Source organism: Electrophorus electricus, chromosome 6 (assembly GCF_041902795.1).
Source record: "Electrophorus electricus isolate QZ-2024a chromosome 6, ASM4190279v1, whole genome shotgun sequence".
NCBI lineage: Eukaryota > Metazoa > Chordata > Actinopteri > Gymnotiformes > Gymnotidae > Electrophorus > Electrophorus electricus.
In genome coordinates, this window is record NC_137502.1 from 7,705,147 (window position 1) to 7,777,235 (window position 72,089).

The 72,089-nt window shown below is 39.8% G+C and overlaps 2 protein-coding genes and 1 long non-coding RNA gene across 23 annotated transcripts; 2 read left to right on the forward strand and 1 right to left on the reverse strand.

Moving 5' to 3' along the window:
- Positions 1 to 2,160: 2,160 nt before the first annotated feature.
- Positions 2,161 to 21,879, forward strand: syt9a (synaptotagmin IXa). 2 transcript variants are annotated; one of them, XM_026999528.3, is made up of 7 exons: positions 2,172 to 2,998; positions 9,230 to 9,680; positions 9,887 to 10,439; positions 18,829 to 18,949; positions 19,608 to 19,779; positions 20,014 to 20,143; positions 21,741 to 21,877. In XM_026999528.3, exons 1-7 carry the CDS (start codon positions 2,851 to 2,853, stop codon positions 21,807 to 21,809), a joined length of 1,644 nt encoding a protein of 547 aa, XP_026855329.2. In that variant the 5' UTR covers positions 2,172 to 2,850; the 3' UTR covers positions 21,810 to 21,877. The 2 variants fall into 2 exon arrangements, with proteins under 2 accessions (XP_026855330.2, XP_026855329.2); XM_026999529.3 differs by lacking the exon at positions 20,014 to 20,143 and having other exon boundaries at positions 2,161 to 2,998; positions 21,741 to 21,879.
- Positions 3,763 to 34,059, reverse strand: LOC113570853 (uncharacterized). 2 transcript variants are annotated; one of them, XR_003409928.3, is made up of 4 exons: positions 33,879 to 34,059; positions 25,463 to 25,645; positions 24,127 to 24,271; positions 21,287 to 23,632 (listed from the first exon to the last, which is right to left on the reverse strand). It is a non-coding gene; the product is annotated as an uncharacterized LOC113570853 (long non-coding RNA). The 2 variants fall into 2 exon arrangements; XR_014124024.1 differs by lacking the exons at positions 21,287 to 23,632; positions 24,127 to 24,271; positions 25,463 to 25,645 and adding exons at positions 3,763 to 3,909; positions 4,327 to 4,471 and having other exon boundaries at positions 33,879 to 34,058.
- ppfibp2a (PPFIA binding protein 2a) lies at positions 32,874 to 57,120 on the forward strand. 19 transcript variants are annotated; one of them, XM_081715259.1, is made up of 28 exons: positions 32,880 to 33,250; positions 35,933 to 36,081; positions 38,465 to 38,658; positions 40,571 to 40,657; positions 41,644 to 41,757; positions 43,920 to 44,051; positions 46,065 to 46,307; positions 46,787 to 46,879; positions 47,177 to 47,305; positions 48,154 to 48,265; positions 48,727 to 48,759; positions 49,505 to 49,566; positions 50,413 to 50,488; positions 50,640 to 50,728; positions 50,819 to 50,886; positions 51,104 to 51,164; positions 51,625 to 51,666; positions 51,810 to 51,915; positions 52,181 to 52,213; positions 52,918 to 53,053; positions 53,142 to 53,270; positions 53,375 to 53,525; positions 53,643 to 53,754; positions 54,025 to 54,113; positions 54,240 to 54,362; positions 54,549 to 54,674; positions 54,923 to 55,111; positions 55,237 to 57,120. In XM_081715259.1, exons 2-28 carry the CDS (start codon positions 36,018 to 36,020, stop codon positions 55,438 to 55,440), a joined length of 2,997 nt encoding a protein of 998 aa, XP_081571385.1. In that variant the 5' UTR covers positions 32,880 to 33,250; positions 35,933 to 36,017; the 3' UTR covers positions 55,441 to 57,120. The 19 variants fall into 19 exon arrangements, with proteins under 19 accessions (XP_081571401.1, XP_081571385.1, XP_081571387.1 ...); XM_081715261.1 differs by having other exon boundaries at positions 46,065 to 46,301; XM_081715260.1 differs by having other exon boundaries at positions 35,989 to 36,081.
- Positions 57,121 to 72,089: the final 14,969 nt, after the last annotated feature.

Sequence of the window (72,089 nt, forward strand, 5' to 3'; positions counted from 1 at the left end):
TAGGGGCTCATTTTTTGTCCACTTTTAAGATGAAATATCCGAAGTTGCTGCCATCTCTTCAAGTCTAATATTTGTTCTTTCTTGTTCTCAATTTACTTCATGCTTGGCTCATATTATAAACGTAGGGTTGTTTCTCTCAGTGGCACACACACCACTAGCAATGTCACTGCTGTCAGTATTTGTGCTCAAACAAACAGATTCCTATTCGCCAGATCAAATAAACGTTCACATAACAAAAGTATAAATATTTTTCAAAATGCTGGTATAGTACCATGTTCAAAACTCTAGTACCATGGTACTTTTTTATACTGATATATCATGTAACACTAATCTACTGTGTCAATTACTGCACACATATCAACTACAAGCAGCAAAGATATGTAACCTTGATCAGAGGATCGTACACGATTGCTTGTCTGTAATGCAGCCTAAAGCCTGACAGAAAGTTTTTCATGCATATAATTCTTATGCAAGTTTGAGCTTAGCTGTTGCACAGCTTTCTCCAAGATTTTAGATAGAAATTTGCATGTAGTTATACATAGGATGAAATGTCAAATATCCTGTACTAAACTATATCTCAGGAAATGAGATTAGGTTTCTTGATAATAGGGTTAGGGTTATTGATTACTGTGACATTAAGAGTTTCTGGAATGTAGACAAGATTGATAGAGGAGTTTAATTATTTTGTTATTATTATTATTTTGTTGATTTTGTTATTCTTTATGTACCCTCACAGAAATGGGATCAAGGAGGCAAGTAGAATATTTAAAGGAGAAAATAATTTTAACTAGCTCGATTGGAGTTAAAACAAAATACAAAAAACAAAAAAACAAACAAACAAAAAAAAAACTGTTCTGCTATACCTAAACAGGTTCAACATACCGAAATTAATTCATTTCATCCACCTCTACTGGAGTTTTTATTCACTCTATACCTTGAGCTCACAAGACAAAACATCCCAAATACATCTGTATACATTTTTTTCTTTAATGTTAGACCCTGTAGCATTGGAATTGCATATTGTATGCATTATTCAGCAGTGACTGTGAGCTCAACCTTTGTAATTGGGAACTATGATGTTCAGAATGCCTTTGCTCCTGTTCAATTCGGCAAATAGCTTTTGCTCTCTGAGGGTATATTGTGGTTATATTGTGTACACCTCTGCTAAGTTCATGGTCAAAGGTTATTTGGGTGATTTATGAGGTTGGCTTCCCACTGCACAAAGCTGGCAGAAAGAAATCTTAAAACTCAGTCATTCCTAAGTGGGTTACCAGTAAAACTTTGACCGGTGCTTGCACTTGAGTCAACAAGCTGGACTTTCAGCTTGTTTCCATTGTAATGTTTTTAGCAAGGTGTTTGCCAGGCAAAGATGACCTCTGTAGCAGAGGCAGCACATTTAACTCCAAGTAAGAAACGTGAGAAGTACTACAGGCCTTGCTGATAAGAGTACATGCATCTTCATTACTGCCAGCATTCAAGCTTCTGTCCACTCGTATTCATGTCATTCGAGTTCTGTCCGCTTCTATGCCTACCTGGTGGTCTGTTCACGGGTGCGGTGCCATCATCCCTGACTGATTGAAGAGGAATCGGGGAAAGAACGTTCACTTTCCCACTGCGATGGCTTGTCAAATGTGATAGGTCAGACAATTTGGAAGTGCAGTGTTTTCCGCTATGCACGCGTCACTAGGGCTGAAAATGAAACTGGGGTATAAATGGATGCAAAACAGTGACGGCAGTTCCCTATAAAACTGCTGTGTAATTTTGTTTGTGTTTTTTCCTTCATTTTTACCATTTTGGTTAAAACCTTGTGATCTACACCTTCAAAAGATTACAAAAACAATGAACACAAAATCATTAGCAGTTAAGAGAACGTAATCCTATTTATACGCATTTTCTGATTTAGACTGTATAATTACAAGTTGGTATGAAGCTTCAGTAGTTCACAACTGGGTCTTTAAACATCTCCCAGGTACTTTTTCTTTACAAGAAAATTGTTTTCTCAAGAGTCGTAGAAAGCAGGTAATATAAAATGCATGGCGACTGGCTGACGCAGCTTTATAGAGAATATCTACATTAGATAATTGGCAGCAGTTACCTACCGTCAGTTTTTTTCGGCAGTTCATGCAAAATTTATTTTTGTAATAAGAAAACGCGACCGACATAGAAAAAACGTTATGAGTTATCTTGTTTGTTGTACGAGGACACTAGATGATCATTACCTTTTGAGAAACGGAATCGTTTGTAATCATTACTACTATCCTTTTAAGATATCAACGTTTATTCTACAACAAATTATTGAAATGTTCTCTGAATACGCACAAGTAATTAATTCGACTGGACTGGTTGAGGATACGTCAGAGGTGGACATATGGAATGTGGTATGGTAACTAGAGACCCCAGAAAGCCTCGCTAGCAACAAAAGATAAGAACGCGACACCAGGGGAGTCCACGGATGTGGCGCTACTTTTTAGATTCACCGAGAGTCGAGTCTGGACAGCGTATTGGACCTGCTTCTGTTCGCCTGCGGATTCAACCGGTGGCCCCGATATATAACTCGCCTTGCATATTAAATTCACAGATATTACAGCTGTAGGCTACTTGGCTGCACGTCTGGATGTATTGAAATCCTGTTACAATACAGCTGAATGATCCAAAATAAGCTGAAAGTGACGTGACGTCGGGTTTGCTCATTTACACTCTAGCGATGGCCTTTAGAAACTGAGCTTTTGTCGTGCGCATCGCGCCGGTCGGCGGAAAAGGGTGGACAGTGAGAGGTGTGGATTGCAGCGGGAGGAGGAGTGGTGCGGTGCTGCCGAGGCGCGCCTCCATTCAGAAGGATGCTGGTGGGAAATGCCTGTCGACAGAGAGGCCGAGATTTGTCAAAAAGCGCTGGAACTCTTATCGGATCTCTGTTCTAAGGGGGAAGTGCAGAACGAGAACTGTTTGGACTTCATTTACTATTTCCGAGACCTTGCAAGACCACGGTATTCAGAATCAGGTAGGCGGCACAACTCGAGTCTTTGGTCATGTCGTTTAACGATACATGCGTCTCTTTGTTATTCCACTCAGTGGACTTGTGTACCGAAACGTTTGCAACTGATTAATTTAAGTGATGATAGTTTTCGTTTTACTAGAGATAGACTTTTTGATTTGAGATTGTACTTTGCTGTGCTACTTCAGAAGCTATGCATTTTGAAGTAACGCAAGCACATGCATACTACCTGTGGCGCGGCGCTGCCCATTGGGTTTAATTTGCCTTTCTTTTGGTCAGGCGCGTTAAAAACTGCCATACACCAAATTGGCGATGCAGTGGAGAAATATGGAAACATTTGCGCTAGCCTCTTATACCATTAAACTGTAATTAACATGCATTTCAATTAGGCCTACATGTTTATCTGATGTAAACTCATAGTTCATAGCATGTTCCTAGTGTATGACAGCAACGGACTGACTGATCCAACTTCTGCAACTAGCCAACCTAGAAACGACCTCCCGTTCTCTTACTGTACCTAAAATAGTATTCTTAGCGAACAGCAACATATTTCACGCAGTATGTGACACGACGTTAAACAATAAATCATTGCTAAGTTTCATGTGTTCGCTCTCTCCATTAAGACTACTTGACCCATTTAATGCGGTAATGAGATCACATATTTTTCTTTTTGGCTGAGTGGCCCTCATAGAACAGCATTGTAGTAGACATTCCATACAGTACATGGTAATAAGTAATGGAATTGCGACATGTAAACATTGACATTTTGTCTATCAATCAACATTTTTAATGAGTAATGGATGCTACATCATCAGGGGGAAAACAACTGTTATCGCCTTGGTGAAAATTTGTACCATTAATCAAGGAATCCAGTCCTGCACGATGGTTCACCATGCTGAATGATGGTTAATAGTACACTGTAAGGGAGGTGGGATGCACAGAAAAGAGAGAAACAGACATTTTTACCGCCCACGAATAGTATGTTATTCAGCTGCAGCCTGAACATCCATTCTGGCTCTTCTTGAATGATATGAAAACGCAGGACATGTGCAATTATTTTCAAGCTTTTTTCTGCAGTCCGGTGTCACCCGAGTCCCAGCCGCTTGGTCACACATTATGAGAAATAGATGTCAGGGCTCTGCCATCACTATTTTTAATAATAACTGTCAAGATGTTTTCTGGCTCAAATTCCTGTAGCGGCATGACTGATTGCATGACTGGATGCATAATGCATGGAGTTACACCTATAGAAATACACACACACATGCGCATGCACGCACACACACACACACACACACACACACACACACACACACACATTTACATACACTTACACTTATATTGACAGCTGTTCCTTCTTGGCAGTGTCAGTTCAATAAAACACAGTGGACTGTTTCCTCTTGAGGAGTCCCTGAGACTTGCCTTAATGTAGAATCACAGCTGAGGCATGTCATCTCTTTCAGAGTGAATTTCCTGCTACTATAAGAGTGAGACAGGGAAAGAATAGTAATAAATTGGCATTGTTAAGATCATTATGGTTCCCAGATGAATTTCTTGTGAGTCCATGTTTCATGGATTCTGAATACTAGTCTTAGAAGTATTATAATTAGTAGCAATAAATAGTAGAACAATGTATTATATTCATTTTGCACCATCATGCGCATGCACAGACAAACCCCTTAGGTCACTTTATGTATTGACAGGTTGAAAGTGGCCAGTGACTGCACAGAAAATGATAGCAGCAGTATCGTCCTTATGCTGCTCTTCTGCTATTACGTCTCGGACATATAGATTACTATCAAATATAACTAATAATCATGCAATACATAATCAGATTGGGGTTTTTATGTGTGTAAACCTAAAAGTCTAAAAACACAAAATGCCATACATTAAACTCTACTGGTCTTCCTCTCCTATAAGAAGTAAAATCCTCCGTGCCCTGTAAGACAAATGACTGATCAGGCTGTTCTATTCTCCATTGTAATCCTCTGCTGTGTGTGTATGTGTGTCTTTGTGTGTATAAGAGGGAAAAAGAGAGAGAGAGATGTGCCAGAACTCAAGAATGCATTCTTTTTCTCTGACTCTACAGAAATGAAAAATGAATGTAGTGATGACTGGCTTAGGCAGCTAAACGTTATTGCAAGCAAACGGAAACAATGTGATGGGTCTTCAACCCAAGTAGACATGTTCTCTTCCCATGGAGAGTTCAGTATGGATCACTATGGCAGTGCAAACTGTAATTAGATAATTACCATGATAAAGGCTGGGCAAAGTGCAAAACAGTCATTTTGCAGCTGCTCAAGGTTTTGATTAGTACATTCTTGTTAGTTCCATGGAAACACATAGTGTAAAATTCCTTGTAGAGATAGAAAAATTTCAGTGAAATACATAAAATTTACAGAGAGACAGGACATTCTGGACATTTGGAGTTTCTTCATTAACTGTGCAAGCAAAGACCTTCTGAAGTTCTAGCAGGTGGATCTAGGTTAATTTTAGAAACGTAGATGTTTAAAACATAACATTTATTCACAGGGATCTAAAGTTCTGAGAATGCAGATCCATTCTTTTTCTTTGCATTTCCTAATTTCATTGCTGCCATAGCAACACATGGCAATGCAAACAGATATTTAGTTAATGCAATGCCCATTAGTATTAAAGTGCCTTTTTATTGGAAATGACAAATCCTTAATTCTGGTGCTCTGAAGGTGTTCAACAAATTGATCAGCAAGCCTTCTCTTGGATTCTACAATGTAAAACTGATTAGAGCTCTTGCAGTAGACAACTCCCACAGTACTGCTTGAGGATAACAATTGATCCTTTAGTGGCTGTGTTAATAAATTTACATGTAGCAAATCTCAAGCAGTTGCAGGTTATAATACTACAGTTATTATCCAAATGGTCATTAATCTCACTCTTGATGAGCATGTTTTTGTTGTTTCTTTCTAGTCTGTAGGAGATTAGTGGAGGCTGCTTATAAAGAGATGCTGTTTCTGAAGGACTGAAGGATTTTGTAGTATATAAATTTAATATTAGCAACTGTTTTATTGGCAGGATGATAAGTGCACACTAAAGAATTTCTTGTCAGCGCATCTGTTCTAAGTACATTCATTCACAAAACAGGTCAAAAAATAAAGGTGTCCACACAAACCCATTTGGCACTTACATTTGATTAAACAGGCTATATTTTGAAGTACGATGGATGGATATTTTTGGATATTGATATGTTTGGCTATATGTTTGTATATCTATAGTGTTTTTATCAATCACAGAAGTTTGTATATCTATAGTGTTTTTATCACACAGAAGTCATGTTCACAACTTCATAACAATTCCCTTCGTAGTTTGCAAAAATGACTTAAAATACAGAGATAATATTGAAATGCCACTTTCCCTTAGGCTAAATCTTTTATGAATGGCTCCCTTAGCAAACAGCAGTATGTGTTCAGTATTGAGAGTCTTGGCCGTCAGGATGTTCTGGAAACGGCATTTACTACAGTACACAATATCTTACATGACCTGAGGTAGAAACAAAAAAATAAAATCAGAATGCCTGAGGACATCTAGAGGTATGTTTCTAAAAGACAGGGATTAGACATCTGACCTCAAAGTGCTTGAATTAAAAGAAAAAAAACAAACAAACAACCAAACAAACAAAAAAAACAAACAATCATCAGCAGGAGCTGGTACCAAGCATGATCTTGTGTACTGCAACACAGAGTAAAGCTCACCAGCTCTTACCGAATGTTACATCTCATTAGGTGTAAAAACATGCACTGCAAGGATGAATCCCATGTTTCCAGGTTCTATCCAGTGATTAAGTTGGTTAAATATAACCACTAGCTTTAGACCTCTGAAAATGATTTCTATCTAGACCTTTAGTGTAGAATGCACCCTTACTGCTTGGTTTTTAGAATGCTTAATAAGATGTGTAAGATGTTTATTCTTATTTACTTAAATCATACAATTTGATTTACAATAGTAAGTTTATATAGATATGGTGCTGTGGGCCCACATTTCTAATGTACAGCCCTCAAAGAACATATAAACCTAACACACTTGTGTCTGTGCAAGGACTAGTTACTTTATTCAGCTAATTATCTAGTTATTAGTATGCAAAAATAAACTTTTTTTTTTTAAGGTGAGTAGGCAGATATGTCATTCACTTGGCTGTGAAATACTGCAGCATGTGTGTTTTTAAAGGTCTTTATTGGTGGATTCTTCAGCTACAGTAAAGCAGTCTGTGAAGAGTAACTGATTGCCTGCAGGCACAAAACACTGTGTTTGTCTCACTTCTCGCCACAAGAGAGAAAAAGGCTGTTTGTAAAACAAACCCCACAATCCACCAGCCTGTTTATATTTTAGAACAGTTACATAATTATATAATTGTGATTTCACTATCACATTAAAAAGTACTCCATGGCATAGCAGTTGACTGTTTCAATCCATAGAAGCAAATTTGTATTTATTCCAAAATAAGAGCACAGCATATGATTATATGTGTAGTGTATAATGTGAGGAACTGTAAAGACCCACTCTTATATCTATTAGTGTATTTGCCCATTATTTATAGCTTTACACTGGCAAAGTAAATGAAGCCCCTGGGTGATTATGTTTATAGTGCTTGGCTATGATGATGGTATATCTAATGCCAAAAGCTGTGGGGCAAAATGGTCAACCTGCTGGTTTAGTGGGATTCTGAAAGTTTGCTTGATTCATGCCTTAATTTTTCAGATGTGTACACGATAGTTATGCCTTCGGTGGCTCTCATTCAGTAAGTCAATAATGAATAAGGAAGCTGTTTTAAGGATGGAATACTCAAACTGTTACCCAACAAGTACATTTGATGATCGATCCTGCATAATCATTAATACTCTGAAGTGAATCTCAGTGTCCAGTTATATTATTCCTGTTATGTGGCCCTTTGTCCACTGTTTAGATGACATACAAATCTTTCTAAATTACCTTCTAAAGTTCTAAAACAAAATGGCATATGAAGGAAGACGTTAGTGTTCAAGCAAGGTAAATCTGTTTCTTTCTGTGTTTCTAAAATCATCTTGTTATGTTAGTGTATTTGTCCATGGTTTGAAGCTGCTTTTGTGGAGTGAGCTGGAGGTGACGAATGGAGCTTATTCACAGTGATTGTCGTGACTTCTCGCTTCTCCTCAGCACTCCCTCTTTGGCTGTGGGACTTAAAGCATGTGTGAAAGGGTTGGATTATTCATATGCACACTTTAATATTTAGGATTTGCAAAAGCTTCATAACCTTTGGCTTGCTAGTATTACATGTTTCTCCCAAAACACAACCTTTCTCATTTCATTCTTGTATGGAAAAGCACCACTGACAAAAATTGAGGAGGTAACTTATAAAAAGGACTCACTGACTGAATATGCAGTCTCCATTTGATTTCTAATTTTAAACATTAGTCACCCTCTGAGTGCAAACTATTTTAATAACCAATTTGGGGTCTATATTCAAAGTGCACACAGCTTGCTAGTTGTAAAAGATTCTTCCATAACTTCAATCATTTTGACCTGGAAAAAAGGCACATAGGCACACCGTCACGATCCAGGTTAAAGATAAGTCAGACTGCACATAATTAAACCAATTTTGCTAATCTTAATTAAACATGTAACCACTTCTTTTAAGTCAAGGTAGATAGGGTTGTCTAATATGTGACTCAGACATAATTAACTGAACATTCTGCTTTCAATTAAAGCCCAGGGATTTCATTAGAGTCGCTGGTGGTTAAGACCCATCAGTGCAGTGACAGCATCCATGCTCTCAAATGGCACCGACTGAAAAGAAATACCCAGCAGGCACACACCAGGCAGTCTGGGGAGCAACAGTGTACTCATACTAATAGAATCCAGTTTTCTGAAGGTAGCTGGGGAAAAGTAAAGTCTTGCATTTGGTACGCTTCACCTTTGAAAATGGTGAGATGAATACTTGCATAAACTTTGAACAAATTTTGAAGAAATATGACTAATCAAAATATAACGAAGTAATGAAGAGCTTTTTTTTTTTTTCTCATCATCAGATATAATCCCAAAATTCTTATAATGCTACATGAATGAAAATGAAATAAAACCATTGGCTGTAGCACTGCACTGAAACTGTACTGGTGCTTTTAAGTGATATCAGCTTTTCTGTCTTTGGTATAATTACCAGGGAAATTTAGCAATGCAGTTCTGTTTTTTGAATTCCCGTCAACCCTTTCTGTTTGTCTTGTACTACAGATGTATCAGTGAGCCTGCTGTCGCTGGTGGTGACCGCCTGTGGCCTGGCCCTGTTTGGTGTCTCACTCTTTGTCTCCTGGAAGCTATGCTGGATTCCATGGCGCGAGCGAGGCCTCTCTCCTGGCACCAAAGAGGGCCAACCAGAGCACCCCCTCCCACCCCCTCCACCCCTACAACCACAGCCCATCTACACAGAGGTGGACACAACGCTCGATCGCCGGAGCCAGCCTCGGGGTTCGGTGGTTAAGGAGTCGACGGTACCCCCCACACCAGTCTCCCCACCGCCTCCCAGTTCTCCGCCGCCAGTTCCAGTGCCTGAGGCAGCCCTGAAAATAAGCCACACCTCTCCTGACATTCCCCTAGAAGCAGAGTCCAAGGCGGGGGAGAATGGTGTTTATGGGAACAGTCGCATGCAGAGGCAGATCACTGATCCAGCCTCAACCTGTGTTCGGTCAGTAAGGTTTAACAGAGGCATTAGTATTTGTTCTTGGATGAAGTGCCTCAAATTTTTGCACATTATATGATGTACACTCACCAAAAAGATCTGTTCATTTGTTCCTCCTCCTTATAGCCAACCTTCTATTCAAGCTATGATTCCTCTATAGATTATACTGGGGCAGTTCATTTACTGTTATCCTTTGTCCTCTTCGATTACAGGCAAAGCTCTATTCGCCGTCACATGAACCAGTCCAATCCTGACTTTATGGTAGCTCAGTTCCAGAGACAAGACTCCTTGACAGGCATGAGCCTCGGGCGCCTCAAACCAGAGCTGTACAAGCAGCGCTCCTTGGATGGCGAGGAGACCCGAGCTGGTCGGGGGGGCACCTGTGGCCGCCTCCATTTCGTTCTCAAATATGACTGCGACTTGGAGCAGCTCATCGTCAAGATCCATCGCGCCCAAGACCTGCCTGCCAAGGACTTTTCTGGCACCTCAGACCCCTATGTTAAGATTTACCTTCTGCCAGATCGCAAGACCAAGCACCAGACCAAGGTGCACCGGAAGACTCTGAACCCCGTGTTCGATGAAGTCTTCCTCTTCCCTGTGGCATACGCTGAGCTTCCAACACGAAAGCTCCACTTCACTGTTTACGATTTTGACCGCTTCTCACGTCATGACATCATTGGACAAGTGGTGGTGGACAACTTCCTGGACCTGGTGGACTTTCCCCGGGAGACCAAGCTGTGCCGGGACATCCATTATGTGTCCTCGGTGAGTGGTCTTCTATTTATGGCTTTACCCTCTCAAATGCCAGCATTTCTGTTCTCAGTTAATTTCCTTAGCAAATAATGAATTGTTCTATACATATGTTTAAATTCCTTTTTTATGCTGACCTTTGACAGAATCAGCATTTAGCACAGTTGTTAGTCAATACATTTCCAAATGTAGTCAATAACATAACCTCAGTGTATTGATGTGAGAATAGTGAACAGTGAATGAGTAAATGAGTGAATGATTTATAACACTGAAATATTGAATATTGTAATAGAGTGAGAACTCTGAAGGAACTAGCTTGGTGGATCTTGGAAGCAAGAGGCTCCGGTAAAGGAGCAGGGCTTGGAGAGGTATTCAGGTAATAGCAGGTTTTAATGCATTATAGTTCATCTTTGACGGTATCAGTATAACTGACTATAAATAAGGTGCTAATCCACAAAGGAGAGAGTATACTAGCTGTTAAGATGTAAATTAGTGGCAGAATCTGATAAGAAAAAAAAAATATATATATATATGTATGTGTGTGTGTGTGTGTGTGTGTGTGTGTGTGTGTGTGTGTGTGTGTGTGTGTGCTGTGCCTGTCCTGTCTATCTGCTGGCCAGTCAGCAAGGCTATAGGGCTGTAGCTTCAACTTATCCTTCTGCTTTCTGTAACACATCTCATAGTCAATAATGCCTTTCAAATATCGCAATTCGTGTTCTATGAATTTTCTGGGATCAATGAACATTTCACAGTCATCATAGTTTAACTTCAGGTCTGAAGGTTTACATTCTGTCAAGTTCAACCTGTTTAAAAGTTTCTCAATATATCTTTCTTAGTTCATCTTTACAAAATCATCTCCTTGTTCACAATCTGTGCCCAAAGTGTTTCAGTTTCCCTACGTCTTTCATTTTGAACCTCTTAGTGAGCATTTGTTTCACCGTCTTCATTTCCTTTTCATCACTTGCTGCTAGTGTCAAATCATCAGCCCATATAATGAGTCTTACTTTGTCAGTGCCTTTAATGTGCATGCAACAGTTGAACGCATCGTTTCCATTGATCACGTATCATGAATCCACTGATCATGTAGCATCTCATTCCAGTTCTGACCTGATTGCTTTAGTCCATACAATAGACTTTCCAGTTTGTATACTAACTTTCCACTTTTCTCAGATTCAATCTCAAATCCTTCTGGCTGTTCCAAGTACACTTCACTATCTACAGTACTGGAACATGCAGACGTGCAGTTTTCACATCCATCTGGTATAACAACATATCATTTTGTGCTAACTGCATCAGCACCCATATACTTGTCAACTTGTCATGTTTCCTGTTGGAGAAAGATTCTATGTAGTCAGTTCCTTCTCCCTTAGCTATGTACCTTGCTTTATACCTTTCTGAATCATCAGAGGGCTATCCTTGATTGCATAGACCCATTGGTCCCCTCTGCCTTTTTAGCCTCAGCTAAGATGATTAACATATTATTCTCCTTCAGTGAATACATCTCTTCTTTCATGGTATCCTTCTACTTGTTGGACTCAATAGAATTTACAGCTTCTGTACATGTTTGAGGTACATTGTTTATCATCCTTTAACAATAGTCAATATTGGTCAGTGCCCAATCATTGCAGGCTATGTCGGACACATATTTAATCAAATATTCTGGCCTCCTATGCTCTCTGCTAGGATAGCATTCACTAAAATTATTTTGAGCATTAACTTGACTACCTGCCAAGATTTGACTACATTGAGTCTGTAATGGGTTTTCATCAGTAACTTCAAGATTACCATCAGTTTAGTTTAGTTTTACCACTCCCCTTAATGATGCAGTCATTGCAGTCATTAACTGTTGCTCAGTCTGTGTGTCCTGCACTACCCTACTTTTTTAATTACAATCCATAAGTGAGTTCTTTAGAACTTTACTGGTAGCTGGAGAGTAGACCATATAGGCTAGGCTATATTTGTTGGCGCCAACAAAGATATGCTTCTCACACCTTCTGTCCAACAACTTCTTGTCCTGTTTATATGCACAACACATTGACAAAACAATTTGCATTTTAGACCTTCTCAGTGAGTAGGCTTTTCCCTGTCAACACAAAGTATCGTGTTTGTATAGTACAAATTCAGTAACACCTATTTCAGATCATTGCTGCTGCCTGTACTGCATATACCCATAACTTGGTAATTTAGGCAAATTACTCTCAATGAGCATGCATCTATCCATGTAACAGTTCTCCACTGTTGTTCTGCAGTACCATTCTGGTGTGGTGAATATGGTGCCGATGTCTCATGCCTAATACCAATTTTGCTGAGTAGTGATTTGAAATCTCTATATGGAAATTCAGTACCATTGTCTGACCTTAGGCAATTGATTTTCAAATAGGGAGCCAAGTCAGCAATAAAAGCTCCAAAGCTATTCAAGTGTCACCCTTTTAAAAAAAAAATAAAATATTGCACTGCAAAAATCATCAGAGAATACCATTGCATATCTGTCCTTCCTTTGATGATGGATCAATTGAACCTGTTAAATCTGCAAATGTATTAGTCCTAGTACCTCTTTAGCTCTTTTGTCAAGATTTTGGTTTCTGCTCTGGGGGACCTTTTCCTGGATATACAATTCAAAATGAAGATTAGATTTATCAACTTCACCTTTAATTCTCATACCATCAACATTCTCTAGCTTTAGTATGTTGTCTTAATTGCAGTGACGAAGAATTCTGGACCATGACTGCACATCTTTACAACTGTTACAACTGTCACTCTTTGCATCAATTACACTGTTCAAGAAGTAGTCTGTTGTACTTTTTGATGTCGAGCTCTTTATCATCATTGAGTTGTATCACATTCCTCCCCTGATGGAACATCACTCTGGCTCTGTTGGTCATCGCTGCTTTCACGAAAAAGATGTCTTATGGATATGAGGGAATGTACAGTGCTTCTCTAAGCATCTCTGTGCATTGTCATCCTCTGCTGTCGATCAGCTTCACTGATTGTGCAGCTTGTTTGGTACTTGATCCATCAGCCAATTCCATATTTCTGCATCTTAAACTTTCTTATGTCGGTTAGAATGTGAGACATTGCTCCTGTATCAAGCAGGCCAGTTTCACTTTCAATTAACTCAAGTCTTCACTCGCTTTGTAAGCGTGTTAGGCATCGTCCTCCGCAATCAGTTATTATATTTATATTATTATATTATAATCACATTGCCATCCATTGTACAATTACTGTATTTCTCTTTGTCTCATAATCTATTTTTTTTTATTCTGCTCAGAATTACACTTTCTAAGATCATTGTTTTATCACTGCGTTACATGAATAGCGAGTGGCTTAAATATCTCTGGTAAACCCTTTTAAATCATTGCAGTTAAAAATTCATCGCAGAAGATTTCATTGTGCACTCCTCATAGCTGTAATGGTGTTTTCTGTCCTAAGAAAATAGTCACGCTTTCTCTTTGCATCTTCTGCAACCTGCGTAGCAGTTGCTCAATATTTTCAGTGCTACCCTGCCATCATCTGTGGCTCCCATATAACGAGGCAGGGCCTAGTATCATCTAAAACTGTTATCAGCTCTGTGTAGGCTTCGCCATTTTTTTCAACGTCTGCTTTGTCTTCATCCTTTTAACCCTTGTAATCATAGATGGCCTAAGAATTTTGTTTCCCACAGCTCAGTTTTTCTCATCTCCATTGAACACAAACCTGCTCCACCGGGTAGGCCTATTTTGTCCTTTGGGTATTTCGGTCTAGTAACTTATGCGACCGTCATATCGACCACCTTGTCTTCTCAAAGTTTTGTAATGCTACTAATGTTATTTAGGGTCCATAACCTGTTAGCATGTCTGAAAAATAGACATGGCAAAGGGGAATAACTTCATACGACACGGTTTTAAACTTCTGAGCCGGGAAATATGCCAATTCTCTCTGTTTTTTTTTTGTTTTTTTTACGTTGACGCAAACGCACTTCTCTTTTCTTACACAACAGAGCACGCGCAGTTCAACATAGAAAGTGGTCACAGGACAGGCATTGGTCAATTGCACAATTGAGGGCATGTTTCACATTCACCATTCAGTGAATGGTGTTAACTACGTTCTCCTTCACTTAAATGAACAACTAGTGCAGCTCTCTTACGTATAAACTCAGTACAGCGTATACTAGGATACATGTACTAGATAGTAGCATTTAGACGAATTTAGACGAAGGTAACCAGAATAATAAACTAATTCGACAACAACGATCGCGTAGTACAATTAATATATAGTGAAATATTGATTTAAAATAATATATGTTTTACTCTAAGTCATGGATCGATATGTCAGGGGAATTTTCGTCAGTAGTTTTAAGTGTTCTACAGCCAATGTTACTGAATGTTAATAGCAAGAAAATGCTTCTTTGTCTTAGGTACCCATAGCTATGGTTGGCATTAGAGTGTTATTTTTTCTCCACTCTAATAAGAACGCATTGCATGCCTCTGGCAGCAAATTATAGTGGTGCTATAAGTAACTATGGTTGCTGGGTCAGTGTTGAGGCTGGTTACACTTAGTAGGGAAACCTGATAAATATCCTTTGCTGAAAGGGTTAACCATAGCAAATGTAAGCACAAGAAATGATGTGTGAATGTCTTTTAAAATGCCTTTACAGATAAATTTATTGTACTAATGACAAATACAGTGTATTGTATAGAAGGTGTATAAATAATAGATGGAAAATAGCACTGAACAAATTTTTCTGGGATACCGTGCTTTCATTTCAGACTTTAGACTTTCTAGACTTTAGATGTTAGTTTCCATTGTTAGTTTCTTAGTTTTATGTACTTTGACTGTTGATAAGCTATAAACTATGTATTACATAGTTTGTTTGCACATAAAAGTTTTTTGTGTGTTCCAGCAAAGCAAAGTCAAAATGAGCATAGACTTACGATTTAAATAAATGACTACCCCCATTTCCCCATCTTCTTCCACAACTTGACATTTTTATCCCATTTGTTCAAACTTAAGCATTTTATTTGCATCACCTAATCAATCTCTCAGCAATCCTTATGATTTTCTCTGTCTTATTTTGTCTTTTCTACCTGTAGGCTGTCTTCGGTGTTAAATGGTTTCATTATCCTGCTGGATATAAGCTGTTCTATGAGGTAGATAAGGCTGGTAGTGTAGGGTGGCAGTCAGCTTAGTGAAGCTAGAGTAATGCTTTGCCCAGTTCCTCTTCTGCAGTCTGAGTTCTTCCCCAGACTACATCTTATGGACAAGGCTTTTGTTTTCATAATTTTACAGGGTTATAAAAAATATGGATCATGTACCAGTCAATCACTGAGAAGTGTTTCTTTTTCAAGAGTGAATGGTGTAAACATCTGTTTTGTTTTCAGTAAACTAGAACAATCTATTTGAAGAGTTAATGCAAATTGGTATAATTGATTATCATTTTTTGAAGAGTTTTCAGGTCACCTCTCACCTTTCAGCTTTTGGTATTGCATATAATTTGTGAAGAAAATATTGTTAAAGAAGTCAAAGCAGCCAGCACACACATGCACACGCACACACACACAGACACACACACATATGCACACATATTTGAAATGGATTACCTTTTGTTGTTCAAATGGATAAAGAGCTGTTGCTTGATTACTGTTTATATACTCCTGCAAGTGTTTACTGTAATTATAAGGTACAAAAAACATAAAATAGTCAACTGTTTCCCAGCAGACCTCATACTGGCGTATGGCTCCTTCCCAAGATCTTACAGTGAACTGTAAAAACACGGAGGCGGAAATACATCTTTTATCTCAGCAAGTTGGAAGATGAATAAATAACCTCTCTCTGCTTAGCCCCTTTAGTCTCTTTGCTAAAGGCAGAGGTGGTTAAAGTTTAATCGTGTACTTAATGAAACTGAATGCTGACCAACACCTGTATGTACTCAGTGACCCTACAGGCTATGATGATGATAACATATGCAGTTAGTGTTTGTGATTTATCTGCTGTTCTTGACTTTTATCTAATTAGCACCATGAATCCATTATTCATCAGTTACTCAATTAAAGAGTGCAGGTGAACAGCCAAAAGAACACAAACAAACTCTCTTAATGACAGCCTAACAAATCAGTTGTGCACATCAGTCAATAGCATGGATCAAGATAAATGCAGATTTGTATGAGGAATTTTAATTATGTCTCTGCAGCCTTTTGAAGAGACAGCACACTCCTCTCAGCTGAATTAAAGTTATCTCCCAGAGTGTCATTTCTTTCCTTTGACAAAGACTTGTAATTTAAATGTCATGTTCCGAAGTTCTACAAGATGCCTCGATCCAGTCAGCATATGTAGAATGGAGTGAAGCGATTCCCTATAATTAGCACAAAAGGGGTTTTCTGATAGTCACAAATTCTGACTTTGTGGGTGTTTCTTTCGGTAGAAATGAAGAACTGATATGTACAGTATTTGCAACATGTCCCCACCCACCTAAAACACAAAGGCTGATCCTAGCTCAGAAGTGGAACACAGCCACATACTACTGCCTGCATAGTGATACTATGAATCACTTTGAATCGGTTGTCATTTCATAGTCATATGTTTGCTGTTTCATATACAAATTTATATCTACAAGCAACATGTTCATCCTAGAATGAAAACTACCGTATGAGATGCATATTTGAAAATTATGGCCAGGATACTACACGTATAGACAATAAACCACTATAGGTGGAAGGTGAGCATTAAGTTAGAATTTGTGACATTCTGTCATAATGCGCATAAGCGGTGCTTACCCTTATTCCAGTACCATAGGACTTAAATAATGACAGCAGCCTGTTACTGTGAAATAACTGTGGCCTCCAGGAATGTCTCATACTAGACAGTTTGAGACCTACCCACCCCACCCCCCACAATAAAACAAAAGTTTAAATGCCAATCTGTGCCCTCAATTTTGGCATATCAACATAAATCAAAACATAATGTGTTCAGGAGATTGCAGCATTGTGGAGGGGTCTGAGCTCGTAGGCGATCACTAGCCTATTTTTATCCACCGTTATATGCAGATTGTTTGAAGCAGAGAATATATTGATATTTCCTGGGGCTGGCTAGCCTTGGGAGTGGATCATTAGAGATTTACCTGGAGTTCTGTCACTTAAGCCTTTTGAGTGGTGCTACTCCAAAGAGATAATTTCATGCAAACCAGCATAACAAAATGCAAAGATGAAGAGTGAATGCAATAAGGTGTTTATTCTATAATCAGGTGTATGTTTTTAGATGCAAGTCCAAAAGGGCTATATTAGTAACCTAAAAACAGTGAAACTAATTGCAGTGGATGACCTTTTGGTGGTGTGTTGCACTTTTTTTGTAAAGTACTAGGATGTACTGATCTTAGTGCACCACGAGGGTGACCTTTTCCTCTGGAAGAAGTGTTGTTTTCTGCTGAGCAGGCCCTCCGATGAATAGCAGGGAACAGCTTCCTACTCTCACCCCATTTTTGCAGCCTTTACCTCACTGGGTGTCTTTTCACCCCAGGGAAAGAAGAATTAAGTTATGATTGGTAAATGTCAGAAGAGAATAGATTGTCTGGCTTAGACATGCAGCCTCTAGGCTAAAAACTGCCACAGATACACACTTATATGCTCTCTCAGAATTTGTCTCTATTTCTCTCTCTCTCTCTCTTGCTCTCTCTCTCTCTCACTCTGTCTTTCTGTTGCTCTCTCTCTCTCTCTCTCTCTCTCTCTCTCTCTCTCTCTCCACTGTCTTTTTTATTTTTTGAATACTAATTAGGACCAAGTTTCCTAACATCATAGCACAAAGACCATCTGAAGAGCAAGGATGTTTTGGTTATTCTATCCTCTAGTTAGAATTATCTTACCAGTGCTTTTACAAAACTGCATATCTGACTTAGGGAGCCTTCTGCATGTCTGCCCATACGACACAATTTCCAACATTCTGTTGCAGAGATGTCTGTTTCTACAGTCTGCAAAAATGTATTGGTGTTATTCAAGCGTTGTTGCCAAATGATATTTAGGACTTTGAGTCTTTTGAATTCTTAATATCTAGCTTGATAACTACATATCAAGTGCCTTGTAAAAAAGCTATCATTGTGAAACACAGAGGAATAGGTGTGAGAAAACCTGGGTGTATATTCACAGTTGAATTATTTTGAGAGCAAGTGTTAATGTGGCTGTTAATTTCTAAAATGGAAACTGACGCTAGTGTTGAAAAGATGTGTAGGACTCTAAGAGATTTATTCACTGTGAGATGTATTCACTTTATCTTTAATGTCTAGGAATTCTGTGCTTTACTGAATGGAATGTTTAAGCATAGAATAAAATGTGATCACCTTTGCAATAAAGGATAATTTGCACTGTTCTGTTCTCATTCCAGAAGCGCAAGAATTAAACAAAGGGCTGTAACATGAGAACATTTCTGTCTCTGTTGACAGGACAATGTGGACCTGGGGGATTTGATGTTTTCTTTGTGTTACTTGCCCACTGCCGGTCGCCTGACCATCACAATGATAAAGGCACGTAACCTAAAAGCCATGGACATTACTGGAGCTTCAGGTATACCCACACAGGATATGTAGCACATCATTCTCTTTAGAAGCAAATATGTTTTTAATAATGCTGTTGTCATTTTGGAAGAGGAGAATTGTCTTCATTTCAGAAGCCTGTGAGGTCTTTAAGTCTATGAGGATAAAAGATTAAAAAAATCTCAGAGACATTAATTCAAGTATCATTCAAACCCATAATTGTAAGTAGGAAATTAATTTAGTGTTGTTACAGTGCATTTAAAGGACAGAACAGTTTGGCAAATCATTTAAAGTGTTGATTAAATAAATTCATACTGATTTGATACAAGATAACTTCCCTTATGATGGCAGCCAGAGAACAAAGAACAAAGCATATCAACTTCCAGAGCATACAGCATACATCACTTCCATCTTATGGAAGAGATTTACTACTGCATCACATGTCCTAGACCTAATTATCTAAGAAGACCTAAAAATCAATTTGCCTTCTGCAGTAGCATCCGAATTTAATTCTCTAATCAATGAAACAGGCTTTAGATCACTTTTCTTTACACAGAAGGATCACTAAAAATCTACACATTACAACTTCAATTTTCCAAATCAATTTACTGATATCACTTGTTTACAAAGTGCAAAATGAGACATAAAGTATTATTTCATCATTTCTAATTTCCTGGCTTGTTTCACAGATCCATATGTGAAGGTTTCTTTAATGTGTGAAGGGCGGAGATTAAAGAAGAGGAAAACCTCCACAAAAAGGAACACCCTGAACCCTGTTTATAACGAGGCTATAGTCTTTGATGTCCCACCAGAGAACATTGATCAAATTAGCCTTTTAATAGCTGTGATGGACTATGATCGGTGAGTCACAAACTCTTTATTATAATTAATATGTGTTACTAATATTTTACAAAATGCGGCATATAACTTTTTTGTCATATAACTTTCTCTCTGAGACTTTTTTCTTTGAGTCGTTTTCTAAGAATTCAGTCCTTCAGGAACAAGGTTTTTGAATTCCATAATTCTGTCTCTATGTCAGACAAAGGTTGTTGTTCTTGTGCAGTAAAGAGTGTATGTCCCTGGCTCCTTTCACAGTGTAGGCCACAATGAGGTTATAGGTGTGTGTCGGGTGGGTAACGATGCAGAGAGTTTGGGAAGAGACCACTGGAATGAGATGCTTACATACCCTCGTAAACCCATTGCTCGCTGGCATCCTCTTGTTGAGGTAAGAATATGTTAGGTATCAGTGTGAAAAATAGAAATTGTACATTAGCCCAAAACAGGACAACTAACTGTCAGCTGATTGTAACAAATGTTAGACTCAGTAATGTCATAGGCATTTCCACAGTATGCACATAAATGTCTTTTATATGGGTAATTACATTCAGGAATACACTTAGGTGTATCATCAAATGACCTTTCATGATCATATGAAACATATATCAGTCCAAAGTGTTAATATAAACTTAGTGGTAGTATAAAGATTAATTCATTCATTAATGAATGCATTAATTATTCATTCAATCATTTATTCATTGGTGGAAGCCTGAGATTCTGAAAACCAGAACTCTGGAACTACTTTTTCTTTTCTTTTTGTTTAGTTTACTATGACTCTTTTGTGAGAAGTTGCCACTTTATTTAACCAGTTGGTCCAGTTACTGGAGGATGTCAGAGGAATCAGGCTGTGGTTGTGATCCTGGCGTGAACCATTAATAAATATAAGAAAATAATGGCATAGTTGCCAGACGGTAGATGTGACCTTTGCACTTATCCAAGAATACTAATTCAAAACATTATGAAGAATGTGTGTCTATTAAATAATTAATAACGATAAAACTGTGTTTCTGCCAACATTTGAGCAAGTGAAGAAACAAGCCAAATACAGAGTAAGTGAAAGTGAGAAAGAGAGATAGAGACAGAGAGATAGTGTGTGATATTAACACAGATAGGGTACAGCGAGAGACAGAAAGAGATTAAAATGAATAAAGAGAAGAGGAGAAAATGGACACCAGCACAGTTTGTCTCTGACTGACTCAGTGCTCCTGTGCTTTTGAATTGTGGCCTGAACTGTAAAGGGAGCTCATTTATTATTTAGTAGTTTTCATCTCATGCCATTTGAGTGAAGGTTATAATGCCTGCACAAACCCCATTTATCTCACTAAACTCATATTCAAAATGCCATCAGTTTGCACTCTATGTCATCTTCTTGTAGGTGAGCCTGTACTTACTGTTTGGATTCACAAAAGTTTTTTGTTTTTTTTCTGGTAGTGAAAAAGAAATTGAAAAGGGAGTATCATTAGAAAACAAACTATTATTATTATTATTATTATTATTATTATTATTATTATTATTATTATTATTTCAAACTTTAAAGGATAGCACACAGCACAGAGGAGGCACAGAATTCTGTTTCCTGTTTGTTCAAGTAACAGTCTGTATAATATTTTAATAAGGCTATTCTGGGCTCTTATGTTGCACTCCAGGCAGAAAGAACACAAAATTTCTCTCACAACAGATGGTTTTCAGGCTGGGGTGGAAAAGTGCATTGTGATTCAAGCACCACTTTTGCTTTGCTAGTGGAAATTTACTCTTGGTTCAAAACCTGCTTTCAACCTCTGACTTGAAAGCATAATACTACATTACTGTATGCCTTATACTCATATTCCATTTAATATGTGATTAAATGATTTGATTAGTATTGCATTTCTGCATGTTCATTTTGACTATAGCCTTCATCCTAAATTAAGCCATATTTTAAAGGTTTTCTCTTTAGAGAACCCTATTCCTAAATAACAGCTCCTGCTTTGCTCTCTCTACTGCAGTACCAGGGGTCTGGTGGGGGAAGCCAGACTGGATCCTGCAACTCCCTCAAGACTCCTCCATCCCCTTAGAGCAATGCCCGCCTCCATCTCAGCATATGTGTTGGAGATAGGCTCCGCCCTGTGAGCTAAGAGGCCAGACACAGGGCTGCTGAGTTCCAGAGGCGTGTTTCTCATGAAGAGGCTGGAACATCATTCTCTTCAACCTGGGCTTTTGGAAGCCCTTCCTTGCATGGGAACACTGATTGTTTCAGCTGCATGTTGAGTGGTCGCATACTGTACGGTTCCTTTATACAAAATATGGTGATATGAAAAGAGTACAAGGTTTTTTTTTGTTTTTTTGGGGGGTTTTTTTCCCCCCAATTTTGAAGTAGCCAGTTCAAGGCCTAACATGCCCCTCCCCTACTGGGTGTCCACCAGTCAGGGTGGTCAAACGATAGTGTATGTCATTTGATGCATAGACAGCTTGCTGTTGCACCTCTTTGATCCACTGGCCTGACAGTGTGGTCAGACTCCTTGATGCACAAATCTAACAAGCTGGTACATCCCTTTAGTGACAGGGGAGAGAGAGACTATGTTGCCCAGTCCTCTCAGAAAGAAGATTCAGCACAGCTGGGGATTCAGCCTCGGGGTCACTTTGCACTGGAATTAGTGCTTTTATAGAAAAAGTCGCTCTAAGACTAACCGTTATGAGTCACATAAAGCATCTGTATGGGTGTCTATAGGTTTGATTTGATTAAATGTCTCTCTTTTTTAAGCATAGTCTTGGTTCCTGTTTTTGAGTGGATATTGTAATGTATGTTACTGTGTTATCTGTAGATCTTGAGGTCATGTTATTCTCCTACATCCTTCCTTTTTTACTCAAAAGTGCATGAATTTGTTTTGGTGAGGTACAGTCTAAAGCATTTTCGTCATGAAATAATGTGTGAATTCCGTCAAAAACCGTTGCTGCCATTTGCTGATGGTTTACTCATAAACTTTACAAGTAAAATGTAATTTCATGTTATTAAACACTTATTTCTTAAAAAAAAGTCGTGTGAATTTTTGAGTTTCAGTGAAGTGATTTGCTCAATTATAACTTTTAAACTGGGCATATCATATACCTTTTAGCATCACCATTGGTTGTTTTTCTTTTTAATATTTACATTGTAATGATACAAAATAATCAGAACTTTGTGAAACCTAAGCAGCTTAATGAGACAGAGTATAATTATCATTCTAAGAGTGTTAGACATACAGGAGTGACCTGGTCTTTCATTGCAAAATGAATTTGGATTCTGTACCCAAATCTCCACATTTACTCACTTGTTCAGTGTAGTAGCCATTTTAAAAATAGTGGTGAAATGAAGCATATAAAATAAATGCCCCCATGCTGTCATATGCAAACCAAGATCACTTACTGACTTGTGAGCATTCTGCTGGGATCTGAGAGATATTGTGGTTCCTCCAGAATTAGGCTAAAACAATTTAAGCCTTGGAAAACAAGAGTTGACTAAGTACTCCTTTATTTTTGATACCTATGTGTGAATGATATGATCACATTGCTGATTTAATCATTAAAATATTTAGTTCATCTAGCTGCATTTTTAATCTCAGAAGCAAAAGATAGCTGAGAAAGCATTATACCTGAATATATACTGAACTACCCTAAATGAGCTTTTCCTAAGAAAAACTCAAAAGTGCATACCGCTATTCTATGCTGTTCTAAAACCACTAAAGCGTAGTACTGGAATTAGTGAACCTCTTGTGCAGAGGAACAGCCTCGTTTGCAGAGACGACCAGCGGAGAGCTCCCTGGGCCACAGCCGTCATATCTCTGCCCATGCACACTGGCTCAGTTTCACTGGGCATTGATTGTGAGCACTGCTAAAGTGGGACTCCAGGAGATCAGAGTAGCTGGAGAGAATGATATAGGATGATAATGAGGGCAGGAATGAACACCACATAGAATAAACACATGAACAATAACCCAACATTATTACATCTTAAATAATGCAATGCATAGAGGACCCTAGATGTATTTTCATAATAAATAAACTACAAAATGCAGTATCAGATTTTATTCTGCTGTAGCAACACAGTGTATCTCACTGACTAGATCAGGTAGAGCAAGGTGCTAGCAACACCAAGGACATGGGGTCAGTTCCCAGGGAGCCCATATTGCTGTCATATTGATAAATATGTAAGTCACTCTGGATAAGAGTAAATGTAGATGCCCACTTTTTACAGAATTCAATCTTTTCTGAAGATGATTTTGTACAATACTATCAGCCCATGCACAGCATGGTCTAAATTCATTTCCAGTTCTTAGTTAATTTACTCCTACCACAAGCCAAATTGTACAGATTGCCTACTGTTTAATGTCGAGTTAAAAATGAACCATACCATACCTTATTGAGCACAGGGAGGTCCCAGTTGGCCATAAGCCCACAGGTCAGTGACTGGAAAAGCCTGTTTCAGTACAAGCTTTGTCCAAGCCTAATAGCTGCCTGAAAAGTTGGCATTCACAGACATCACCTCAATTCTGGAAAGGAACTGCGGGGAACAAATGTAAAACTAGTCACCCCCATGTGCATGTTTGAGCAGGTCAGAGTGTTATTAAAACTAACACCTGCATGCGTATGCTATATTAAACCATCAAGCATCCTTTACATCCCTCTCTCCTCCCAGATATTGTCATGCTCAGCTCCCAGCTAAAAAAAAAAAGGCAATTTCCCAGAAAGCTGTTAAAGCAGTGTTCAGAGTTTGTTACCAGCCTTTGTCTGGGCATGACATTTGGCACATCACTCAGGAAACAAGAGTGGCCCACATCTCTTGCTTCAGAATGACACACTCTCTCACTGTGCAGCTGTGAGAAGCCAGGGGCAGGAGCTCATTACGACCTTGTTAGGGACTCGTTAGGGGAAGGGACAGGGAAGGGTGATATGTTAGAGCAGAGAGTGAAGAGGCACCCAACACTTGACAGAGTGTTTGTATGTTTCCATGTACATGACTAAAAGCTGGAATTAATGCTATGTCAAGCAACGCTTGATCGCTGGCAAAAACACTCCAAATGTGGTGAGTCACATAGCAGCCTGGTTTTTAGTGGTGAGGGTTTATAAGAAATGCTATTTAATTTAATGCCATGGTTTCATACTTTGCTGAACACATCCAGCTAACGACATGGACTGAATATAAAACTTGTAATTAAAACTTGCAAATCAATATCAACCATTTTTGATCTGACAAAATGTCATATCTGCAGGGCTACCAGAGGCTTGCTTTAGGCAATAGGATAAGAAATTGACAACTTGGAGTGAGAAAAAATAATAATGATGAGACGGAACACAGGCTGTCATAAAAATGGGCTTTTGATCTGGCAGGACTTTGACAGAAATCCTACGCATATATTATGTGTTATTTGTCCTATGGCTGACACCACTGTTATCTCAGTGAATGACTTTGTTGATATGGAAAACAGGGTGTCTGGAAGCAGATTCTGTAGTTCTCTGTGATCTTAAGTTCTATTTTCTGGCAATTTTGGATTTAGATCTCTTTGAATGTCTTGTCCTATTTAAAATGTCTCATGAAAGGATAGCAAATAACCAGAAACACATGCAGGTGTGGTGACAAAGATTATTACCATGGGTTATCATGCTACAACCTTTAGAAAAAGCCCTTCTTAGATCCTTAACTACAGGCTGAGCTCATGCAGAAGTGGTGGAGCTGCAAACCGGAGACTCCCACCTTTAACTCCGTTCTACAGAACTGCTTTCCTGTACATCCGCTGTCCTCCCCCCAAGCCCCCTTTCATGGTTATCATCTTTAATGTGCTTCTGTGCACACTCTCTGCCTTTCGGTTGCTGGGGAACCGCAGCCCTTCACACATAGCAGGGGGAGGGGATGCAGAAGAAGCTTACTGGCAGAATTCTGTAGAGCACAGGTCAGAGAACTAGTTCATGGGGAATGCAATTGCTGCTTTATCTTCCACTGTGGTCTATACTGGTAGCGATTCAAGAATTTACTTTAATGCAACAATAAGTGATTTTGTGCATTTACTGCTACTACAACAGCAGAGCACGGTAAAATGGAAGCTTCCAGTTCTGCCCTTGATGCATTTTGGGATGGGACTGACAGAATGAGTGGAATTTTGGGATGGGCGGAGATAGGAGAAATTAAGTGATTTATATATTTATATTTTCAGTCAAAATGAAAAAAACATCAATTTTTTTCCTGAGCAAAATTAATCTGTAATTAATTTAGGTAATTTTAAGACACTTTGGACACTTACACTCCTGTAGGACCAGAGAGCTGCTTTATGAGTATGTTTTCCCCTACTCCGACACACCTATTTTATCTCATCAAACAATTATGTAGTCCTTCATGAACTGAATCTTCGTCTGTGTAGTGCTATCTACCTCTAGTCCTGGGACTAAAGAGCTGGGACAGAAACACCCCATAGGAGACTCTGCTCTGCCCTTTCTCTGCCTTTTTTCTCACCATTGGTCAGCTCAACCATCACACAAGTTCCTGTCTTTTGTCACATGACCTTTTGAGCCTCACACCTCATTAACCTGGTATTCCTGTTCACTTTGGTTTCCCCTTTGTGAAGTGTAGCAGTTGATTTCACATTTTTCTCAGCCATTTCAGCTGCATTTCCTAATGCATTTTTCTGTTTCTCTGGTTCTCTTCTTTGTTAGCTTTCGTAGCTTTCGCTGCCCCTCGGTGTCCAATTCTTTGTCTGCTTTTTTTCTGCTGGTATAATTATGGATTCTTCTAGTTTGTTCGTGTCTGCTTATTTGTTGACCTTGGACTTTTGTTATGACTACGCTGCTTTGAATGCACTTAATAAAGCCAACTAGTGCAAGCCTACTGCCTCTGCTCAACCATTACAGCTGTAGATGAGCAAGAAAAGGTGCCTGTCTGAAAGTTATATCACAAGCCCTTTTTTTCCAATAAAGCCTTAGACATATTGAAGGCATTCCTTTGACTTGCATTTTTCACATTACATTTAGATTGTCCCAATACTCTTAATCCAGTCTACAACACACAAATAGGTGCATTTATACTTAAGAAACCAACATTTACAAGATGATGTATATCCCTAAGACATCATAACCAACATATTATCATCTCCCCAATATCACTCTCCAAAGGCATAGTGGGCTGTGGTTTCTGCTTAAGAGTACGCTGTGTGCAACTGGCTGCCGCTTCTCACTCATGTGTTGACTGGCTGTAAAAGCTGTATATTGATTGTAAAGCATCTTTGGGTTCTGAGAAAGTCGCTATATAATTTAATTCATTCATTCATAGTATTGACATGTTTTTTACACCAAACACAATTCTCACAACTTAGGCTGTGTTGCAGTGTATCTAAGACACACGATTGTGCTTCTTCACATGGAATATTGTTTCAGCCAGCTGGTACCATAGTGACTAGCAGTCTAGTTCATAAGAGAAAGCAAGAATATAAAAACATACTTTTGATGAGGGAGCTATTTTTTTTTATATCCATGAAATGTTCAGGATACTGAATTACTTGAACGCAGCCGCCAAAATTCTGGGCTATTCCGCAAGAGCCCTAGCCCCTGGCAGTGATGATCCTCTCACGTTTTCCCAGCTTATACAGTCTTTACTGGTGCTGTACATGACTCTTTTTTTGCTTTGATGTTCTTCTATTGTCTTAGAATCACTAAGATGTTTTTCCTCTTTCACCATGGTCCTCATTGCAGGTTCTTGAGCGTGGATTCATCATGTTTAGTTTTGTTTGGTGGATTCCTAAAGATGTTTGGTTCTCTGCCCTTACGCTACCCTCTGTACATGACTCATATTTTTCACTGTTGTGTTATGGACACAGAATAATGCAATGTCAGTTTGACTGTGTTATTCAGGTATTTAAATAGGTTACAGTGAACTTATCCAAAAACAGTAGGCCCTGGCACAAACGACATACTTTAATAACTGTGGCAGTAATGCATTGTTTCTTAATTATATTCAATGTATATGATAGAAAAAATAATAATTTCTGGGATTTTCACAAAGACATAAGGATTAACATCACCCACTTCATTGAAGCAATTTCTATTACGGAATTACCTTGTAGGTTTTCCAGTTACAGACTGTATTCCCTATCCACTTTATTAGAAGCATTCATTTACTACCTTGTAGGTGTACAGTTAGGGACTGCAGCCCTTTTCTTTCCATGCATACTTTGTGTGAATCCTCCTCCTACTCATCAATGATCAGTTTCTGACCTGAGGATGTTGGATGGATATTTTGTGGTGGCTGAGCACTTTCAGCCCAGAAGTGACATTGATGTTTAAAACCTCAAGCAACACTGCTGTGCCTGACAGACTCATAGCCACACAACACCCGCTGCTGAGCTGAAAATGGTCAGCCATCCAAATTATATCCTGTCAGCAGTGGTCCTGTGGTCAGACACTCACCAGGGAGGAATGCAGTAGTGGCTGATAAACACATATATGAATATACACCTGTACAATATACATTCAAGATAGCTCTATTTATTTTAGAGTAAAGTAACCAGTAAGCGTAAATGCAAAGTAAATTATTCTAACCCTTTTATTATCAACAAAGCGTTGTTTGTATCCTAAGTAAAATTAGGAGGGAATAGATCATAAAACATTCAATATCTCCTCATAAATGAAAACCACATTAAGACATATTTACTATTATTCAAATACAAATATTCCTAACAATGATGTCATGAATACTATCAATTCTTAAATATTTTTACACCATGTCATAGCAACCAGACTCTTATTGGCAAATATCCCATTTCACTTCTTCACAATGTGCCAGTGTGGTCAGACAAGTATTATATTATGCGAGTAAAGCCCATGTGAATGTCTAGGATGCCAAAATTTAGTCCACACTTCAAGGAGAGAAATAAGAGGATAATGTTGCGTATAAATACAATTTTTGCTGCTATGCATGAACACTAAAATATTCATCTTACCCCAGTAAGATGAAAGGCATAAATCTGCAGGAGTATAAGAAATCCCTTGAGTTCAGGTGAACTCTACATTTAGGATAAATAGAGGAAATGCACTGATCACTCTCTTTCTCTAACTCTCTCTCATTCTCTCTTACTGTGTATTTGTATGTGTGTGTCACACAAACCTTTAGCAGCTTAGGAATGATTAATTCTTTCCTGTATAATAAGTGTCAGTGCTGTTACATTGTCCTTGTTATGATTCTAATTATCATCACCCTTGTAAAATTACTGCACTAATCATTATTAGTCATGGATCTAATCAACATTAATGTCTATATTTATCATTAAAAATCATAATTGGCAGGAGAAACTATGCAGACATTTTGCAACTTGGAATGCTTCTAAAAATACCAACTATCCTAATATAGTTCTGTTTTGGGTCCAGCTGTTTGAGCCTGCATTGTTGTATTTGTGTAAACCACACAAATACAAACATTCTTTCATCTTTCTCATATGTCCCGAGATATATAGAGGAGTGCGCTTTCTCCTTATCAAAGGGAGGGTTAGGTTACAAGAAGCTAAATATCCTGTTTTGTATGACAGATGTTACACTTAAGGTTACCTTCACTCTTGCTTTTCTTAATGCTCCAAAGGAGAATCAGTGCAGCTCACAGTCTACTTCTACTACTGTGCCATGCTTACTGTGCTGTCTGCTGACTGAGCCCGGAGCTTGGCCACTGGCATCCCTGTCGCTAGTTCAGCGGTTCTGGCTTCCGCATGAGGATCTGCTTTATTTATGCATGCTACACGGAGACCTCTGTGCATGTGTCGCTCTCCCTGCTCCTTTGATGATTGTTGGTGATGTAATACCTGAGGTGAAATACAAGCCTAACAAAAAGGATGTCTTCACAAAGGTTGAGAAAATATAGTCTTTCAATATATGCTGAACAGACAGTTTTGGTTTTTTTTTTACAATTTTTAGTATTATTGTTGTTGTTGTTATTGCTGTGTTGCTATTGTTATATAGTCTAACATCGTACGTGCATATTACTCTAAATACAACATGTTTGATGACGAGTGGAAGAAATGAATAACTACATGCAGGTATTGCCCATAAATTCACTTCTGGCAGTGCTGTGGATGTTAGGTACCTGCAAATATACTGCTTATAGCCTATATGTCATTTCCTGCTAAAATCCATGTACAACACAGCAGCAGAGGGGCCCCTTTGTGTGGCCAGTGGGCTACTGAGTGGAGTGCCTGACTGATCTGCTTCTCTTTGGGAAAACTACATTAGCGAGAGAACAGAACTGGGGAGAAGGTCAGGTCCATCAGACTGACAGAGAGCTTTGGCCTTGGCCCCAGCCCCTAGCCCCCAAGACCCCAGAAACTGCTGAAAAGTGGTCACCACAGAAGAATAACCTCTTCTTGCTGTAATGAAAAAAAAGAATAAGTAAATGAAGAGGGTGTCTGTGTAGTTTGATCTAGAATACAAGTAAAGATATTCGGAGTCTTATGTTCTAGTTAAAGCTTTCTCTACAAAAATCTGACACGTGAATTATCTCTGCCTCTGGTGGTCTCATTAATATTCATTTTATTACTATACTTCTGTGCACTGCAAAACCACCAGGTATGAAATAAAATGTGCGATAAAGAGGACTGATAGTTTGCAGTTTAATATTAAATAATTAGGGTAAATACTCTGAACTCTGATATTTTATATGCCACCCTGAGTTGATGACGAGGGTTGTGCTGTTTGAACTGAGTGAGATGTCAGAATGTCAGAATGCTCCCTGTGGCAATGCTAGGATCTCTATCGTTAATTGTCCATTTATCTTGCTCAGCCTTCCATTATGTTCACAAACACAAACAGGCACACATACACAGTGAAAGGAAAGAAATAATGAAGGCAGTGTTGTGTTTGAGACCACTTTAGATGAGACTAAGTCAGACCAATAATTCTTGACCTTCACACATCAAATCTGTGTGAACACCAAAGCCCAACCAGCGGCAATACTATGATAAGACAGATCATAACAATGATAGGCTGTTATTTATAGACCGAGTCTTATCAATAAGGGTTACGTGGCTGTATCCAAGTCCAGAGTCAGAGGAGAACAATTCAAGTTCAAATCAAAACCACAAACCTGAAATTAAATTCCAACTAAATGTCAAATGTTAAACACTCTGTTCCATTTAATACAGTAATGAGGCATGGTATCTTGTATTAAGTATGTCACAGTTCACTTTTTCACAGTCAATTCACACATGCTTTAACACTGGACCTATTAAAGGATTTTCTTCAAAATGTAAAATATGAGTTAAAACGTAGTTGTACTCTATGCTGAACTCGTCATATTGCATAATTATGACTATTTACAGAGATGGAACCCATAAACCTTCCTTGTATGCCTGCTTACAGATTTGGGTAACTGCTCACTGCTTACAAATGTGTAAATCTGTCTCCACCTGGTGGTTAAAGAACAGAAGTACAGATTAGATCAAGCACAGCTATGCAGGGAATACTACTTCAATCTGTCCCTAAGATCTCTTGGGCTAACATCAGAACTTGCATGCACAATATACTGAGTAGGAGTTATAGCTACATGCCTGAAATTTCTGGGGCTATCCCTAGCCCATATAAACTATGTGAACAGTTGCCTGTATAGCACATACAGAGCACTATCAGAGTAAGTGAGGTTCTTGCTGTTAAACTTCCCAACTGAACATCAAAAATATAATTTTCTGGTGAAGATGCAGCGTCTTTATTGGGGATACGCATAACAAGCAGTCAAGAGATGGTTTATTGAGGTGAAATATTAAGAACTTTAGAAAGAAACCCCAAGTCAAAGGGCTATTGTTTAATGTGAATTTTCACGTTGTCAGACTGTATTCTAGGTGTCGCCGAATGATTCTGCTAAGTTTTTCAACCACCGAGCATTAAGTTAGTTGTAATACTAATAAAGTATACCTGTTTGTTTAAACAAGAGAAAAGACAGAATTCTATAGTGCATAATCACTGCTGTATGTATTACAGCACACCAGCTAATTATCAATGTACTAAACAGTGCTGACCCTCTATGATTAGCCTTGATCTGTGATCAATCTGTATCATGTAAAACAATAAGGAAAATAATAAATTACAATAAAAATTTCATTCTTTTTACAGAGCTTTTGTTTGTCAGTGTAAGTATGAATATTTGCCATATTAAATCTTCTAATTTTGTGCTGGATGTTTCTGTTATTTCTTAGTGTAGATTAAACAACATTCAATCCTCACCTTCCTGTTAGGAATATGTCTTGTGCTCAAACTATAAAAATATAAATAGATGTGTTCCACACTACTGAGATGGACATACGAGAGATAGGGCTGCCGAAAGACTACTTGATCGTGGGGGGATTTAAATGGACCATTTTTCAGTGTGCAGAGTCTTGTCGATATCCAAGTACTATATTTAACCCTTGAACAAAACAGTTAGGAAGAAAGGATAAAAATAATGAAAGCATTCGTTTCGGGGTCTGTGCTGTCGTGACACTGAACTCTTCTAAAATCAGCAATGCAGCAAACAAAAGCAGTACAGGGTAAAAATTAATAGCTAAATTAAAAGGTACTTTGTGGGTAATAGCAGTTAGAAGAGTTTGAGTGAGAGTTGTGGTAAGGTGGAGTTGTTTTGTCAACACAACCTTGTGATCCATTCCAAATTATCAAGACGTAGAAACTTTAGAGCACCTTTTAGATTGCTGTGATTCTCAAGAAGTAAGACACAAAGTGAAAGATATGGGTCTACGGATAGAAATGAATATGAAACGTATATTTTATGAGAATTTAAAAGAAAGGATTTACTAAAACTTGATATTTTGTGGTTTATCATTTGTAATCTAAGCTCTGGATAACTATAAGCAGAATGACTACTGAGCAACAAATGTCTTTAAAAATGAATTGAACTGAAAAGACAGACAAGGAATATATTAAGGACACAAACTTGTGGGACTATTTTAACCTATAGATATTTAAACAGATTTATGCAAAATATGGTTTTCTATGCTTTGTCCTTGTTTCTTGTTTTGGTAATTTGATGAACTCGCAGTAAAATATTAACATAAAAAAATAAATTAAAAAAAGTTGTATAGTCGCTTTGCGCCACTGGGTGGATAGCACAAGTAGGCGTTGCCTTGAGTAATCTGGGTAAACCAACGACAGAAATAGGTCTATCGAGTACATTTTAATAAATTATGACAGTAACTTTGTGAAACGATAATTTTTTTAGAATTACTATATTTAAACAATATTTAGAGGCTGCAGTCTAATTTCCATCACATTAGTCTCTGGACTTTGTTGAAAGATTAGTTTGTCCTAGATTTTGTTTTTACCACTGTAAATGGTTTGTCTTATATGTAGATTTCATTATTCATCGACAGAAAGACAACTCTCAGGCTAACCTAAGGAGGGCGCTAAAGAGCTCAAGCTGGGCTAACAGCAGAACTGAGCGAAACATCATTGTAGTATCATATCAGTCGCCTTGTATTTACCTGTTCATCTCGGGAAAAAGAAGTGGAGCCCAACAATGCGCTTATTGGTAAGTGTGTCGCTTTCGTTTCCCGTTCACAGTTGTTTTAGAGTGTGTTTTCAGTAGTTTTTTGAGTGCATATGAACTGAATGGGACTGTACAGTTCGGTTCACAACTACACGTGTGTCTTTGTTTAATGTATTTTAATAGTGTTGTTTTATAAGACACTTCTGATAGTAGTACCTGACATACTTCTGCTACCCACTGATATAACTAAACTTGTCAGCAGTGTAGTTTACGATGCGTATGCGTCTTATTAGTGCAAAGGACGTTAATAATTTGGAGTTATAAATGTTTCAAATTTCTTTATATAAGATTGCAAAGACTAACCTCACCCTTAAGACTACTTAAAACCAACCCATGTTATACAGCAAAGCACTGATTAAGGTGTCTTAAAAATAATTTAATGAGGATAGAATATATGTAATTTATATAATAGAAAATATATAATTTAATATGATTTTTGATGAGAATAATTTATACTTAAGGCATGATTCGCTGTGTGTGAATCAACTGAGGCTTTGCTCCGCACGCTCATAAATAAATGGTATATATTTTTTGAAGTACTGCACATAGCTAGAAAACCAGTGGAATTAAGATAATTATAATATGAACACAAAATGGAACATGGACTTACTTTTGGATGCAGTCTTTCTCTCTCTGACTATGAGGCAGTGTCGCTGGGAGTCTTGCCATATGGTGCCAGTGTGTGTGAGATAGGCCTGTGCTGCCTGCCTGAGGAGATTGAGTTTAATTGCTGTACTATCATTAAAAGCATCATGCGCCAGAGCACATGGGTGCATCTATTTGTACCCAGCAGTGCTATGTTAATAGTGTGGGGTGCATCTGCCTCTTTTCCGGAAGACACAATGATACTCCACTCAGATGAGTCATCTATTGAAAGTGCTCTGGATTTCTCAAATTGCACAATTTTATTAATAGCCTATTTAATTAGCCGATCACTGCTCCATTTGGAACTCATGATCAAATCTTGAGAAGTTTTAAAAGAAAGGAAGAAAATGCCACTGTCACTAGAGCATGTTGTGAATCAGAGGCCTGATAAAGCGGAAAAAAACAGCAACAGATGTTTCCCTCCACATGAGAGGTTTCATGCTCTTGCTCTCTTTCCTTATGCCAATGTGAAGCTGATGCTAAAAGTTGGGAAGGATAAACTTTAAATCTTTATTGTAATTTACTCTCATTACCAAAGTGAAAACCAGTTGAGTGTGATCCCTGTAACACGGTCCTCTCAAGGCGGGCTCTGGTTTGGGGGCTGCAGTTAATGCGGGTGAGCAGGTTTGTGTCTCAGCTGCAGGATGACGTGCCTGAACTTTGCTCACTTTATGCTCCCGCTCCCCGCTCATGCTTCAGAGCCTCAAGCTATTCCCAAGGTGATTATGAGTGATTATTTTGGCTTTTAAATATTATTGACTGTGCTAAAATATTAGCACAGTCTTGCTGCCAGTTACTTTCCAAGCATAAACATACCTGTATATTAACATTTGAATGTAATCTGTTATTTTTCTTGTTTCATTTTTCAGTTTGAGAAAAGTTTATCAGTTCAGCCTGGACTGAGAAGGTCAATAAAGGCCCTACAATATGTGCATAACTAAATCTTAATTTATGTGTTCTCTATAAGAGCATTCTTATGTAAAACTAAAATTAAACTTACCTTAATAATCACTATGAATAGTTTCATATACAAAAGAGGTCCTTGTTTACATAGGACTATGGTAATTACTACTTTCATCTGGCTTCCTGTGTTAGGGGTATAAGGTATTGCATTTCAGGGGTAGTGTGTGTGTGTGTGTGTGTGTGTGTGTGTGTGTGTGTGTGTGTGTGTGTGTGTGTGTGTGTAAAGAGTCATGTGCATGTATGTGTGTTTTGATGCTAATTATTTAGACAGCTATGATGTCAGGTGTTTCACACACTATTTGCAGTAATAGCTGTCAGATGTTGTCACCAAGGGGGCTATGTAATCTGTGTTGCCAGAGTGATTACTGCTGCCTAGCTGGCTTGTGTGTGTGTGTGTGTGTGTGTGTGTGTGTGTGTGTGTGTGTGTGTGTGTGTCTATCTGTCTGCCTGCATGTATGTGTATGATATGGCGTGTGTCTGCATGTGTATGTGTTCAAATATCTTGTCATTAGGGTCCACTTTTTGCACTTCATCAGCTCCCGTATCTTGCACTGTCAACTTGGTCCTTAATGATGTGTCAGGAGAAGGGCCATATTACTCTGTAATTGCTTATCAGGGTTTACTACAGCATAGTTGAGGCAGAGAGCTGTGGGTACTGCTGAATGAATATGTGCTTATCTTTATATTCCAATATGACAAAATAATTTTGAGATAGTGGACTTTGTGTAACCTGGGTATTATGGTGGTCATTTGTGTGTATTTGGTCAAGTACTAATCACATTTTTGGCACTTAATTTAAGCTCAGATAAATCAATTATGCAAATAGATATATTTTTTAATATACCACACCACCATTCCACTGCAGTGGGCTAGAAATATGGACAACAGCGGGAGTGGCTGCTGACAAATGAGAGGAAAGTCTCAAACCAAAGAAATTTCCACTGTGAATATATGCAACACAGTCCCCAGCATCTGCTGTTGTTTTTCCTTTGGGTGGATCTAGAAAATCAGACTGGATCTAAATTATTGTTTCCCCCGCTGATCTTGGCTTTGCAGTGCATACTTTGATGGCTGCATGGATATTTCCTAATGTCTACTATTGCCTCCTGAAGCTCCAAATTTGAAGAGGTAGTTTCTCACCATGGCATCAGATGCCAGTCACGTGCTGGAGGCAGCCTTAGAGCAAGTGGATGACATTATTGCCGGTAAGATTTACACTTCAATTACAAGTATTGCATTCATCTCTCTGATGTTGTTGGGTTTTTTTGGGTTTTTTTTGTTTTGTTTTGTTTTTTAAATTGATGTGTGAATACAGAATGACCTAAGTGTACCACAAATCATTTGTTTATACATAGTGGTTTGTATGTAACATGTTATTTGACAGTTTGTTTAAAACTGCTTCAAGGCCATGACATGAGCTCATCAGGGTAGGAGTAGCAGTAAATCAGAGATCATCATGAAATATCGTGATAAAACTTGACAGCTGTAAATGGCTACATATAGAACCCCATACCACTTTGTAAATGTCTACAAAACTTTATCTTTTTCCTATTTTCTGCCTCTACACATCATGATCTTTTTTCTGCTAGTGTGTTCCCTCTGGCCCCTAAGGAGTAAAAACAAGTTTCTACTCTTTTACGCCAGCTCTACTTACCACGAGAGAGAATAGCACAGCAGCATCTCCAATAGTCTTTGATGGTGCATGGTTAAAGCAGAACACTAAGAAGGCAATTACAGACAGTGATTCACCAAGAAGCATCCAGCACTAATGGGAAAGTCAGAATAACACTCATGGAAGACTCCTTAATAGGTCCAACAGACATACTTTTGAGGGTCTCGGAGGTGCATAAAAAGGAACTTAAACTGAGTTTGAGTTAATCCCCTTCAAGAAAGAGTGTGGATTGATTTTATAGACTTTACCAGTGTTGCGTTTCAGAGCTTGTTAAATTTGAGAATCAGATAAACACCCCGAGGCTAAAGGATGAAAGTCCACGTTGCGCTGAAGTTACATACAATGCATTCACACTGAGGTAAAAATGCACTGAATTTGGAGGTCATGATACTGCTAAGAAAAAAAAAAACATTTGTCATATCTCAGTGACATTCAGGTCATGGTAGTGTGAACAGTTTTTCAGTAGTGTGGTATTACTTACACATACCGAGTCATTATATATTCAGGGTGCAGTGGGAAGAGGTGGCCTGTGGGAAGAGGTGGTTTGTGGGAAGAGGTGGTTTGTGGGAAGAGGTGGTTTGTGGGAAGAGGTGGCCTGTGGGAAGAGGTGGTTTGTGGGAAGAGGTGGTTTGTGGGAAGAGGTGTTTTGAGGGAAGAGGTGGTTTGTGGGAAGAGGTGGTTTGTGGGAAGAGGTGGTTTGTGGGAAGAGGTGGCCTGTGGGAAGAGGTGGTTTGTGGGAAGAGGTGGTTTGTGGGAAGAGGTGGTTTGTGGGAAGAGGTGGCCTGTGGGAAGAGGTGGTTTGTGGGAAGAGGTGGTTTGTGGGAAGAGGTGGTTTGTGGGAAGAGGTGGCCTGTGGGAAGAGGTGGTTTGTGGGAAGAGGTGGTTTGTGGGAAGAGGTGGCCTGTGGGAAGAGGTGGTTTGTGGGAAGAGGTGGTTTGTGGGAAGAGGTGGCCTGTGGGAAGAGGTGGTTTGTGGGAAGAGGTGGTTTGTGGGAAGAGGTGGCCTGTGGGAAGAGGTGGTTTGTGGGAAGCGAGATAACTGTGCCATGCCTCTGACATCTCTAAAAGTGGTTTTGCCATTTTACCTGCAGTCATCTATAACGGGAAACTCAATCCAGCCTCAGCAAGAAGTTTCAAAAAACATAGTCAAGTATTTTTTTTCTGATTTGATTAACTGTAAGGTTTTCATGTTGGGGGAAAAAAATAGCCCTTGATCCAAAAACATACCTTCCTTTTTAATATGGAAGGTGACTTTAGGGCCATCCCAGGGAGTGTATGTTTAAATCGGAGAGGATCAGAATTTAACAGTTCGAAAATTTGAAAATTTGAAATGTTCTAAAAATTGCCCAGTTAAAGTGGGAGTTCTCCAGTCGTGTTGAGCTCTTTTCAGAAATTGAGAGTCTGCCATCTGGTGGATATAGATGTTAACTGTTCATGTTCACAGAAACTAACCATAAGTCACGTTCTAGTTCATAAACATATTGCCATACTATTACGTGTACTATACTATATATTTTACATATACTAATCACATGTATTGGGTTAGTACTTTTAAGAGCGCTATAAGTATTGGTAACCTAAACTATTTTTAATTGAGGACTAAAGGTAAAAACAGAACACACAGAAGCACTAAAAGCAATGTGTGTGGCCTCATCCTGTTAGTTCCCCTAAAACCATTAACCGCAAAGGAAGTTTGACTAATGAGAGAAACATGTTCCTGGCTGTTGTAAAAGTTGCAGCTTGTCTTTGATGACACCTGAAAAGCTGTGCTATTAAAGTTCTAAACATAAGCATGTGTGCACTACAGCACAGAACATACACAAGTTGTGTGCACATCACCCAAAACATAAATGGGTTGAAAACTCAAACTCTGGCACCAAGACAAGGCCTGCCCACATCTGCCTATCTCCACTACAGTTTCCAAGGCTGCAGGGCCGGAAAGTGAGGCGGCCCGTGCCCTGGTCCCAGTCCCGTCTGTGGAACGGCGTCTGGCCGAGGAGCTGAGGGGCAGTCTGGATGCTGAGGTGGGCGTGGGGCACAGGAATGTCCTGAGGAGGCAACTGCCCACCACCACAACACACACACTTCTGCTGTGGCTGGACAAAGGCCTGGTGAGTAGTGGGTGGGACTGCTCTGTCTGAAGTGTAGTGTAGGACTAACAGGATTTTTTGTGGTTTTTTTTGGTACTATGTGCTTCTTACCATGAAGGCTTTAAAGATGAATTTAGGTGTCTAAAAATGTTAAAAAAAAAAACCCCAAAAAAACATAATGTGGCAAAGGTTAGAAAAAGTTACCAAGAGAGTAAGTATGGAAGAATATTAATTTTTAAGCAAAGCAAAGTCATTTAGCTTATGCTATGTATACCTACACCATCAGACAATTCCCAAGTGTGATAGTCTGCACCCTGGGGCCACTCTGGGAGGACTGGGAAAGGAAATGGGTTTTGCGGAGGGTTTCTGGGTAATGCAGTCCACCAATAATGAGAAACAGAGGCTGAAGGTACTGGGTTGGGGTGGAGGTCTCAGCCTCCTACCCCCACTCCTTTCAAAAATTTCCATCAACCATTTTCCTTGTTGTTCCCCTATACCATTTGCCCCCCCTCGCCTCAGTATTCATCTCTCACCCCTCTGCTTCCTAGTAGTTTCTCTCCTGTTCTCTCTTCCTTTCCATTCACTGTACTTTCACCTCCCTTACTCCTCGACTACCCTCGCCACCCTTATTCTCTCTCCCGCCTGCAGTGCAACATGTGTGCACAAAGGGAGTACGCCATTCAGATGTGCCTCCAGAGTACACGCTAATGAGAGCTGAGCGAGGACAGACACAGAGGCAGCCTGTGAGGGTAAATCAGCGCTTGTATGCTGTGGGGCATGAGAAAAAGAAATAGAAAACAGTGGAATAGAATTAGCACAGAAGAGGGGAAAAGAGCAAGGGAGAGAAAGAAGAGGAGGAGGAGGAGGAGGAGGAGAATGTGGAAAAGAGGAAAGGGAGGGAGGACGAAAGAGGGCAGCTGGTGAGACTGCAGTCGGCAGCCTGCAGCCTTATATTAGAGACTGGAGCTCTCTCAGTGCTCCAAACCAGATGCTCAGGAACCTGAAGCAAACTTCATCTGGAGAGAGCGAGCTACGTGCTTAGAAACAGGAGACACAGAGGAAGTAGCTTTGAGCTCTGCATGTTGCTGTGTTTAGTTCTGCATTTGATTCCAGCACTGAGGTAGTCATTGTTCTGGTAACTGAGAAACGAAGTTAGCAGGAACATGGCCTTGAATCATGGAGTGTGACATTGATTTTTACAAACATTTTGTGTGGCTTAAAAAGGTAAGCCTGACTATGATGGTTATTTTTGTATTTCCTTTTAAATTTTTATTGATTTTTTTGATGAGAAATTGTACTGCATTGATTATATTGGTTGTGTACACCATTGGAAGTTGTAAGATGCTACATCGTTTGGTATTTCTTTGGAGAGGAACTGTATGTTTCACTTGGCCTTGTAGAGTAGAAGTCACTATAAGGTCACTTAAACAATCACTAGAGTTTTTTTTTTTTGTACATAAGTAGAAGAGTTGGTAGTAGGAAAACATCCAATGATTCTTAAGGAGGAGGAGCTTAACAGGACTTCTCGGACCAGAGTGGACAGCTTAACAGGTCACTTAAAAAAAATGTAGTTGTTCTTGCATGAATAGAAGAGTTGGCAGTATGAACACTTACGATTCTTAAGGAGGAGCTTAACAGCACTTCTCGGACCAGAGTGGAAAGCTAATATAGGGCAGGGAAGTCGACATAGATTCTTCACATGAATGAGCATATATGCAGGGCGAGGTGCTCAGCTTGGAGCTGGAGCAACAAACATTTGATGGATAAACCTCTCTCTAGGACTCCCAGGAAGCAGGGGTGATTGCCGTTATAATCCTCTCAGTCTACATGTTTGAAACGGACATGTTTTCTCCTGCCTGTTTTATCTTGCAGTAAGTAGCACTCTAGACACATGTAATTGTAATACTATATATGGATGACCACTGGTCTTCAGGTCAATCTGCGGACACTAGGCAACAATGAGAGCTACCAAGAGCGACTGTCTCGACTAGAGGGAGATAAGGAATCTCTTGTGTTACAGGTAAGATGGTTGTATTGGTTGTATTGTAATGCCATTGTGGAAGTCTGTGCATGCATATGTTTGTGCATGTGTACGGTGACTTTGTGCACATGCGTGCATGTTGGTCTCTGTTTGATATTTTATATTATCTAGTGCATTCATAACTTCTTTTTTTTTCCCCTTGTGGTCTTTATGAATTATTGAAACTTTCTGGTCAAATTACTAAATTATTCACGACATATGTATGACATAGTGGCTTTCCTCAGAATGTTTTGTATTCATGGCAAATGTTATGTTAACCATAACCCCTTGAGTAACCTGGCCACAGTTTGGAGGGATGTGGACTGGCTGCATATGAACATGCCCTATAGCAGACAGTTGTGTGACCCCTGTGGTGGGTGTGTGGAGAAACACTGGCCGGATCAGGTAACACAGTCCTGTGAAGCTGAAGTCAGGCAGGAAGGATGGGTTTACTCTGCTCTGTCACATGTTTGGATGGCTGGGCTTGAGAGCGGTAGGCACCAGCACCTTTTCTGAGTGATGTGTGAGTGTGTTAGAGTGTGTTGCAGCTGCGCTGATTCTTAAAGATATAGGGGCAGCTCTTCTTGGCTTCTTCATGATTACGAGCTCAGACTGTTTCAAAACTCATTGAAATGAACAGGGCTTGTCTTGGCTTATTGGGTTTCGAGTATCTCTGTTGCAGTTGTTTGCAGAAACAGTTCTGGGGCAGCAGCCTGTGAAGGACGTGTTTAGACTAGGACTGGCTCCTGAGTCTTTGCTTAAATTACTAATATTTGCGTTGCACCTGAATGCCAAATAAAGACAGGTACTGCTGGTGTAGAAGTGCTGATTCAGCTCATGTACTGTAGCTTGTAAGGGGGTGTGAGCTCAGGAGGGGTTGTTATAATCTCTTTATTTGACTCTCTCTCTCTCTCTCTCTCTCTCTCTCTCTCTCTCTCTCTCTCTCTCTCTCTCTCTTTGTGTCATAAATGTAAACAAACACACAGGTGAGTGTGTTGACAGACCAGGTAGAGGCTCAAGGAGAAAAGATCAGAGACTTGGAGAATTCTCTGGAGGAGCACCAGCACAAACTCAACTCCACAGAAGAGATGCTGCAACAGGTATCATTTTATTTTGCACTTCTAGGTATCAGCATTGATTCCTGTATTTAGTAGTATTCTAGTTCAACAGTATCTTGAACTCTAGCCTACTGTACTGGCTAGGATATATTCTGAGTGTAGATTACAAAGCACTTTTGGAAGTTGCTCCGGACAAGCACATCTTCTAAATGCCAAAAATGTAAATGTAAATTAAATTCATTATTAATGCTAACACAAACAAAAAGTGGTTCCTATCTTTGTAGTAGCTTTACAGTATAGAAATCTATCACTGAATGCGTATCCAGTGTCTTCTAGTGCTCACTTTGTTTTAAAATAAGTAAGTGTACAAGCAGACACTAAGGAGTGGATATTTTTGTTTTGATGTTGCCAACAGTGTGTCTGTTACTGCTGTTACAGTCACTTTTTGCTCATGGTTCTTGTTTTGTTCTTTTTGTTTTGTTTTTACAGTGTTTTCTTCATATCTGTAAGTTCATTGTTACCCCCTTTCACATGTTTGCTGGTTTCTTTTGTGCTATTTCTTAATCTTGGTTTTATTCAGACATGTGCCAAATTTTTTAGTTAAGAGCCTATTCACTGCTGTAATTCCAGGCTATAGTTAAAATGGAGGTCTTGCTTGTATCTTTGGGGAAAATCTGGACATGATGTGCCCATAGTTGAGCTCTGAGTGTTTGGAGCTTCACAGGAGGAAATTCCTCCATGTGATTCCAGACTGCTGGCCCTCACATTGCCTTGGCAACCTGAATATTTTGAGGGGCTTTGTAGTGTTCCAGGACTGGGTTTGTGCCCAGCTGGGATGGGGAGTTTTCAGGCCAGGTGAGCAGAGTGTTAGTTTGAGGGTTTCATCAGCTTGACTCTAGCAGAGCTGGGAGATTAGGTAACTGACGAAACAAGAGAGCAACTCAATATGCAGTATGATAAGGTACCTGACAAGAAGAGAGAAAGACTCGAGCTGAGCACTGAGACTAGGTAACTGACAAAAAGAGAGAAAGACTCGAGCTGAGCACTGAGACTAGGTAACTGACAAAAAGAGAGAAAGACTCGAGCTGAGCACTGAGACTAGGTAATTGACAAAAAGAGAGAAAGACTCGAGCTGAGCACTGAGACTAGGTAATTGACAAAAAGAGAGAAAGACTCGAGCTGAGCACTGAGACTAGGTAATTGACAAAAAGAGAGAAAGACTCGAGCTGAGCACTGAGACTAGGTAATTGACAAAAAGAGAGAAAGACTCAAGCTAAGCAGTGAGGCTAGGTAACTGACAAGTGGTGATCAATTAAGTGCTCAGTCTTTCAGGTAAGTATCACTGGTGCCTTTCAAAGGCAGTGATATTTACTGGCTGAATACTCTAAGCCTCGTTGGGGACAAGCACAAGACGTCACCTTATAAAAAATATATCTAATCTATTCCAAAACTTTGGACATTTCCACATCATTTCCAAGTTCTCCATCTGATCTAGAAATTAAGAAACAATTTTCAATTTGTGCCCCATGTGCAAAACTAGTTTTCCTGCGAAGTTAATTGTACGTTTCTATATTCTGCGTTTCTTTGATGATGGAATCTGCAGCTTTGGCTTCTCTGATTGGAAGTATTTTTAGTGTGCTTGCCCGAGATGTGGTCATTATGAGGTTTTGGCCTCAAAATGAAATCCATTTCCAGTGACACTGCTCTAATATTTTCCATGTGCAGCGTGGAAAGCCCGCTCAAAGTCGAGCATTCGAAATACTTTCTGGGGCTGTACCACATGACACATGTGTCACTGCTTACAATCAACTTCAGACGATGAACTCAGTGTAACATTGTTTTTGTCACTGATACTGTGTACGTTTTAAGTCTGTCTGTGGGCTTTTTCTTTATGGTGATTGTCTACAGTTCTCACACAAATAGAAAACCACCTGTTAATCTCCTGCGTGTTTGTGGCCTCACTCTCCCCAGCTCGAGCTGCGCGCTCCCCCTCATGTCATTCGCTCTCTGAGAGGGAAAGCAAATATAGCACTCATAGGCTGTGTATATTTAGCCCAAGTCAAGCAGGGGCTCAGCAGAGCCCGGGGATATGTTTGAAGTCTCTTTGAGGAAAGGTTTCTCTGAGATCCACGTCTGTGTCTGCATACGTGTGTGTGTTTGTGTATGATGTGTGTGCATGTGCGTGCGTGTATGGACTTGTTTAGGAGCTACTGAGTAGGACGGCGCTCGAGACCCAGAAATTGGATCTGATGGATGAGGTTTCGTTTCTGAAACTGAAGCTGGTAGGCATGGAGGAGAGGCAGAATCACACCGTGGAGAGGCAGCATAATGCCGAGGTACCACGCTGCTGTTTGTTACCCCCTGAACCTTCTAGCAAACCTCTAAGGTGGTTTGAGAGCCTTGTAGTCTAATAAAGTAAGGGCAAGTTGTACAGTTGGTTATATGGCTCTGCTTTGGGCAGCTTTCCCTCACAAAACAATGCTACACCAGTATGTTTTCGTTAACTGTATGTGTTCTGAGGGGAGTTGGAGAAAGGTTCAGGATCTTGCTTCACTGTGACTCAGTTTTGGATGCAATCACTCAGCTGTGAAAAGCTTTACACTAATACTTGCTCCTTGGGGCACTGGAGCAGTAAGTGGAACAGTGCATGGGCTCACATTCAGTCTTCCCAACACAGCAAAAAAAAAAAGAAAAAAAAAAAGAAGAAGAAGATTAAAGACTAAGACACAATTCAATTCTAGTGTCTCTTTTTTTGAATCCTTTCATTGGCTGGAAAAAGGCATGTCCTCAATTTGTGGAAATTTTCTATTTAATGAAAACTAGGAGAGAAGAACAAAACATTATGGTTCTACCTGCAGACATAGTGTGCTCAGTGATCACATGGGCTCTTTTTTGTTGGAGCATCCACATTTATATGTGTGTTAGCAGCAACCTTTTTGCAACAACAAATTGAGACTTTTCCTTTTCATAATTACAGTAATGTAAAAGTATGGCTTATGTGCCAGTTGTAATTGCTATGTTCCCCATGACAGTTAGGGTTTGGTGATGTAAAATATACCTTGCTTTAGGCTTTGTGCATCTGTAAGTGCATGTGACGAGTGTGTGTGTGTGTGTGTTTCTGTCTGTGTGAGGTTGTCTGTCTCCCTTGTAAATATGACTCAAAACAACAACCAAACAAATTGTCACACCCATGTTACACCATTTCAAAAGCAGCCCTTCGTGAAGGCCTGTGGTTTTTGTCATCTTATTATGGTTCAGATGTCTTGAGTGCTTGAGAGATTAGTAGTCAAAGTCGATCTATATTTTAACCAGGTCTGTACACACAAGCTGCACCAGCTCCTCTGACAACTGTGGGGCTTCGCTCAAAATGAAGGAATGACAGCAATCTGGCTTGGAGTGTTCCACTGGCGGGCTAGGGCTCAGCCGAGGGGAGCTGGCCCTCACCCCGGCTCTCTCAGCACTGCTCTATAGATAGTGATCTGGGGCTGATCCTCTCATCTGCTGTGTTTTCTGTCTCTGTCTATATCACATGACATTTCCTCCCTTCATGTGCCAGTCATTGCTTAACTGATGTTTACACTAGTTAAAATCAAGTCTGTCTGGCTGCTCCATTCAACTCTGCATTAAAAACAAGTGCACCATATTTTTTATTAAGTTAATCACTACATATGTGTTATGTTTTGCAGAGGAAAGCTTTATATATTAGTTAAATGAATTAAAGGCCAGTTCAGTGCTCGGATTCAGCTGGCCAGACAATGAAGTCATATAAACACAACATTTGAATCTGGTTTGCATTTAGACCCAGAATGCCCAAGCTGCATATCCAGGAAATGAAATATTACCATTTGGCTCCTAAACAAAAGGCCTTATAGTTGAATTCCTGGCATGCCGAGAAAAAAACAAACAAAAAAAAACAACCCACACAGGGTCAGGGAGCTGTTTACTCTGGTGGCTGGGTTGATGCCTCCAGGCCCTGCCAGCCTCAACAGCTCTGCGGCTTTTAGTCTGTGTTGTGTGGTGTTTTCTCTTTGCTGTTTTATTCTGGTCTTATAAATGTCCTGCTGAGTGACACACTTAAACAGCTCGGAAAAAGTCTGGACTGCAAAACATGGCAAGTGGCATAAGTCAAAACCCGAGTCTCTTTATACTAAGGAATATTTAGTTTCTGATTAATATGTAAGTCACTGTGCCAAATGCTCTAAGTACAATGATTGTTTGACCCTACTCAAATGGGCATGAATACAACAAATGCACGCATATACAGAATATCACGCATGTCCCCTTAGTTCAACCTCTTTTGCTTTACATTTTTCATGCTCATTTTCCTGTCCTGTCCTTCTTTCTGACAGCATGTAGTGAATCTGATTAGTGAGCTGCAGGAGCAGATGTGTAGAATTCAGCAAGAGCTCTCTTGTAAGATCCGTGAGAAACAGGACGCAGAGGCCCAGGAACTGGACCCCGATGAGGGTGCGGGAGCTAGCCCAGCCGAGGCTCTTCCAGGTGGGGCAGTGGAGGCTGAAGACGGGCCCATGCTGGAGCCAGGCTCCGGAGGTTTAGATGCTGAGGAGCGCTGTTGCTGTGGCAAAGAAAGTGTAGGCACTGTGTTAACCTTTTAGATCTCTGCTTTCGTTGGAATGTTGGACTGGCCTGTGAACCTGCTACCAAACTTGCTTTTTTCTGTTTCTGTCATTTGCTGACCAAAATGAATGCCTGTTACTTATCCAATACATCTGTGATGGTATGCTTGGTTATTTGGGCTTGAAGATTTTTTGTTGTTTTGTTTTGTTTTGGGGTTTTGTTGTTTTTTTGTTTTGCTCTGTTTATGTACCACTGCATTTTGCTCTAAGGTCTGGAGACATGTCTAACTCAGCATGAAAATGGATAACTTGAGAGCTCCATGTTTTATTAAGCTTAACTAAATCATTTGTAGCTTGAAGTCATAACAGAACTTTTTGAGTCTTCCTTTGAAACAAGCACAGTGTATTGTTCGAGCATGGCGTGAGAACAAACATTGCTCAGAGTAGTAATCATGCCATGTGATCCTATCTTTATGCTGTGTTCTTCCAAACAGGGCTTGCTGCAGGAACTGAGATTGCTCAAAAATAAAGTCAATGAGCTCGAGGACGAGAAGTCGCAGTGCGAGCAGAAACTCAAAGCTACAAAGGTACAGCTACAGAAGTACGTGATCTTCCAAAGGCCCAGTGGCCTAACTGTACAGCACATGCCTGCATCCTCTTCTCTGCAGCACACACTTTACAGGAATCCCCCTCACTTCTTTATTTTTCTTCTGTATTTTAACCTTGCCTATTCGGAATCGTTAGAGCAGCGAAGCACGCCAGTCCCTTTTCAGTACTGGCCAGTTCCCTTTCACATTTGGCCTTTGCGTCGTTGTTTGTCTTCCTCTTTCCTTCCCTTATTCTCTCTCTGTTTCTCTCTGTCTCTTCTCCTCCTCTTCCTGTAGCTCTCTGTCTCCTACTCTCTTCACGTGTGTTACCAGTCTCTGGTGACCCAGCTGTCCAGTCTGAGGCTCTCAGTGGAGCAGCTCCAAGTGGAGCGGCAGCAGTGGGAGGAGCGCAGCAGGAGCCTCCAGGTGTCGCCTCCTACCCTTCTCAGTCCGGCCTCCTCTATGTCCTATTTGCCTCAGCCCTGCCTCTTCCATCTCCTACCCTCCTCAGCCACACCTCCTCTACCTCCTACCTTCCTCAGTCCTGCCTATTCTTTGTCCTAGCTGCCTCAGTCTCATATTCTCTGCCTCCAACTCTCATCTGCCACACCTCCTCCTCCTCCTAGCTCCCTCAGACCAGCTGTCACCCCTGATCTTAGGTCTTCTGCTCATGCCTCCACAGCTCCTGTGCCGTCTCTTTTTGTCATATTCTTTTCACAGTTTTATTGTATAGGCTTGATGTCATTGACAAGATGATGTGCTTCTGTGAGTTTAGCTCCTCTCAGATAAAGCCTTCATATGTTTTTAGCTCTAACTCTTGGACTTTTCCACTGGCTGACCAGTTCACCTGACTGCCCCTGGAGCATGGAATCTGCTGACTGTGCTAATTGCTGTGGGGCAAAGCACCACCCTTCACGTGTCTATGAACCATTCTAATTACTGTGTGACAAAGTCATCAGTCAAATGTTCACATATGTGAAGGTTTGCTAAGGGAATATTAGTAAAGGAAGCCATTTAAGGTAGCAATTTAAAGCTTGCGGTCCCTGCTTTCAAAATATATCTTGCTGTATTTTCATTTTCTGCTTTTGTTCTACAATACTGAGGATATACATTTTGTTCATGTCTGCCTGAAATAGAAATGTGTATAGGGTACTGAAGCCACTCCCATAAATTCCTGTTATATTCTATCACACTAGCGAGTTCTCATCATCCTCCAGTCAACCAAAACTCTTTATGTAGACATAAAGATTGATGCAGAAACCCCTACCCCACAGGCGGAGATCTCAAGCCTCCAGCAGCTGCTGCAGTGTAAGAATGCTGAGATAGAGAACCTGCAGACCCAGCTCCTATCCAGAGCCCCTGTCTCTGTGGACAGCTCAGAAAGAGGTACACATCCCATCCTGTGGGTTTACTAATGGCTATATCAGCTCACAGTGACTTCTTGTGCATGAAGATTGCTCTTCTTGCTGTGATAGTAAGGGTTATGATGGTCCATGCAAGGTCTTGATCTACGCTATTGATTCTTGCAATTACCTGCTAGATCAGTTGGTAAGTGCCATAACAAAGCTTAGAATTTTATATTAAACAATAGCTCACCTGTGACCTTCCTGCTTAATAAATGGTTCAATTAAGTATATAAGAGCTGTGCGTTCCATCAGAGTATGAATTGTTTATTTGTGGTATGTACAACAGCATGTGGTATCTGCACAATAAGTGTTGGTGCGGTTTATGCACTGTAACTGCTGGTGTGGCATTTATATAGCAAGTGTTTTGTGGTGTCTGCGAATGTTTAGTATGTGGTATCTAATAGAGGCTCTGTGTCCTCTCCACCCTGCTCTCAACATTAGAGGAGATATACAGGAGAAGGCTCCACAGCAAACGTAAGGTTTTAGTATATTTATTCACTCTCAGATACAGAACACACACACACACTCACTTACCATAACATTAGAGTTCCTTTCAACACGAGAGATTCTTCATCACACAAGTGCATACACATATGAGATTCTTAAATCTCTAAGCGCCACGTGTAGCTGCACAGGAGGCACTCACTTCCACTGCCTCTACTGCTCTTCAGAGGCTTTTTGATGCTCGAGTATGTCCCTGTTTCCGGCTGGCTTTCTAGTGGGTATGCTTATGCAGACTCATTCCTGCCTACTACTCCTGTTCCAGCACTTCAGTAAGCTTATGTAATAACACATCAAAGCATGCCTGTCCTTATCCATCCTTACATCAAACAAACTGCCTTGTCACTCTCTATCCTTTATGACAGCTTCAGTGGGAGCTCCTGGTCTATTATGTGGACCAGGGTGGATTTTAATAATCTGTCTTAATTTTGCCCTTTGGAGGAATTAGAAGAATTATGCTGGCCTCTCTGTTCTCAGTAGAACAGTGCTCTAATACAGTATCTCAATCAATGTGTGTTTCTCCATATAATTCTTCTTTTACTGCCTTGTCCATATGCAGGAACCTTGGTCCTGTAATGAGATCTGTCTGCAGGCCTGCAACCACTGTGTTTGTAATGAAATCCAGACTATATAAAGCACACAGAACTGTGTGCCTCATGCCTCATGCTGCTGTCACAGAGATTTTGTAAAGGTGTTCATTTGGTCTCTTTCTCAACAGATCAAGAGTTACAAAAGTTAAAGGCAGGGATGGAATTACTAATTGCAGCCAATAATGAAAAGGTAATATGTCTGTCCTTGGCATTCAAACATGATTATGCTGGGATAAATGAAGTACAGCAAGGGTATACAGTAACTAATGTAATTAAATTCTTCATAAAATGAATTATATGTTGATGTGCCAGGTACCATGACGATGCTGTAGCCAGCAGCGGGCTCTCCTCCGCTCTCTCACTAACTGGTGACAGGGTGAGGATACACGAGCCAGTGTTCCCAGCAGAGCCTTGAGCTGTGTAGTCTGGGAACGGCATGGGGTGTTGGCAGGACCTCCACCAAAACTCTTCCCCAAATGGGTCATTTGAACCCACTTATAGGTGCAAGACCCTGCCAAAAATCATGGACTTGCAGAGAGATGTGGCAGGCTCCACCCTAGAGCACCACTTCAAAACCTGCCCAGTCCTCTGAACTCGTCGCCAGATTGCAGCTGTCCAATCTAGCCCACGCACCATCTAGCTTTGCTCCCATGTGTGTAATATACGCTCAGGCTGAGGAAAGTTTCTTTCAGTCTTTGTCTATACAGATTGCCAGTTAGATGATTGAACTTGTAATCAGAATGGTAATATGAAGGATTACATAATTCCCATAAAGTATCAAGGCACTATGCATCGCTTTGGAATTGTGTTCTAAGAGGCACACTTTTTTCTCTTCCATCTTGAACATTCAAAAGTCATTCTGATAGTAGTTGTTTGGTACTGTGACACAATTCATCTGTATTTTCTGTGTATGTTTTGCACATTCCTGTTTTAGATTGTGTTTCTTATTTTCTAAATAGAGTTCTTTAATGCATTGTTATTCATATACTCCATATACGAATTGCAGTGTAATAGGTTTGTTGGTTTGTTTGTGCAGGATCGGCGTATAGAGGAGCTCTCCCTCCTCCTGAACCATTGCAGACAGTTTAGAGATGGCATGACCCTATTGCAGCGTAAGCCTGCTTATCTGAATTACACTCTTGGCTTATACTGAATTAGGCACTTTGTTTATGTATCAGCTTGAAGGATCAGTTGTTTACCTAATCTTGTCTTGATTCCATATGTCTTGTGAGTAACTGGTGTATTTTTACCCATACGCTCCAGCACTTTCAGCTTTACAAGTCAGCATTGAGGAAGAAGAGAAAAGTGGAGGAGTGAGGATGAAGGCTCTCGCAGTAAAGGCTCACTCTGAGGTGTGTGACTATGTGTGTAGGTGTGGGTACACGTCAGTTGCTGCTGTTAATCTGCTTGGACATTCGGGTATTTACTTGTCTTTCTTTCAGCTGATGTCCAGCTTTTCCTCTCCCCTTCTTGTGTCCACAATTTCCACTCAGAAAGAGACAGAATTCAGGTACACCAGTCTCCTGTATTGCCTGGGTGGGCTGCAGGCTGAACTGTTTTTGTGCACAAATCATGCTTTTCAGTGCAGTCCTAGTGCCTGTGATCAGCAACTCCATGCTAAATTATTTTACATGCCTCAGAGTATCATATGGAAAATAAAAGTTCTTGCTTATTGAGTGGCATTCTAAAAGTATCAGTGTGAATAATCCTCTGCATTATTTTCTCAGCTCACAATCCAAACTTCTGTCCTGTAGCATGGAGGACTTGAAAAGTGGAGTGACACAAAAGGTTTGTCATCTTTGTTGTCCAGTTTTTCTCCCATCTACAAACACCACCGAAAAAAAAGTGCCCTGGAAAAATGAATCCACATTTGTACACACACACAGACACACACGCACAGACTGGTCAGAAATCGCTTTTTGTTCTGCCTTCTGGAGAGCTTTCAGGAAATTTATTAGCAGTGAGCTACAGCTGCTCAAGAGCATCACCTGCTGGACTAAACCTTAAATATCTTAGGATAGTGGAAAAACAAGGTGCTAGTCAAATGGACTATAACCGTACTTATTTATGTATGGTTATTAATTATGTATAGTTATTTTAATACTTTGAATATATTTAAAGTCAGAAGAGCCATACTGCAAAAACACTGTTGTCTCTCTTTTTATGGTTACTCGTGACATGGTTTTAGTAGCTGGGATGTCCATTTTGTTTCTTCTCTGATCTATTTGTTTAACCCTTCAATCCGTAGACTGTAATCGGGACTTCTGTTCAACCTGTTTGTTCAGAGAAGGTATTGCATTTTTATTCATTTTTAATCTGACACTGTTGGTGGTATGCTGTCAGACATGCTCGGCTCAGTGAAACTTTGAGTGCAACTTTGAATACCAGAATAAAATGCTCTTAAATTTGGCAACTTGTGATTGTCTTTACCAGACTCCGAATTCCAACTTCAGACCCCAGATGGGTGTTTTCACTCAAACAGAGGGTGGAATGAGTGACGCCCAGAGGTCTCCAGAAAGCAGCGAGAACAGTGACCTGCGTATGAATCATGTCACAGACTGCACTGTACATTAACCGTCAGCATGCTCCTATGCTTCCTGAGAAATAAGGCACCCTTAACCCACACATGCCCTGTACAGACGGTTGCTGTGTGTTACTGATCTTGCTTGGGCTTACCACTTGATGCGTTGTTTCGCCTCAGTGGCGCTGTAGCTAACTTTTGCTACATAACAGCCTGTGTATGTGTGTTCTCTCTCCCTGTTCTCTTCCTCTGGGCTTGCTCAACCCTCCTCTCTGGCTTGAAGTTCGCTGCAGGAGTGCCAGCGCTCCCATTTTAGGTAGCTACTGCTGGCATCTGCTAGATGTTTTGTAGATGTGTATTTCTGGCCTCTTCTCTCCTCCACCCATTCAGCAAACGAAAACCACCTGTGCTCCTACATGTAGTTTCACGCTCTCCTTTCATCAAGTAGGGTAGTGGGGTAGCCGTTTAGGCCGGACCAGGGTTAGGACTCTCTCTCTCTCTCTCTCTCTCTCTCTCTCTGTGGGCCATGGTTGGAGCCAGACCTGTGGCTGCAGCTGCTGCTGTAACTAGGGCCATATGCTTGGGCGTCTGTTACCATGCCAACACCCACAGCTGCATGTTTACTCTGCTCTCACCTATTTATCTTTTGTTGAGATAAGCAACCTACCCATTCCAATCTAAAATAAGAGTGAATCAAAACATTGGGATACTTGATACTGTAAAAGAGGCCACATAGTTTCAGTGTAGTGTTTTATTCTCTTGCTATTGTGAAATTTTTTAAACGACTTACTGACTACATTTAATTGTGCTGAACATAGATGAACATAGTAAATGATCCTTTAAACAGTGGCTAGCTGCACTGATAGCATCACACTATTTGACTTGTGAAATCCTTCCAACTGGCTTGGAATGGCAGACAGATTATTTTGGCATGATCTCTCTCTGTGGTCTTTATATTATTACAGTGACAACTGTTCAACACTTGGTAGCATGGACGTGTTTTCTTTATTTTTCTCACAGGAAAAACAGAAAGACTGCAGGACACAAGCACATCTGATTCTTCTCCAGTGCTGCCTAGAGGGGAATCTGACCAGCAGTCCCCTGTTTCACAGGAAGCTGTGAAGAACAACAAGAGCATACGCAGACTGTGGGGAAAGTGAGTCTGCCTGCATGGTTGAGCCATCATGGTTGGACCCCTGCCATCTGAGTCAGCAGGGACACTTTTAACACAATTCTCTGTTCAGGATCAGGAGGACGCAGTCGGGGGGGTTGCAGGGAGATGATCTAGAGCCCACTGAATTCAAAAGAGGTGGCTTCCGAGCCACAGCTGGCCCCAGACTCGCCCGAACACCTGAATCTGCTCGGGCGACCCGGTAACGTTCTGCACTGGCCAGTGAATTGTCCCCGTTTGTCTTTATCTTACAAATAGCTGTATGGCTACAAAGTGTTACCATATGGGTTTCCTCCTTCTCCACAGAGATATGACAGTGCCCTTCTCTAAGTGGACCACAGAGCAGGTTTGTGGATGGCTGGAGGACTGTGGACTGGGTCATTATGTTAACCTGACCCGCCAGTGGGTGGTCAGTGGTCAGACCCTCCTTTTGGCCACACCACAGCAGTTTGAGAAGGTATTGCTTTCTTTAATGTCACCGTCCACCTTTTGCAAGTTTTGCCTCTTTAAATACACTTAAACTGAAAATTTTGTCAGTATTGATTTTCTCTAGTGTTTAATTTGTTTGGCACAGGAGATGGGCATCAAACACCCCCTCCACAGAAAGAAATTGCAGCTGGCCCTCAGGTCGTTCACCAGCAAAGCAATGGAGAAATCCTCTGAGCTCGATCACATCTGGGTTACAAGTATGTATCCTTGTAATGTGGATGTATGTGAATTACAATTACAATAAAGCACAAAACCGAGGCATAGTATCAGACCATGTACTAAGAACTTGTACTGTTTAAGCTCATGTTATTTGCGCTACATGAGCTGATTATGGCCAGGACATATATTGAGGTTTGCTCTAAACAGAAATATTTACCATCTATTGAGCAAGTACAATTGCCTTTATTCTCCTAAAATATGTATCATTTTAGTGGAGCCTTTCAGATGTTTCTGGTTTGTGGAAATAGGGTGGCTGGATGACATCGGCTTGCCCCAGTACAAGGACCAGTTCCACGAGAGCAGGGTAGATGGCAAAATGCTTCAGTATCTGACCGTGGTAAGGACACACTGCAGTCTTTTTCTACTACCCCTGATGGTAAAGCAAAGTTAATATAATCCAGAAATGCTTTGGCACAGTACTAGTTTTTGTACCTTCAGTATTCTTTTCACATCCTCCTCTCAGAATGATCTTCTGTTCCTGAAAGTCACTAGTCAGCTCCATCACCTCAGCATCAAGTGTGCCATTCATGTGCTCCATGTGAACAAGTTCAACCCCCACTGCCTCAGACGCAGGCCAGGGGACGAGGTGGGCATGATCAGGATCATTCACTGAATAAGACACAAATCATAATACATAAGCTAATGTAAAAATCTAATCAAGCAGTTACAGTATTCATCATAATGCACTGACAGATGGGGGGGGGGGGGGGGTGGACAGAAAACACTGTGTTCACCAATAAGGCCGGGGTGCTTGTCTTCTGTTTCTGGGTAGAATAAAACATCTCCCTCTGAGGTGGTGCAGTGGTCGAACCACCGGGTGATGGAGTGGCTTCGCTCTGTGGACCTGGCTGAGTACGCACCCAACCTCAGAGGCAGCGGCGTCCATGGGGGCCTCATAGTGAGTTGTCTCCCTCACCTGTCTCTCCCTTGCACAATGAGTAGCTCTGAATACTTACTGTTGCACCTCCCCATTCACTGACCTGTTACTGACCGGTCAGATCAACATAGTGACGCAGACTAGCATACAAACAGTAATGTATGATGTTTCTCTCTCTCTCTTTCTCTGCAAAATGGTGTGTTTTCTTTTTAAAAATTTTTTTTGAGGTTTTTCTGGTCACCAAATGCTTCTGTGTTATTCATCCTCAGATCCTAGAGCCCCGTTTCAGCTCCGAGACTTTGGCCATGCTGCTCAACATCCCTCCCCAGAAAACTCTACTCAGGCGCCATTTAGCCACCAACTTCAACAATCTTGTGGGCCTGCAGGCCCAGCAGGAAAAACGAGAGTATGCCAACACCAGCGGGCACACACCCCTCACAACCACTGCCAAAGTCCGGGTACTCACCCACCATCCTCACATCACATACCACTGCTTAAATCTCTTGTATGTGCTGGGTTCTGTAGTAATATTTATTTACCTGTTGCATTTCGCTGCTGTCTTCACTGTCCATCTACACTTCAGCCGAAGAAGCTGGGCTTCACAAACTTCAGCCACCTGAGGAAGAGGAGGCCCGACGACTCTGCGGACTACATCTGTCCGGTGGAAGCGGAGGCCTCACCGGTCTTGAATGGAACTCCTCACCACACTCAGGCTGGCTTCAGGGGTCTGAGCCCTATGACGGACAGAAACTCTGAGAGAGTGGATCACGTCGGGCCGAGGAGCTGATCCTTTCACCCCACCTTTCCCAGTCAGCAGCTGCCCTCTTTAGGCAGTGACTCTGTGCTTGCCCCCTCTCCTCCCTCATGCTGATGGACAGCCCAGAAAAGAAAAGCCCGGCCCCTGCTGCTTGTTGAATTAAGGATGAGATTCTCAGCTGATTCATATGGGAGAGCATTAAGTGGGAGTCATGTGGACTTTTTATGAGTGCGGGGACTTTCTTATTATTGTGTCATTGTTCTTGGCATGCTGAAAGCTGGTGTAATGTATTAGTGAAGAAGATCTTAGAAATTTGAATCAGAACTACAAAATGCTTTACATTATTATGAACATCAAATACGAGGGTGAATCAGAATCAGAGAAAATGGGAGCAGTATGTGTTTAAATGGAAACACACAACCAGACAGGTTCAGTATGTGTTTAAATGAAACTCAACAATACATAGAGGAAAAGACCACCAGAGGAGTGTTATTGTGAGGTTGTGTCTAGGCTTTCTCACACTAATTAGAAGTCAGCAAAAGTAAGGTAGTGTTCCTGATGATTTGTGTGTTCAAATGGCCACACTGACCCATGCCAGGAGACCAGGGTTGATGTGGGTGATGCAATAGCATCAAATTATTTATCATTTATCCATGCTTCCATCTCTCTCTCTCTCTCTCTCTCTCTCTCTCTCTCTCTCTCTCTCTCTCTCTCTCTCTCTCTCAGGTTAATGGTCAGTCATATTCCAACTTCCAGCCTTGTTAAAAATATTAATTAAATATACTTTGCTATAAAAGCACCACATCTTACTGACTAGCATATAACATTATGGTATTTTAGTCCTTGTTTTATTTTTGTGTTTAAAAGAAAGTGATATTTTCACATGGAGATATTTTTCACAGATACCAATACAAAATATTTTGTATTTGTCTAACATTTGCTTAACCAGGACAGTCATAGTGAGATTAAAAGAGAGAAAATATGCAGGTTTAAAACTTTAAAACTCAATTATAATACTAATGTGTATATTAAATTTCAATTAAACTAATTCTGCTGCATTTAATAGGGACACAGGAAACACAGAATAGGCAACCATCTCCTATCTCCTAATAACATACTAGTGAGTTTTAAGTTTATTTACACTTTGTGGCCATCCTGAATAGATGTACATAATTTGATCACATAATTTGAGTGCTAGTTAGCATTCATTCATACATTTTTTTAAGTACTTATACTATAGAGACACGTTTGATTACTGGACCTTGAAGCCAGTGGATTCACAAGGATTAGAAAAATAAATATATTTCCTGGTATTTGTGGTGCAATACGGCCAGCAACTGGCAAAAAACAAAAACAAAAAAAAACCTCGGAATAAAAATTGTAAATGGTAATTGCTGCTGTAAAGTGGCAGAGAAATACAGTCAAGTGTTAAGTGCCCAAATGCCGTGTACATCCCTGGCTGCATTTTTGTGTTCTAGCAGTTACCCGCTTGGACTGGCCTAAATCAACAAGAAGAAACTTTTTTTTTTTTTTTTCCAGGTAGCGCAAACATTTCATTGTTAAACTGATGCCGATGGTACTCTTCTAGTATTTATGATACTTTATCAGTATTTGTTGTTCACCAAATTACTTACTATCGTCTTACATTGCGATTGGAAACACTATGAGGTGGCCTGAGAGTTGTGAACAGAAGTAAAAGAGCAAAAACCACGCTGCAGACTTTTCACCTCACATGATAATTTTCATTATGCATGAGAGTCATCTTTTATTTTTTATTTCACTAGCAGAACAAGAGAATTTGTTAAAGATCTTATTTATAACGACGATTTATAGCGGCAATCCATTTGCAAGAGAGCTGTATACTACGTATTTGAACGTGACGTGAACTTCGCGAAGACATCATAAGTTTCCATATATTGAAACGCATGTCTTCGAAAGGAGTTGCCGCTGACTAGTGGGGAAAATGAACTAACGCTGAGATGTCCATACGTTTCACATCTGAAACGCGTCTTCAAGTGTCCGACATCGTCAGGTAGGCCTGGTTTTAAGATGGAGAAAGTGGAAGAACATGAACGCTACGTGCAGCAGACGTAGTTTGATATGATGGTTTTGTATAAAGACACGTAGGTCCATATTAGGGGTGTCTGTCGTTGGCCTGTTTGGTGTATAGTTCGGAATGATGCAGATCACAGATTGAAAAGAATGACAATATAATCATCTGCATTCAGTGCAATCCAGTGCATAGAGGCTACAATATAGGCTACCATATGTAACAGTGGTAGGTGTTCCAAGTTGATTGTGTTCAGAAAATTGTGAAACAACTTTAAAGTAAATCGGGAAAAGAAATATAGTGGATTGTCATTTTTGTAGAAGAGGGCACAAACACGATAGACCTTGCAGTCTATCGCCCAGTTTAGGTGTGATTTGTTGAACAATTCTGGCTGGAGAGTTAAGAGATGTGTGAGCAGAATTTCCCAAGCATTTAAATAAACCAGAAGGAGGCAGCATTTATCTAAAATTTCTAAATGCTCAAGCTATATCGCACACACACACACACACACACACATATATATATATATATATATATATATATATATATATATATATATATATATATATATATATATCCCCTTTAAACTAGACGGTTTGAGATATGTCCTCATAATGCTTTTTGAAAACTGCATGGTACCATTGCTATTTCAAGGTAAGCTTTTTAAATTCGGAGGTTCATGCCATGCTGTGTTCTTTCTTAGTGATATGTGACAGATGTGCAGAAAGGCAAATGTGTGTTGAGAAAGCCATCACAGTTAGGCAGTGTACCTGGTTCTCCCACTCCCGTTCCTTACAGAGAGCTATTAAATGACTGATAGTGTGGTCTGAGTTGTGGCTATGCTGAATTCAGAGAAAATACTTAATAAATACTTATTGAATCACTGACCTGTCTTGTTAGATGAATGGCACTAATGGGATGGTTCATCTTGTTGCAATTTCTCTGCTCCCATGGTGACATGACAGGCTTAATGCTGTGCTGTGTTTTTTTTTTATCCTTTATGCTTTAAAAAAAATGTAGGCAGCTCTCTTTACAGTCGTTCATGCTAGCTAATTTCAGTTATGTGGTTTGATGTCCATTCCGTGACATTTTAATAGCTATTATTTATGCTAGTCCTTCACAGAAGTGACTTTGCATGAGCAAGAGAGCTGTGTGTGACAACACAATTTACTGGGTGATATCTATTGTTTTAATTAAGTGAAAGCAGTTGTGACATTTATTAGTTTTGAAGTTACTTCTTAATGGCTGTGGAAAGCCCAGGGAAAATACAAGTAAGCCATTGTCGCGTTATATGAATAATTTGTAGTCACTTTCCTAATGATTACATATTATTTTTCTCATGGAACCTGTCCATTCTGGTTGATTAATAACTATCACAATAATCCTTAATGGTCTATTCAGTGCCAAATTGGCACTCATGTGTCCAAGACATTGTACTATAGATTATTCCATGTGATTAATTCCCTTATTTTACACCTTGCCTCAGTTGCATGTCACAAAAGCCAGTTTGTGTATTTTTTGGCTTTGGTTACATGTACCAAAGGTAAAGAAACAGCAGTCATGCCTCAACAATGATAAACCATGGCCTGCCTGCTTGATCATTTAAAAGTACATTTCAGAAAAAGGTAGCATAATCACATTTTTTTAGCGTGTCACTCAATATTCTTGTCATTTGGTAGCCACCGTCTTGACAGCTTGCGGAGCATATTCTCTGGACAGGACCACAAGTGTGTCAGCCGCTGCCACGTTACCGTGGTGAGGGCTAGATCCATCACTCCCTTGGTGCCAGTGTGGCCTGACAGCCATGCCACATCGATGACATTCTGCGGCTGACATGGTGGCGACTGGTGAAAGGCAACCCTGATGCTCCATCAGAAGAGAGCAGTCACATGTCCTTGGGCACTTCTTTCGAGCCCATCAAACCTCTGTGTGTATGTCCATCCTCTCAGTGCACTCTGGCTCGAAACATTCCTGCTGGAATATGATTTAAAGAGATTGTGAAGCGCGGGAGGGCTGCAGCTCTCTCTCTCTGTCAGTCTCTCTGTCTCTCACTCTCTGCACTGCCCGGGGCCCTCATTCTGTTGTCTAAGACAACTGCCTGTCTACTGTGGTTAGGAGAAAGTGTATTTCCAAGCCGAAGAGAGCATTCCAGAACAAGAGGACGCAAACAGCAGTTGGGTGGAAAAAATTTTAAACCTGTGTAAAGCTTTCGCCTGTGTAATTATACTATGGGCAGTTGTTGGAACCATACCACATGATTTTAAAAACAGGGTGAAATGAGCATGTAAGCAGCACCACTCACCTTTCAGCTCCATTAGCAGTGCCATTCCTCATTAAGACTTCTGACATCCAAAATAAAGGACCATCTGGGACATGGCTCAGCTCTTGACCTTACGCTGGCCTCTTCGAAACCTGTGTACTTGAAGCCCACAGATTTTCTCGACGAGCTCTCTCGTCACCTCTTTGCCTGTGAACTAGCCCAGCAGGAGATGCAGCTGTGGCAGCAGGCTGGAGAAAAGGTCCTTTATCCAGAGCGCCAGGCTGAGTGCCAGGCTGCTAGCCAGCATGGGTGATTGGGGCATCCAGGTGGCTGAGGCCTGCTGGCCCGATCAGTGAGTGTGCTTTGTTATGGTGACCTCTCACCTGTGTTTGTGCAGCTGGGGCTGCGCTTACGTCCTTCCGTATTAGGAGCTAAGAGAGAGGGTAGCTGCGGGTGAGGCCACAAGTTCAGCAGTTGTTTATATTGCAGATGGGGACTCACTAATGAATGTGAAAGCACGGCAGTTTGGCCCAAGATCATTTGGAGTCTGTGTTTGTGCAAACAAATCTGAAGTGCTGGATTTGCGAATTGCCCCGTGAAGTGCGACATTTGAGATAAAATGGTGCAGTATGAAATAATCATAACATTTTGACCTAAGCTTGCTTTGGCCGTTGGTGTGCTGTTCTCATACACATATTGTATGGTTGTGCAACACCAGAGCTCTGAAATTCTGATATTCCCACGGTAGAGACCTCGTTCTATAAGCCCTGACTGTATGTTAACAAGCCCTGAGAAAACACACACTAAACTTATTATGTTGACACCCGTCTCTTATAACGAACCAGGACTTTCATGTCCAATGAGAACACTTGTCTTGTTCTCAGGGGAAATATAAGGGAAGCAGTGTCTCGCTGGATTCAATGTTATACCGAGTTGCACCACTGTCAAGAGTATCTGCTGTCCGTAAAGCCAAATAAAAGTGCAACGGTGCTTGCTGGGGCAGAGATGTACCTCATATCTGTGACTACACTTACCTGTATGCTCCAGCAATACAATTTAATAACAAGGTGTGCACGACTCACCAAGAATGAAGATGCAGCCTAACCTTCTTTCAACAGCGCATTCAGGGATGAATAATCTCTTGCTTCTATGGACTAATAATGTTTAAATATAAATATCATTTGTAGACAGCAAAGAAGAAGATAAGCCAGAAAACAGTGAAAGTCAATTGGGATTTTGCTGGAATACTCTGCAGCTCAAAAGTCAGCCACAGAAACAGAAAATGAGTGTTCTTTGTATGTAATGGGTGGCATCAAGGGTCATTGAGATTTAATGGCGCTGTGTTTTTAGGGAGCTGGATCGTGTTCAGAGCTGACTCTCTCACACTCCCCCATGGGCTCTAGGGCATGGATCATGGTTATATTAGACTTGGTCCTGCGGCATCTCTCACGCACATCTGATTGGAGTGGCAGAGACAGGGGCAATGGGCTGAAGCAAAAGCCTCTTTTATGTTGATGGGGAATGAGTGGGACATTTGCGTATTATCAGCGTCATCTTCACTGCTAACGTTCAGGCTCCTGGGGATTTTAAAAGGCTGTTATATTCATCTTCAGAACATGTACACATGCGTGTTCTCTCAGTCATCTTCAGTTGTTTTACAAAATTGTGTAACAGTATGTAAGAGCTTTCCCTCAGACTGCCATGGACTCCAGTGGTGATTGGTTCAGTTTTGCATTTGGTTGAGCTGGTCAGTTGCCTGGAGAAGCTAAGCAATATCCTAATAGGAGTTAATAACAAGCTAAATAAAACATAACTAATCACTATGTTGAGAGAAATTAAAAAGGCAAAAAACAGCCTCAGAAGAATTGACATTTAATTACTGCTTCATTAACATAATTATGCATGCTAATAGCATCTCTAATGAATTGCACCATTGAGAGAGAAGATACATTTATAGCTATGGCAGACTGATGCAAATTTTGTAATTTCCAAAAAAAAGAGGTTGTATAATGTTTATCTCTAAGTCATTAATCATTTTTAATGGTTATGAATTCAAAATCATATAAATTATAAATGGCAACACATCACCTATCCACTAGATCACCCATGGCAAGTGTCTCAATGGTGTTTTGTGGCACAGGTGTACACACAAGAGTAGATACACCTGCTACATTTACTGTATGGTAGCCTAATTATACTAACGTTAGGTTTGCTGGGGCTGGGCTTTAAGTTGCAGTACCTCTTTTGTTCCAGCAAGAGGCATCTCTGTTCCACAGTAATACTCTATTACTCATTTTAATAGAGTGAAATATGATGCAGACATCTAGACTTTTCTTTTACTCTTTATTCTCCTTTGCCTCAAAGTTTGACTTTAATTCACTGACTTTGATTCCCTAAATTTAGTTCACTGTTTAATTCATATGTAACCTGATCAGTGCCCTGTACACTGTTCCATTGGAATGTTGTCAGTGTGTTGTTCCTGGCCACATTTTTTTTTTTCAGACATGCAGGCTACGTTTTGCCTAGAGAAAGAGAAAAACAGAGGCCTGGATTTGGCAGTTGGGTGTTTATATATTAGCCCAGTGTCAGGTGAAATATTATTTCAGCCTTTTAGTGTCAGTTAGAACTTGGCATGTGTGTAGTGTTACAGGATCAGTGAAGTTTTGCTTTTTTTCTGAGCCTACTACTCCCTCAGTTACTGATACTAGATCCGTCCAGGCAGCCTAGCTGCAGTGGATTTATCCTCTTTTTTACTGTTGCCTTTTTTTGGCATTGCTCTACAGCACAGCCTGCTTTTTTCATCTGCAGCCTGTAAGCAGTTTATGAGAATTAGTTGGCTTCTGTCAGTTGGAGGTGAAATATTTTGGTGCTAATTTAATGTCTCATTTTCTTTTGCTTTTTTAACAATGGTTCATAGCCATTCAGTCCTACGTTGTCTTGTTTTATTGGGACTCCATAAAGTCTTTCCCCTTTACAAGCTCACTGTGCTACTGTGCTTGCCTTTTAGCCACGGTGCAAAACTGTTTATTGTAAGCAATTTATGGTATACATTTCTTTGAGTAAGTTTTAATATAGAGTTTATTTTAATACCTTGATGTTTTGAGATTTCTATTGCACTATTGCCCCCTTTTTGTGATCAAAGGGTGTTCCAGACTCTGTAATGCTTCTTTTTGTAATATGTGTTCTTCTGATTCCAGTGGAATTGCATTATACCAATTATCATGTTAATGTGTTAATAGATAATGGATCCTGTCCTCTCTGGTGTCAAAGGTTAAAAACATAGACAGGCCCAGAACCGGTGACGACATTTCCTCCTCCATCTTTCCTTTCTTTGCTGTGTGCAGTATTGACGGACGAGGCCGAGAGGCTGCCTTTTCGCCCTGAATGTTATTGGCAAGCTCAGGAGAAGCAGGGGTATCTCAAGGACACGAGCCATCTCATACAACTGTATGGATTGAGGTGGAGCTTTGAGGTCAGAGGAGCAGCCAAGACTTCACCAATCAGTTGTTTTTGTATTAGATGTATAAATGCATATGAAAAACATATGTAGCCAAGGCAGTATTTCTTCCTGGCATTTTATAATAGCAGGCAAGTGAAGTGACATAAGGAAAAAATATCCTGGGTGTTCCCAAAAGATGTTGCTTTCAGTAACAAAATGGTATTGTTATGAGCATTTCCTAGTTGTTCATTGCAAGCTGGAGTTAAAGGTGGATATATTGAAAACCTAACTCTTCTAGCATCTAATGTTTCATCACACAGTGACTTATTTAAAGAAGTGAAACTATGTTATAGAGGTTCTTGATGTAACAGAGTGTATTGAGAATTGCATCACAGAGAGAATGGTCCTTCATTCGTTCAGACTGGCTGCTAAAGGACTAAGGGCCATTTGCATTATTGATGAGGCAACCTTGCCACCTCAAACATAGACTATTTAACGAGGAATAATTTTATGCAAACTGAATATTGATGTAGTAATGATCAATTGGCCCCTGCAACGGTATTAATATGCAATTGTTGCAGTGTGATATGCATTTCCAATTACCCCTGAATTTGACTACTCTAACAAGTGGCATAGGTACGAGGTACTGATTGAGATGAACACTTGGAGCCAAAGCTCAGCAACTTTGCCTTATACTACTGAGACATCCATATGATCCTGTGTAAAGAGTGACTGCTTTTCCTTTTGTGTTGGGCACAGAATGTAATGAGAAGCCTGCTGTCAAAACATGTTCAGAAATCTCTTTAACATGTTCATCAGAGGTATATGATTTGCATTATGTTTTGTATGAGAGCTGCTAATTACAGGAGAACAACTGATACAGCATCTGTAGTAATTGATCGATATTAAAGCAGTAGTCATTTATTTTGTCTTAATTATAGACCCTGGATGGAATTACTCATTATACAGGAAGCCTTTCTTTATGCATATTATGTTGTATAAATAAACTGCATTTAGTGTTGTTTGTGTTAATATTTTCCTTAGTGTCTTGACAGTTAAATCAAATGTTACAGGGACCTTTTACATCCACATGTCAATTCTGGTTTAAAGCTTGTCACACATATATATTAACACACAACAATTTATTCAATAAATTAATATTTAGTTTTTAATGGGAAATATGGTGTAGTGTCATGCCTCATTACACACTGTTTGTTACAGCTTTGCTTCTCAACTTCTTTTTTTTTTTTCTTACTAGCTGTTGATTATGTATCTTACGAATATGTGTCCACAATATACATGTTGACAGGCTATTTTCTTTCAAAACCACTAGGAACACCAACAATACATTATTAGAATTCAAATTATTGTATGCCTTTTGGATAAGGAAGTGAGTTAATTTAAGTAAAAAAGAGTGAAGTTCAGGTATTCTTGACTAAAAGCAAATTAACCTAATGTACCAGTGAATTTCTATCTTTTTGGGTCTATGACTATGATTTCACAGTTCTTCTCTTTTTTATTTGCTTAAACTAAAAGTCACCAAATCTTTAGGTTTTTTTAATGAATTCTTCTAGATTGGTTTTACCACAACCTCTGGAATTGAATGAATCACAGCCTCTGGAATTAGCTTTTGAAAGAATGCTAGTTTATCCCATAAAAGCAGGTTACCTCCTTTGCATTTAGTTTATATGAAGCCATGCCATTGCTCATGAGAGTCTGATAAAAAGCAGTGCTCATTATATGTCATGTCCGGCCATGTGAGAGTGGAGAATGCTGCTCACTCCACTGGCACTGTGTTCACTGATCTGCTTGATAAGCTTGCACTGGCATCTTTAAGAATAGGACACGTTGCTTTGCTACATTTAAAATGGAAATTACTGAGTAACAAACACGTCAGAGTTAATTAACCCTCTTTCACACTCCCTTGATTGGCTCTCCATTAGATGTGACATTTCAAAATGAATATTAAAAATACCCTTGTCAAAGTTGGCAGGCAGCATTAGTTAATCATATAAACATTTTTTTTTCCCATCCTTTGTGTGGATGAGTTTAGCCGCTTCATTACTCCTCTGCTTTGCCTGTATGCTTGGCCAGTCTTCTGCGCTCCTCAGTGGGTAATCTTAGAATGGTGTGCTTTGCTCTTGTATGGATGGCTTATATAACACACTGGAAGAGTGATAGAGAAGGAAAAAAATATGTAATCCCTATACCTGTAATTTACAGTTAATAATGTAAGAAAACTGTAAATCATGTTGGAAATTAAAAATTAACCATCTACATTAGGCAGTCCAGGCAAATATATCCAGTGTTGGGTTTACCTGACCATTTACAGGAGATGGGTAATACAGTTTGAATTATTTTAAAATAATGTGCAGCACAAGGAATGAATAACGCAAGTCTCCTTAGTGCACATGTTGAAAGCATCACACTTATCACCATAAGATGATGACTTACTATATAAACGCAATTATCAAAAATCTACTAATGCAGCGGGAACACTGGTGTCATGTAATGGACCATATGGGTGGTGTTCTAGTAGCCTCTGATTTTAAGGTTTTCTTGACTTTGTCAGGCAGAATTTCCCAAATATTGCAATCCATTTATATACATGTTTATTTATTACAGTATTTTTATTAGGAAATCACATGAACCTTAGCTGCCATTAGGTCTGATAATATTTTTATTGTTTTATGTCTTTCTCCCAATCAAGCATTTGATACAGGAAGATAATACCAAAAAAAAAATTATGTAATGTTTTTCTCTAAAAGAGTGTGTGAAAAACACAGGTCACAGTGGAGGGCCACATTCTCATTCATGTTCAAATTAATGCTAAACTGTGTTATGTAACACTGTTGCACTCCTTGCCCCCAAATGTTGTAATATTAAAACAGGTTATTTACGGTTAAACCTTTATTTGTGAGATTTGTTACATGGCCCCAATGTTTAAACATCTAAGGATGTAAAGCTCAAAGTTTACATTGCTTGATGCATTATTTAATTAACAGCACTACATAAAGACTGGCAAATACACAGAAGGGGATCTTTCTAATGACTTTCTAATTTCTTTCTATGTACAGTCCTAGAAAGGTCTGCTTATCTGTGAGCAGGGCAGAGATGCCTCTTGGGCTCTTTGCAGTAGGACTTATGAACTCCGCCACTGTGATGAGAGTTGAGAGTAAACATCTTAACTTGGTAGTTTCACAGCAGAGCTGAGTGGGGCGGATCCAGCTGATCGGGAACTACCCAAGTGAATGGAGGTGGCACTAAGTCTTCCCTTATCACATCACTGTGTTGACATGGCGATGTCGTGCAGGTCAAGCTTCCTGGCTCCTGTGATTAGCCATTGGTTCGTTGCACATTTAGTTGTACCCCTCCACCTTCACCCTGAACCCAGGGCAGAGCTTACTGGCAGCAGAAATCAGTGGCTAGTTTTCGGTCACTGCACACATAGTGGCCTAAGATAAAATCCAGGATTCCCCAGTACAAATCAAGCATGCTAACCGTGTATTCAAGGATGAGCCATCTGCAGGTCAGGCAGCTTCACTCTATAGTATAAGGCAGAATGGATCTTGGGAATAACCTTGTGGCTAAATAAATAAAAATGTTTTATATATATATATATATATATATATATATATATATATAATTTTTATTTATTCCCAAGATCCATATATATATATATATATATATATATATATATATATATATATATATATATATAATATGGATTTTATATATATATATATATATATATATATATATATATATATATATAATAATAATTACAAGGGGCTGCATACTGTATATTGTCACTCAGTTAAATATTTCTCAATGTTCTAAAACTTTATTTCACTGTATGTTTTATAGCCTGTTAGATAACTGCATCTAATTGAAGAAAAAACATGCTGTTAAGTCATAAAAGGGCAACTACTTGCAGTCCCCCTGGCTGCTGTAAAATGCATATCTGCCCCTGCCATCTGATTACCCTGATAAAACAATGCCATGTCAACTTTGGACCTGAATGCATCTCGCTGGAGACATTTCAAAGACAATTTAGCTACTGACAGCTATTAAAGCACACTGCCCTTGTGAAAGATTAAAGCATTTTTTAATATTTGCATTGTGTGTGTGTATATTTGTGTGTGTGTGTGTGTGTGTGTGTGTGTGTGTGTGTGTGTGTGTGTGTGTGTGTGTGTGTGATAATGATTGGAATCTAATGATTAATATATCATTCCTACCACTCAGTGTTTGCTGCCAAATATCAATTGCTAAATAGACACTATATGAGAGGTTTCCAGTCCATTCCTCATGGATGCTCTGACAGGTACTGCAATCAATCACCATCAGTAGTGATACTGTTGATACCAGTGAGATTTAAACACATTGTCATTTGTACTGTGAGTTTGGGCTCTAGGATCTAATCAGTTCTGGAGTGGAAATCTAAGCATTAGAGTGGCATTTCAGTATTAGCAGAAGCCTTCCTTTCACCTCATGTGATATAGCGCTTAGCAGAGGTGACAATCATGTGACTTTGAACCTTGACCTCCTCATTACTTTAATGGCACTGGTGTAAGTGTGCCATTACAGACCATAGTCTCAGGCACGTTTAAGAATAATTAACAGTGCTGGTTAGATGGCACGAATGAAAGGTCCTCAGTGAGTTGATAACGGAGGAAGTGACATGATAGCAGAGTTGCCCAAAAGCTTCATGAATGAGCTGGACTGATGGAAAGGCCCACTGGCTGCATGGACAGTTATTAAAAGATTAGCTAGAGAGGGTCAGCCACTCTGCAGATCATAAATGGTTGTTTGTCTAACACAGTTTGTGTCACCTTGGTTATTGAACTCATAGATGACTAAAAGTTAACCTATATAGTAACAAGCAAATGAAAACACTTCCACTGTACCCAATGGCTAAAGTTTCTTTATGTGAGTTTTTAATGAAATTATAATAGACTTGTAAAAATACACCCATCATGATCAAGTGTTATTCTGTCTACAAAATTGGTTTTATTGCAATATTTCTTCTAAAGAACACAGATAACTTTAGTTAGAACCTGTCAGTTGGCAAGGAGGTCCTCTGCTGTAAAATGATATTTGATTGCACTATAAAGTTAGATGTTCTGGTGTTTCCTTTCTCAGTAATGCAGGTGTCATTAACCCTACTATAATTGAGCTGTTTTGCAAATTTCTTAACTTTTTATTGTCTGAAGTAACAAGTTCTATATTATTAATAGAAATTAACCACAACACAACATTGGTTTACATCTCTTAATGTTTTGTCTTGTTCTAGTCAAGCATTCTGATGCTCCTTTTCACTTTCTAACTGTCTGTCACTGAGCTACTTTCCCACATGTGCTTGTCTTTTGCGTTTATATTAGAACTGGGTGATGTGCTGGAGACATAGAGTCTGGGGCATTTGTGATTGACAAATTTGTAAAAACTGTGGGAATATTATACGTATTAAGTGATGGAATGTAATGTTTAGCATGTATATTTATTTAATTTTGAGCTTCACTGGTTTTCTCTAGCTTTTATGGAAACAGCTGAAAATGTTGATTCATGTCTTTTTCTGTGGGAGGCTCATAAGGTTCCATTTAGAGTAAAGCCCAGTAAAATCCTAGCTGTGAATCATCCTGCACCAGGTTGTGTGTGTGCTTGTGTGAATGGCTATGTGTGAACGTCAAATTTTGTTTGGAGAAAGATCTTGTGGCTAACGACATAGTGCACTGATGTTTGATTGAAATAAATTAGCTGTCCAAAATCAACTGTCTGAGCCTAATACCTACAGACATCACAGTAACTGAAACCTCAAAGCATCTGGCATGCTTGGACAGTATTTTACGCCAGCAGTTTTATCAGAAATATTATGTACACTATTTGCTAAATAAGTTTTAAGCCTTACACATGCTTGAACAGGCTACTTTGCCTTGTGGAATATATTTTGCATTTGTTTGCCAATTAAAAATGCATTTAGTATAGATTTTAAGGTGTTCCCTCAGAAAAGACACAACCATAGTAAACGGATTAGGACCCCAGGGAGCATTGTGGTACTGAATAATTAAATAACATGATTTATGATAATGCTCAAGAAATGCAGCATATCCTCCGAACAGCTAAATCCACATGGGACAGTGTTGTACCATGGCTTTGTCGATAGTGATGAACTTATATCATTTTAATTTGTAATATGATGGTGCTCAAGGTTTTGAATAATTTTGCAGAAATGTAGCCCTTCAGTGCTTTGTACATCGAGTTCCATAAAAGACAATCCATGTCATTTTATGGTTCCATTGTTCACACCTTCCATGAACAAACATTTTTGGTGCTTAAAGTTCTCATGAGAGGTACTGAAGTATGACATTTGTGGCAAATTTAATGATCATGCCACAGCTTAGACACCAATGTGATTTTTCTGATGCCAGGTTCTGGGGTCTCAGGACACTGTACATTTTAGCAAATTTCTGGCTTTAACAGGCAGCTCAGTCTGGGAGTCCACTAATACCACTTGTCCATGATGGACGTTCGACACGGACAGCAGAATGCCAGATTAACTTTTTTGCTATAAATAACATGAGAATTGAGAATATTTCATGAATATTCTGTCAGTATTTCACATTGACTTATCTCTATGTAAAACATAGAAGCCGGCAGAAGTGGTGCTAGGCTTCTGTCAACTCGTTGCACACTGCACTCCACACACTCTGGCTGGAAGAGGAAGGAACACGAGGAGTGTTCTCAGGGTCTACTGTTCTTAGGCAAGCCATCACATAATGGAGCGCTGGGTGAACTGACAGACCCAGTGCCTTCTCAGAGCAATGGTGAGATTTGAGCCATCACTGTCTGTGACAGCATGGCTTAACTCTCTAATCCAATCTGGGTGGTAGGGGAATACCCCCGACATACAAACCCCCTTTCTCTTAACTGTGATATATTCGCACATTTGCAGGGTGAATTAATTAATCTCTTAATACCACTTAGTTCGTGTTTCACATTTTATTCTGGTTCTACATCACACTAGTTATGTCCATACAGGAATAATCCAGGTATTCTAATATGGTTATATTATAATATTTTTCATCATCAGAGTCACTGTTAGTAAAACACTAAATAAATTACTCATTCTCTTTCAGAATGATTCATTTTCCATTGCTGTGCAAATGAGAAAGTGTGAAAGGATTTTGAGCAATCTGTCCACCTTCTGTGTCTGTCAGACTGTTAAGACCTTTCTATGTGCATATTACTGAGTTCCTAAGAAGTCTTAGTGAACTAGAATTTGTCTTTGCTTAAGTTACTACTTTTTCAAAGTGGTTACAGCCAGTTAATCATATGTCTGTTTTAACCACCCAGTGCGGTTTTTTTTTGGTTTTTTTTTCTGAGTGAAAATGTTTCCTGGGGAATGGCATAGAGAAAGTTAAGATATAATTGTCAAAAACACAGCAACTACTAATACAAAATATACATTTATTAAAATATATATATATATAAATTATTAATAATAATCATTATCATAATGTATTAGTGAAGGCAATGTGGTAGAGGTTTTGATCTGATCTGTGATAATGTTCTAGGAGCTGTGAGGTAATACCTGGATGTACTAAACCTTTGAAATGTAGTTAGATTTTATTTCCCTGTTGAACTCAGTCAGGGACAGCCATAAGTGCTTCGGGATTATAGCACTGCAGTGTCAGAGGAGATAAGTGCTGGTGTGATACCAGGAACTCTGTGTATATGTGTATATGACTGTGTATATGACTGCATACTTTGTACATACTGTCAAAGAAATGTGGGGCTCCAACAGTTATGTTAGTTTTTTGTTTGTTCTAAGCAGTTGACAGTGCCAACTTAATATCTCTACACAAAATTATCTCTTTTTATCCAAAAGAAATGGACTGTCTTACATGTGTAGTATTCGTTGTATGAAAACCAAACTAGCTAATATCTTCCCACTAATCATTTGTTAGTAAATTTCTCAACTTTTGTACATAAAGCCCTGCTTTTGGCAGTCTGGTTCAAACTTTGCCCAGTGAACTTAATGATCAATGGAATATATTGAATAATAGGGATGTTAAACATCATGAACTCTGCAGCCCACTAGTTTAATCACTTGGTTGTCCATGTACCAACATAAGAATCAGAGAGTTGTTCAGTCAGTAATAAATTAATTTGGGTATCAGCTGTTATTTATAAGTTCTTGAACCATTCTGAATAGTGTATTCAAAGAACATTTATAAAGATAAAAAAAGATTAATGTGCAATAATGATACAAACAATGCACAAGAGACAAAAACAGGCCTCCATCCTAACTCCCTGAGTAAGGCATAATACTTCATATAAAGCCATGATCATAATAACAGAGAGAAGGGCAGTGGGAGACGAAAAGCATTCTGTCCCTCAGACTCCTGCTAGCCTGTGCTCTAGAAGCCGCAGATGAGCATCCACACAGGGACAAGAAACCAGACCGCCATCACAGCAGGACTGGATCCACCCCGCTCGTGTTTCAGGCGACCTCATCAGTTTCCTCATTGCTGTCAGCAAGGTGGTTAGTTGTGGAGCAGTTGGAGAGGGGCAGTTCATGTTAGATGCTTGGAAAGAGGATGTCTCAAACAGGATTATGTTTGGAGAGGATGCCCCCACCAGACTCAGACACAGAGGTCCTCAAATCCTGGTAAAAACTGATAACTTGTAAAAAAGCATCTGGGCTGGTAGTATGAAAAATGTAATAATGGCCTCCATCTAATTGTGATAGTGGGACTGATCTAAATTTGGGGATACTTTCACTCGCCCTGTGACTAATTTTGGAAGAATATGAAATATTTAAAATTCTTAAACCAGTTTCCATTTTAAAGCTGAATAGTGGAGACACATTTTTTTTGTGAGTACAGAATTGGGAAGTGAGGGGAGTAAGGTGAGGCCAGAACCATAACTGA

Coding starts and splice junctions, on each gene's coding strand:
- syt9a (XM_026999528.3), top strand. CDS start 2,851: ATGCCTGTCGACAGAGAGGCCGAGATTTGTCAAAAAGCGCTGGAACTC. Junction 2,999..9,229: donor ACCACGGTATTCAGAATCAG/GTAGGCGGCACA, acceptor CTTGTACTACAG/ATGTATCAGTGAGCCTGCTG. Junction 9,681..9,886: donor CCAGCCTCAACCTGTGTTCG/GTCAGTAAGGTT, acceptor CTTCGATTACAG/GCAAAGCTCTATTCGCCGTC.
- ppfibp2a (XM_081715259.1), top strand. CDS start 36,018: ATGGCATCAGATGCCAGTCACGTGCTGGAGGCAGCCTTAGAGCAAGTG. Junction 50,729..50,818: donor CAGTAAAGGCTCACTCTGAG/GTGTGTGACTAT, acceptor TCTTTCTTTCAG/CTGATGTCCAGCTTTTCCTC. Junction 53,054..53,141: donor ATACGCAGACTGTGGGGAAA/GTGAGTCTGCCT, acceptor TTCTCTGTTCAG/GATCAGGAGGACGCAGTCGG.